This window comes from Sciurus carolinensis, chromosome 1 (assembly GCF_902686445.1).
Source record: "Sciurus carolinensis chromosome 1, mSciCar1.2, whole genome shotgun sequence".
Classification (NCBI taxonomy): domain Eukaryota; kingdom Metazoa; phylum Chordata; class Mammalia; order Rodentia; family Sciuridae; genus Sciurus; species Sciurus carolinensis.
In genome coordinates, this window is record NC_062213.1 from 76859002 (window position 1) to 76931090 (window position 72089).

At 37.1% G+C, this 72089-nt stretch overlaps 1 long non-coding RNA gene across 3 annotated transcripts; it reads right to left on the minus strand.

The window, feature by feature from the left end:
• Window positions 1-11699: 11699 nt before the first annotated feature.
• On the minus strand, window positions 11700-44528 carry LOC124960456 (uncharacterized). 3 transcript variants are annotated; one of them, XR_007105128.1, is made up of 9 exons: window positions 44309-44528; window positions 41831-41924; window positions 41109-41213; window positions 39969-40118; window positions 24977-25139; window positions 23277-23376; window positions 22541-22648; window positions 17725-17777; window positions 11700-13169 (listed from the first exon to the last, which is right to left on the minus strand). It is a non-coding gene; the product is annotated as an uncharacterized LOC124960456 (long non-coding RNA). The 3 variants fall into 3 exon arrangements; XR_007104628.1 differs by lacking the exons at window positions 22541-22648; window positions 23277-23376; window positions 24977-25139; XR_007105525.1 differs by lacking the exons at window positions 22541-22648; window positions 23277-23376; window positions 24977-25139; window positions 41109-41213.
• Window positions 44529-72089: the final 27561 nt, after the last annotated feature.

A 72089-nucleotide genomic window follows, 5' to 3' on the forward strand; every position in this document is an offset into this window, starting at 1 on the left:
GAGAGGAAAAGGAGAAAATGAGAACAAGGAAGACTTTTGATCCTAGGTGGAATGCCATCTGAACGCTTTGGTTTTCTCAGTGAAGTAAAGGACACTGTTGTCCTGGGAGAGTAGTGGGGAGAAGTATTGTAGGTTTAGAGAAAGTTAAGGAGCTGCATATATAAAAACCTAGACTTACAGGAATGGTATCTCAACCAATGCTAGCAAATACTAATTTATGTTACTAACAGCATGATTGGAGGATTTCCTCCAGCAACCAGCTGCTGCTTCTATACAGATGGATGGGTGTGGCCAGGTTCATTCAACGTTAGAGTTTTACAGGTGGATAAGGGAGGGAAAGTGAAGCAACCAAGGTGGAAATATTTACAAGAAGGAGTTCATAAGAGTAGATTGCACAATGTAAGCTAGACAAAGAAGAATGCTTAGAAGAGGAGGGCTAATGGATAGAAAGTTGTGAAATTAAGGGATAGAATTAGTAATGAAGTTGAAAGGTTGTTGTTATATCAGTATTTAATATGTGACTGGAAATGATAAGAAGCTATGACCAGGATGATTTAATTCATGATTTCAGAGAGGGATTCTTTATAGTGATGACACAGCCTAAGACATGACTCCAGGAGGCTGGTAGACATAGTATAGGTCATTCAAAATGAGAAAGTCTAGAAAATGAGAATCTAGAGTGTTAAGGTGCCTTCATGAATTTTGAAATCCTCTGAGACAATAGCAAGCATTTGAGTGGAAAAGAAGGGACAAGACAGTTGAATTAATGAAGAAATGTGAACAGGATTTTGATTGTTACAAGGGAAAGGAAGCTTATGAAAATGAATGTGTAAACCTCAAAGAGACAGAATTCTCATAACTTAAATTATTTTCCAAGAGAAAAGGAATGTTTAATATCTGGAAATGACTCGGGGGTGGGACCGGAGCTGAGAGACAGTGTAAGGGAGGTAGGGGGACATCCAAGCACCCAGGATATAAGAAAAGAACAAAACAGCTCATCTTGAAAAGGTTTTAGGAGAAATGTTAGCAGAAAAGAGCTGATTTGCATGGGAAGGTACAGAGAGGACTAAGACAATGCTGGAACTCTTAAAGATGTAGAGACATTTGATGATGAAGGAGTGAAAGTTATTTATCCAAGACTATACAGCTAGTGAGTGTCTCTACCAAAATTCAAATCCAAGTGTGTCTGCCCCCAGAGCTGAGTCATACTGCTTATGAGAGAGAAAATTCATCCAAATCAGAGAATTGAAAGTTGGATGAGAGGAAACAAATTTCCAAAATTCTTTCATTTATCTCCTTTATTCTTGACAATTTCAAGGGCATTAGGATTGTTATGGTGGCATTATATCCGAAAATGTAACAGAAAAGAAAATAGCTATGCACTCCAAGAAAATGCAGTCTTTAGAAGCTCCACTTAACTTCAGAAACTCAGTGTGAACGTAACAACTCAGGTGAATCTTTTGGAACTGGCAGAGATGTTATATCAATTGAGGATGCAATGTTATTTTACAGCTTATGAGGCACTTTTTATAAACTGTTGTTGCACTAAAATGCCTCCCACAAGAAGCTATTTAGAATGAAAATGACAATGGGGAAGATCAAATTCTCATCAAAGTTGATTATTCTGGCTGAAAGAGTATGCAAAATATCTTGAAGGCATGTGCACTATGCTTAATGCATATCATTCAGTATTCATTATCTTAAATATTGCATATAATTGATGAAACACTTCCTGCATTAAAACAATCTATCCCTAAACTCCTCTGAACAAAATATCATTTCAGATCTAAAATTCCACCCAAATTTATACCTTTTCACTATGCAAAATGATACAGCACAAGGTCTAGGGATCTAAGAACTGGATACTGACTATAACTCTCTAAATCTTGGACCATAAAAATAACCTAAAAGTATTGAGGAATGAATCTTACATCCAGTGTAACCTGGTCAATTACAGAATGAAAAATTCTTATAGCATGGAAAGATTGGGCAGTTCTTAGAGCAATGGGCCACTGCAGCTCTTCTTTTCCCCAATCTATTTTAGAAAAAAAAAAGTGTAGTGATTATTCTCTCTGCCAGCATATATATATAAATATATATATATATATATATATATATATATTTCTGATCCATAATCTACTTTTCCCAGTGATTCACATTATCTTTATTCCTCAAAAATTACATTCAAGAAAAATTATTTTCCCTGACCTTCTGTTTTATCTGCCCACCACTTTCATGACTTTTTTAAAGCTCCACTTCTCCCTTGCACTTAATGGAACAGTGCAAAGAAGAAAAAATCACATGTCCATGTAATTATGGTCACTCTTGATTGGTCAAGGGCTTGACACCTGACCTAAATCAGACCAATCAGTGCTCTAGGAATTTCTAGATCTGCTTGGGTGCTGGAACTAATATATAAAACTTAAATCCTTTCATTATCGTATTTCCTGCTGGGGGAACTGAAGAAATGATGGAAGTTGATCTTTAAGGCAGGAATGTAGAATAAAACCTTCATAAATGTGTTTTCAATTATGCTGTTGCTTAGGAAGCAGAGAGGAAGATGTCTTCGTGCGCCAATTATTCTTAAAATCCATCTCTATTCCTGTCCAAGATATTTGTGAGACACCCCAGTATGTTTGCATATGCCTTTCCTATTTTTCCAAAGCTCAGAGAAGTCACATGGGATGGATGGAGAACTACTACTCAGGTCCACCTTCAAGGAAAGACTCACCTTAGTTTTGGAGAGTGCTTTTCAACAGACAGTCTTCATCTGTTAGGCACATTAGGGACAGCCTTAGGTGTGCAGAGGATATTTTCCCTGAAGTTACACACCTCCAATTTTATAGCCTGTATCCAATGACTGAGTGACAGATATAAAGGTTCAACATGGGAAATCTGCAGAAACATTCCAGTTCCATAACCTCTAATATGGTCTGTTGAAGTTAGAAGGAATACCTTTCTGCTCAGTTTCTCTGCTGTCCAACCCTTCTTCCTTTGTTTCCCTTCCACAGCTGTTTATCCCAGTGGTTCTCCCTAGTAAAGACCTAAACCCTAACATCTGTCTCAGAGTCTGCATCCTAGGAAACTAAGCTGCAGCTTCAGTTGACTATTTTAAGTTCATCTAATCGTCAAGGACAGTACTATAGCATATAAAGTCTCCCTGATCTCACCAAGTAAATGTACTTTTACTGTGTGCTTGCCACGGTATATATAATGCATTCCTACAAAATATTATTGTGGTACCACAGTCATAACTATTTAGTTCAATAGTTACATTGGCAGGGGATACAAAATCTTTTTAAAAATTATTCCATAAGGTAGGGGTCCTTGTTAAAAAAAAAAAGAAGAAGAAGAAGAAGAAAAAAAAGAAAGAAAAGAAAAACCAAAATTGTTATTTCCTTACTGTGAATACCTCTATAAATATATATAATTCAAAATTAAAAAGTGAAAGATTTGTTCAGTAATAATTCCAATGGACTGCAAAGACAGAGTTATTCAATTTTGAAAATAAATGTTCTACATTTCCATTATTGCTGCAAAATACACTAATGGATGATATAACACAGTTTAATCTCAATTCCAAATAAAAAATTATATAGTTTGTGATAATTGCTTTATTAATGCAAAAAAATTCAGATGCTAAATTTGATTGGAAAAATAAAGCAGCAAAGCAGGTAAAAATTTCAAAATTTCCCATTTATAATCTTATTTTCCTCTTCATAGGAAATTATTGTTCAGCTTTATAGAGCAAATAAATTCACAAACCACTCACTCAACCCATCTTCAATCTTTAGGGGTTACTCAGGAAAGTTCTTTCTCTGTGTACAAAGATTATAGAAAGTCCTTCCTAATAATTTAACCCAGCTGGAAAACAAAATAAAATTGTTCAAAGACTCATTTGAGATTTTTACCACAAAGTGATGAACATTAAAGAGTTAATGGGTAGGCAGCTATTAATGAATCCCATTTCTTATTCCCTGAAGGACCTGGAGGGAACTAAGAGCTGGCACAAGAACAAAGGTGAATAAACACTGCTCTGAGTAATGGAGCCCCCCGCCTCCACTCTGGGGGCGGCCAGCTGGGAAGATTTTATCCCAATTAGGAAAATGTTTTTCTTCCTTAGTATGGATTAGACCATATCGCCCCTGAGAAGTACTGCTTGTTCTTAGATGCATGTGAGTTGTTTAATATGATACTTTCTTACATCCTGGGTGACCCTGAAGGATGAGGCGACAAGCCTCCTTCAAAGGAGCCTGAACTGGATTGCAAAGGTCTAACCTGGAGTTATGTGCTAACTTGACCCTATGTTGCTTCAGTCCCTCAGAAACTCCCTGCTGAATGAACCCACTGACCTGCCCACCACCCAGCACCCACTGTGTTCTCTCATTCCTTTTTCTCCCCACACTGACTCCCAAGTGTCATCACGTCAGAATGGTTCAGACCTCAGGAAATCCAAGGTTGAGTGACAACCTACCTTTGTTGCTGAGGGATAGGGAGATGCAAAGGAAATGGAACTTAGGGAAGAAAGCACGGGACTTCCTGGAATAGGAGCCATGCTGGAGAAGGGGGATGGCTGAGATGGGAACAGATGGGACAGCAATGCCACCCCCTGGAGTAAAGCCAACTTTCTTATTGTGTTTTCTCTTTGAACTGTGAAAGTATTTACATGACTATGTAGTTTTTAAAAAGAAGAAACTTTTCTAAATTCTAAATCCCTTTAGTTAACTTCTTGTTTCCTGTGCAACTGGACATCATGGGGCCTTTGGTAGTGACAACGTGGAGGGCCTAGGCAGAGAGGACTGAAGTGTGGGAGGTCGGCCTCCCACTGTCCCAGACCACTGTCTCTGAAAATTAGCAGCATGCTCTTCAGGTTGCTCATCTCCAGGAGTTCTGGGTCATGGTTTCTGGGGAAAAAAAATGAGGACAGGATGAGAAGAAAAGTATCCAGGCAACATCTTAAAAACATTTCTGAGATAATCTTTCTTTTGCAAACAGATAACAAGAGATGATCCTTCAAGGTTTGGGCAGTGAGCTGCTTCTCAGGGCTTCTTGTTGTGGGAACAGTTCAGCATCTCAGCAAACATAACAAATGTTAAGCTGTAGTATTTGATTTAGTGACTGTATCACTGTGCTTTGTGGCCTGTTTTTATATTTAAAGTTTTTAATTTGTTGCTGACATTGAAAAATCAGATTTCAATAAAAATGCAATTTTCTAGCTTCTCTAAATCTAGCAACACCAAGTCCAAATTTTAAAATACCATCACCCAGTCAGACATGAATAGCTGCTCTGTCTGTAGAGGGAAAATCACTACAGTCCTACATGGTTTCTCTTTCATTGTGTGTGCCTTCCTAAACCAGGTGAAGTGCACGAGGGTGACATAAGGGAGAAGTTGAGTAATCTGTGCAATCTCTTTTATTTTTGCATTTTGCTTATTCATTTCTGTGATTTAAAGAAATGGACATTTGATTTGCCGCTTAGACCATAGATTTAAAAAATTTGCTGAAAGAAAGAAAGAAAGAAAGAAAGAAAGAAAGAAAGAAAGAAAGAAGAAAAGAGGGGAAAATAAGCAAGCAAGGAGACACATTTTTTTACAATGTAAACTAATGCAACTTTGAGTTGCAAAATTGGCAAAATCAGTAAGAACTTCCATGGGAAAGCAATTTCTAACACATTGACCCAGCATCAGAATCCAAAGACTTTGAGGTAAATATCTTAAAGTCTTACCACTCAAGCCACAAATGTTCTTATTTATAAATATGGAAAGAGAAAAAAACTATTCCCCGAAATTTTTCTCCTATATATTGCTTTTCTGGTTGAGGCAAGATATCAGTAAGTTAAGTTATACAATCCAGAGCAGACCCATTTCATTCTACTAAACTTATCTCTCCCAGAACATTTAGATTGTACACAGTAACAAATTGAAATAAAATAATATTGCACATGTCCCTACTAACTGCAATTTAAAATACCGAAACCTACAGTTAATATGCATAGATTTTGATGATAAATCTATAAACATATTTTAGAAAAGTGTCTTCATAGAGTATATTTTCTGCATAATTTCTTTAAATGCCTACAAAAGGGAATTTATTCTGATTTTGGTTTACTTGGCAAATACATGAAATACATTGCATTTTAATTATGTTAGTCTTTCCAATGAAATTATAAAACTATTTCCCAGACATCTTCCCAAGTTTGGTCTCCCCAGCAGTTCATAATAGAAAAAGTAGTTATTAACAGAGTAGCCAACCATAAATAAATCATTCTTATTTGAGGAAATCTGCATAACAAAAATGATCACATACATGCTATCTTAGTATCTGAGTATAATTATATCATAGTATAAGGACTTCTTAAGAAATTTCTTTACCTAGTTCAATTCTCAGATTCTAGAAGCTTAACAAACAAATTCAGAAAGGATGGATGACTCAAGCGGTGGTGCATGACTGTAATCCCAGTTGCTCCGGACGCTAAGGTAGGATCTAGAGTTCAAAGTCATTGCAAGATCAAAGCCAGCCTCAGCAATGGCCAGACGCTAAGCAACTCAGTGAGACCCTGTCTCTAAATAAAATACAAAATAGGGCTCGGGATGTGGTTTAGTGGTAAAATGCACCTGAGTTCAATCCCCAGTATGAAAACAAAACAAAACAAACATAACAAACAAAAAAAGAAAACTAATGGATTAACCTAGCTTCATATTCCAGTTCAGTCATCATGAGGATGCTGCTAGCATTACACATAATTAAAAACAAAAAGTCTAACTTCAACAAGAACTGAGATGCATGCTAAAGAGACACTTGACAAACCTGCCCACCACATGCTACCCTTCACCCACTGCACACTCCCAGCTGGAGCATTCTTCTCATTACTTCACATTCTACTCTTTGGAGAATGCAATGGGCACATCTGCCACTGGTCTATGTGTTTTATACACCTGCCACTTGTTTTATGACTTTGACTCCTTTATTTTCCTAGTCTTCCATTTATCTGTCTTCAGTGAAAACTATTAATCCTGCAATTTTTCTGAGAATTTTTCTGAGAATTCATTTATTCATCCAACACATATTATTGAGTCCATACTGAGTGCCAGAAATATGGCAGAGGAAAAAACAGTACACGTTCCTATGTTTATGTTGCTTATTTTCCAGGAAGAAAAGATAAGTAACATAATATGACATAATGCAATATAATATTGTCATTTACTAAATATTATATAAGGCAGAAATAACTAACATTAAAAACATAAAGCAAAGTAAAAGGATAAAGAATAACAAACCAGTAGTCTATTTGCCATATTTTTATTAGTGCATATAGCTATACATAATAGTGGCCAGGACCTTAAATCTAAGGGCAAAATTAGGATAGACCCTTACTAGTAAAACTTAAAAAATGTCTACACATAAACAAAGTTGTATGCTAGTATTTTTTAAAACTTTTATTCAGAAATAATTATGGACTTAAAGAAAAGTGGCAAACATGGCATAAGAGTTTCCACACACACTTCATCCACCTTCCTCTAATGCTATTGATCTTACATGATCACAGTGCAATTACCAAATCCACAAAATCAACATCAGACAATACGAATAACTAAACTTAAAACCAGACCTTGTTAAGACTTCACTATTTTCCCACAAATGTACGTTTCTATTCCAGAATTCAATCCACGAACACGGAATGTAATAAATGATATAGTTTTTAGCCTCCTTCAGTAGGAAAACAACTTTCTCCAATGCTCATTCTTTCTTTGAGTTTTATGACAACACTTCTTTTGGTAAGTACTGGTCAGTTACTTTGTAGAATGTTCTTCAGTTTAAGTTCACCTGATGCTTCCTTAAGATTAGATTGAGGACATGCATTTTATGTGAAGATGATACAGAAGCAATATTAGGCCATACTAATTGTATCATATCAATAATATATGACCTTGGTATGTCTTATTACTTGTCCTCATAAGCTTGATCAGTTGGTTAGTAGTGTGCACACAGTTCCTTTATTGTTGAGTTACTATTTTCATTTATGATTAATTTCTATGAGAAATATTTTGGGGTTACATATGCTTTTTCTCCTAAAACACTAATTTTAGTATTCATTGATCAATCTTTCCTATAGCAATTACCAATATGGTATTTGCCTAGTAATAGTTTATTTCATTCATATTTTCTACACTTATTAATTAGAATTTTCTGTGAAGAAGAGCTTGTATTTTCACCCATGTATTTATTTATTCAATTATTTATTTATATCAACAGAGATTCATGGACACCTGTCATATTCTATGAGTTATAATTCACACTATATATTTTGTTGCTCAAACTTACACTTTGGTTTAGGTCCTGCATGGATCCTTCCAACAAACTCTCCTGCCCCTTTTTATTTTAGAGCAAATTCTTAATTTCACTACACCAAGGAACTATGATTCCTTTTAATGAATAATATGTACAGTGATTTAACACTCTTTGGAGGAATTAACAAAATACAGAGTTTCTACAATGTACTGTCCATAATGTGTATAATAGATTAAAAAATTTTTATACTTGTATGCAAGAACTGTATATGATCCACAATCAAGAGAGAAAGAGAAAAAGAAGTTACTAGAAATAGTCTCATAAACAACCAGATATTTAAATTACTTAACAAAGATTTCATTTTAAAAACTTAAAAACATATGTTAAAAAATCTAGGAAAAGAATGTTATAAGGTTAAAGAGATGGAAATTTCTAAGAGACATGAAAACTGAACTGAAAAATATAATATCTAAAAATATAAATGAGTTGTGAACCAGCATCTAGAAAATTTAATATATTTTGACATTTTTGCCACATTAGCTTTAAGTTTATATTAGAAAGATGTAAAAGTTAATGATGCATTTTATTATGATTTAGATATGAGGTGTCCCCCAAAGCTCATGTGTGAGAAATGCAAGAATGTACAGAGGTGAAATTATTGGGTTATGAGAGGTCTAACCTATCAATGACTTGATTCACTGATTGGCTTAACTGGGCAGTAACTGTAGGTAGGTAGAATATAACTGGAGGAGGGGGTCACTAGAGGTATGCCTTTGGGGATTTGGGGCCCTGGTGAATGGAACTCTCTCTCTCTGCTTCCTGTTTGCCATATCCTGAGCTACTATCCTCAACCATGCCCTTCCACTATGATGTTTTGCCTAACCTTCAACACAGAGCAATGTAGTTAGCTGATTATGGACTGAACCTCTGAAACTGTCAGCACCAAATAAACTTCCTCCTCTAAAATTTTTCTTTTTGGGTTTCTTTGGTCACAGTGGTGAAAAGGTTGACTAAAACACATTTCAGTGCTTCTCTACATTTTTCTCTGATTTGATTCCCATTCTTCCCCTCTGGAACTTATCATCATCATTATGAGTTTGGAATGTATCCTTAACATAGTGATTTTACATTATTCTACAAATGTATGTATCTATAGACAGTATATAATAGCATATATTTTTAAGAAATGTGTTCTTCTAAAATTTGAATGTTTAAACTTAATGTCTTTTTTTTTTAATTTACCCATGTTGGTATTTATATTCCATGAATGTTTGTATAGTATTTCATTTCTGAATGAACCACAGTTCAGTTATGTATTATTCTTTTGGTGTACATATTGTTTCCAGCTGTTAATATTAATAAATAATGCTGCCACAAACATTCCTGGGTATTTCTATGTGAGCACATATGAGAGACTTTCCCTGTAATATATTCCTACAATTGAATTTCTGTATTTATGGTTTGGGTATTTTAAACCTAACATTATGTAGTTAAATTTTGCTCCAATGTGGTTGCCTGTATTTATGTGATCAAAATATTGTACGAGTGCTCATTTGTCTACATACTTACCAAAACTTGGCATTATTTACCTTTTGAAGTGTTGAGATGATGAGTGTCTGATTGTTCATGTTTTGATTTGCATTCACTTAGTAAGTGGTGAGATTGTTACAAAGTATTGCTGATTTAAAACAGGTTTCCCTCTGTTAGTTACCTATTTACCACCTCTGTCCATTTTCTACTGGGTAATTTTTCTGTGTATAATTTCCATGTAAAATTCTTTATAAATTGTAAATTATAGTATCTTAGCCAGTTATGAACTTTCCATCTATATTAAATTTTATCAAATATTTTCTTCTAGAATATTTGAGTCTTTAATACATCTTCAACTTACTTTTGTACCTAGAGCTCTGATTTCCTATATAGATGTTTAGCTCACTTTTTATCATTGTGACAAAATATCCAGTATAAACTACTTAAAGAAGGAAAGATTTATTTCTGCTCCCAGTTTTAGAGGTTTCAGTCCATGATTGGCTTCATTGTAGGAATATCATGGTGGAAGGGTGTGGTAGAACAAAACTGCTCATCTCCTGGTGACCAGAAAACAGAGAGAGAGGAAGAGGCCAGAGATAAGGTAAAGACCCCAAGGGCACATACCAAGGAACTACTCCCTCCAGTAGGTTCTACCTCCTACAATTTTCATGACCCCTCCAAAAGCCCAGATTGTAACTTAATTAATGGATTAATCCACTGATGAGGTTAGCAACCTCATGATCCAATCACTTTCCAAAACCCCAACTTTAAGCAATGTTGGACTGAAAACCAAGCCTTCAACATACTTTTAGGGACATTCCAGATACAAACCATAAGAATTGGTAAACAATTGTTACACAACCATTGATCAACTATTTCTTCCTTTCCCCACCAATTCTTTTTTTTAATTGGCAAATTGTAATTTTACATAATGGTCAGATTCATTGTTGCATATTTGTACCTACACAAAATATAACAATATAATTTGGTCAGTTTCATTTCCAGTACCTCCCATTTGCCTCCCCTACCCTCTCCTCCTGGTCTCCTGCCTTTACTCTTCTGGTCTCCTTTCTATTTTAGTAACACATTATTTTTTCTGCCCACATTATTTTTTCCTTTTATCTCTCTAGTTTCCACATATGAGTGAAAACATACAAACACAGAAAAACACAATAAGTTTGGTTTATTTTGCTTAATGCAATGCTCTCAAGTTCCATCCATTTTTCTGCAAATTACGTAAGTTTTTTCTTCTTTATGGCTCGATAATACTCCATTGTGTATATATACTACATTTTTTATCCATTGAACTGTTGATGGACACCTAGGATGATTCCATAATTTAGCTATTGTGAATTATGCTTCTATAAACATGAGTATGCACATATCACTATTGTATACTGACATTAATTCTTTAAGATAAATACCAAGGAGTGGTATAACTCCCACACTGATTCTTTTATGTGTGTGTGTGTGTGTGTGTGTGTGTGTGTGTATATATATATATATTTAGTTGTAGAAGGACACAATTTATTTTTTTATGTGGTGCTTAGGATTGGATTCAGTGCCTCACATGTGTGAGGCAAGCACCCTACCACTGAGCTACAGTCCCAGCACCCTACATTGATTCTTAATGACACTGTGTTTTCACATAGCATGACTCTGTTTCTGAACTCTTTCTGTTGTTTACCTATCTCCCTATTTGTCCCTATAGCTAATTGCTATAACTTTACAAATTTGTCTTATCTAAAATCTCTCTTAATTTGTTCTCCCATCTTAAAAGTACTTTATTGATGTAAAATTGACATAAAAATATTTAAAAAAAAAAAGAAAAAAAAAACCTGGGCTAGAATTGTAGCTCAGTGGTAGAGCGCTTGCCTAGCATGTGTGAAGCTCTGGGTTTTATCCTCAGCACCACATAACAATAAAATAAATAAATAAAATAAAGGTCCACTGACAACTAAAAAATGTTTAAAAAATATGTACAAACTTAATGTATAAATCTCCGTAAATTTAGGGTTAAGTATGCATTATACCCACTTTAGCTATTGACTATATTCTTCTATGTGACTTTTAGTATCAACTTTTCAATTTTCACAAAAGAAATTTTATAAGACTTTTTAAAATAAATTTGCCTTGAGTTTATAAATTAATTTGGGGAAATCATTATTTTTGTTAGAGTCTTCTTAGACATGAACATGTTATATTTCATCATTTATTCAAATTTCCTTTTATTTCCTTCTGTAATACTTTAATTTTTGATAGAGTTCTTATAAACCTTTTTTTTAGACTGATTTCTAGAAACCATATGGCTTCTGCTGCTATTGAGGATATAATAATTTTTATTATATTTTTTAATTTGTTGTTACTTGTGTTATGCTATTGCTTTTTATGTGTTGTTGTAGAAATCTCTTAGCTCTCAGGGTTTGTTCTGACAGTGATTTGGAATATAATAAGTACATGGATGGGTAAGCATATTCAATCAGACTCACATTCAGTGGGTGCATGAAATAGCACTTTCTTTCCAGCCATGCTTTTGCTGGGAAATTTGTCTGTACAGTTTAGAGATCTCTGGCCTACCTGCTGCCATTTTGGAAAGATTTAAATGGAAATAGTTTATGAATCATAAACAAGCTAGATCTGAGTGACTAGTTTGATTGGCAAGCCCTTTCTCTGACTTTGCATATAATTCAGGTTGTATTTGTCACCTGACCTTTTCATTAATAGATAACTTACTGACCTTGAAATACAGTGAATGCAAATTCAGGCATGGTATAATTGTGGTTGGAACCCAAATTCAACCCAGGACGAACTGCCGCTCATGCTTTTCATGGAGGGACCTCATGAGGATAAATAAGCTAATCAGAAAGGAAATCAGGTCGCTGTTTAGTTTTAGTTGTTGTTTTAATATGAAAGGAACTAGTAGTTAATTGGCACACAAGGTCACTTAATTTTTGCACTTACGTGATTTATAATTGCTACATTTTATAGATAAGAAAAATTTAGGATTTAAACAACCTTCAATGGAGGGCATGATATAAATTTTTTCTACTTAATTTCAATAACTCTGCTTCTCCCACTACCCCCAGTTAAGTATCATCATTGATGTTTATTTATATCAGTATTATATTTGCATTGCATTGCATTTTTATACCTAAAGATGAATTTTGTTATGAAAAAAAACATTTGAGTGGCTCTGTTAATCAGTGATTTAATTGCTCCTTGTCTGAGACCAGTCCTCAGGGAGATGAATGGGTGGCAAGTCTAGGAGTTCCATTGAATGACAGTGACAGATCTCAACGCTGAGAAACCTTCACTGCACAGCTTCTCACTATGGCAATCAGCATTAATGCCTAAAGAAATGGAGTGAGAAGACTATTAGTAAGGATGAGGAAGGAAAACCATCACATCTAACCAATAGCAACAAGAACCATCTAAGTTGTTATGCTAAAAACATCAACAAGTTCCCAGGAATCTTTTCTGTGAACACAACAAAAGTAAATGCAAAAAATGTTTCTGAAAAGATATTGTGAGGAAAACATGTGAACTTATATTTGAAACTGTCAGTATTTGAAATTATACGCAGCAAAACTAACAATGTTAGCAATGAAGAATATAGCATTTTTGCACTTATATGAGTTGACTAGATCATTTTTACTCTTCATTTACTCCTTCTTCCCCTACAAAATCCGTTTTTGCATCTATTATCTGTAAAATGTAGAAGAAAAGAAGAATATATTGCCCAAATAATTTGGGGAAATATTTCTTTGCTAAAATATAACTTGTTAAAGGAATCATTAGATGATAACATCATCAAACTTAATTTTTGGTAATTTAAAAATTAAATACAGATTGGGGTTGTGGCTCAGTGGTAGAGCACTCACCTAGTATGTGTGAGGCACTGGGTTCAATCCTCAGCACCATATAAAAATAAATAAAATAAAGCTATTTTAAAGTCACTTAATTTAAAAAAAATTAAAAGTATCCATTGCAAATCTTCTATAGTGACAAAGAGGATAAACTTAAAACTTGCTCCTGGAACTCCCATTACAATTGTGATTTGGGTTATCTTTCTTTAAAAAGGACAATCGTGTAAGAGAATCACAAATGTTTTCTTTCCCTCCAAATCCTCTTCAGTTTATAGAAAAAGAGATATGCTGCTTTCCTTGGCCCTTTGCATGAAATCTTCAGGGAACTGCAAATGTAATGGAAGTCTGATTGGAGATCATTTATGCTTTGTGTTCAATCTCAACACAGGACTCGAGAGACAAAAATTTCCATAGCAATTTCTCTCTCCCTCCCCACCTCTCTCCCTCTTCCCCCCTCCCCCCTCCCCCTCTGTCTCTCTTTCACACACACACACACACACACACACACACACACACACACAAACCCAGCACCTAAACCAAAAGATCTCAGTCACGTGCAGTAATCACAGAAATACTTAGGAATGTCACTGTCTGCTGTGTTAATATGTGAGCTAAGGGAAGGGAGGAAAAAAGCCCAACCATGAATACTGTTGTAGTACTCGGTTCAAATAGTTGTTCATACTCTGCATCCAGAGTAGCAACAGTTATGCTCCTGTAATTCTACCCAGTTGTCCAGGGACAAATAAACCACTGGTAGGTCAGGATGAAAGTATTATATAAAATACTATTTAAAATCCTAACAATAAAATAATAAGTGCTACCATCTTTAAGGGTTCTCTTTGTACTGGGCATTGTTCTAATTTTTTAAAATTAATTCATCTCTTTTAATTATCACCAAATAAAGTGCAATAATGAATGCTAACATATCACATAGTCTCTAGTGTGTGCCAACTGCAATCCTTTGTTATCATATTTTCATTGTCACAAGCATGTTCTATGAAGGCACTATCAATATTTCTGTCTTTAAAATTAGGAAAGTGAAGCAAATAGAGAGGAAGTGAAGGAGCAGTCTTTGACCTCAAACTTGAACTAGAGCTCATATCCTCAAGCATGATGTCACCTGCCTCTATATCCAGTTCCATAAGGTAGATTCATAAACCTGCAGCTTACAGAAGCCCAGAGAGAGTGACTTACACAAGACCCCACAGTGGAGGGGCAGCACTCTGAGCCCAGTGTTGACAGAGCCAGGTTGCTGTTGGGAAAACACCCGTCAGAGCCTCAGTGCTCTATCTGGAGGTGTCCCTGTAGGGCTATCCAGAGTCCACAGCTTGTCGTGCAAACAGAAAGATCTGTTCTCTAATATTGTGCAGCATATGGTTAAAGACCACTGTGATCTGGCAGAAGGAGAAGGCTGGTGTGGAATACATGATGCTGCTCTCTTCCTTCTGTTCAGAGCAGATGGATTGGTGAAGGTGACGGTCGTTCACATGAAGGGTGAATGGACACTGAGGGGAAGCAGGGCATGTTTAGGGTCTGGGCTCATGCTGATGGGGGGTGGTTGGTTGATGGTTTTTTTTTTTTTTTTTTTTCTGTTTCCTCTAATTTAGCTCAACATGTGCAAATGTGAGAGGCGAATTGATCTGTTGAAGGATAATTCAGTTGCCATAGCAAAAGGGAAGAGAATGTCATTGTGGGCATTTATGAATTGTATGCATTATGCCAAGTTTTTGAATCCAAATCCAAGCTTCCCTGAATTTATTGCCCTATTATAGTCCAAGTGATATAATTAAAAGCTATGGTTGGCACATAATTACTAATTACATGGTAACTACTGTTCTTCTTCTGGGTTTAATATTTAGTCATAATTTCCTCCACTAAATCAAATTAACCAACTTACATGGCTTTAGGCTAATTTTGTTGTTATTTTTGTTCTATAAGTAGACTTATTACATTCCACCTGCCAAAAGATGTTTGAAGAAAGAACTGACTCAGTTATGCTCATTTTGTACTTAATTAAATATGAGACACGCAACTCTGGGGTAAATATTAAGTACCTAGATATAACAAGATTTTTAAAACTAGCACAGCATTTTAAGTTCAATAAATCATAGATTGATGAAGATTTATATATTCTTCATATTGTCTAAACTAGTGAGTGAGTTTGGTGAAATTTTTCTAGAATCAGTTGGAAAAAAGAGCAATAGAGACAGAGATGGCAGTTACTTAGAGATCTATGTTGATGGCCTTCTTCTACAATATACTGAATTTCTCAAAGGTAAGGTTCTGCCTCATTTATTAATCTTCATGGACCAAACACAGTACCTCAGATGTAGGGTATGCTTAATAAGTGTTTATTGGATACATGAATGAATGAATGAATAAGGTGATCATGGAGCAGAAGTGTCAAATTGGGTTATTAATTAGCTAAATGTGTTATCTGTTAGGAGAGGCACACTTAGACAACCAAATGTCTTTTAAGGGATATTCTGAAAAAAACTTTATGGAACGTATGCAATTTTCACTAAACATTGACTTCCACATCTGTATCTATAGCTATCCATATTTGATATATTTTCACACATACGTTTACATGTAACAACCTACAAGTAGCATTCAGTGAGGTTTCAGTGTTGACTTGCAATATTTCCTCATAAAAGAGGTGGGGTTCTTTTGCCAATTGTGACCCTTCTTTGTGTTCTACCTGGACCTGCATCATTCTGTGTATTTACTGGTTTTCTACTATCCCCTCTGCTACTCCAAGCTATGCCATTATTATTTGAAAGAATGTTCACATTTTGCAATTAGTTATACTAATTGAAAGACATCTCAAAAGTTATGTTGCAAATTGAACCAGGCTCAATCTTACCTTCCTGGCTGTATTTTCTAGCTCTAGTTAATTTGCTACTTCACAGAGATGCCTTTACTTTTTCAGACTATGCTTTGCAAAATATTTTCCTTCCTTCCTTCCTTCCTTCCTTCCTTCCTTCCTTCCTTCCTTCCTTCCTTCCTTCCTTCCTTCCCTTTCTCCTTAATGAAAACATTCTTTTGCTTGGATGGTGAGAAGGGATTATATAGGCTTTATTAGATTTTTAGCAAGTACAAAGTAATTCTCCAGAACAAGTCTGTTCCACTGCATAGAAGCATTGAGTTTATGAAACTTATTTTGTTTTTATTTAAACTTGCTATCCAGTGTAATAATCTGTGCTTTTACTGCTCTTTAACACTTTCCCATTCACAAAGGAAAGGCTAAATACACACAAAACCAAAAACATTAGAACAAAAACTATCACTCATTCATGTAGCTCTTCAAAATAAAAATTATTTCTGATTAGTTGCCTTATTTGCTTCCCTATAATATCTAGTTTAAAAACTAAGGCCAGGATTTTTTCTGTAACCTACCTTGGATTACTTTATGAGTAAGTGGCAGGGCTTACTGACTCCTGAGTTGGGACTCTGTTTTATTATTCTATAGTCTTTGTGAAATATTTGAAAAGACTTCACCCAGTTTACCACCAGCACCTGCCGAATTGAGGTGATTTTATCAAATAACTGCTCTTCAGGGCTTGAATTTCATACTCTTAAGCCTGTGTCTCTCGCAAACACGGTGACCTTCAGCAGTCATTTGGGACCTTTCTCTCCCTTTGCAGAAGAGTGCAGAGGAGGTATAAAGCATCATTGTTCCAGAAGCCCATGCCTGGAGTCATTTCTGTTGCTCTCCACTGCACCCTTTCAATCTTTGAAATGTCTTTCTACAAAGAAGTGATCAGCATATCATCACACAAGTTTCAAAATGGTTCTGAAGATTGATTGCTTATTTGCTATATAGAGTCATTATTTGCTCTTTTCTATTTCATTCCAGTCAACTTTGAATGATCCCTGGGCTGCTCACAGAGTTAGTACATTATCCAGCCCATTTGCTTTGCCCCTTTTCCATGGGAAATACCTTGCCATTTCAGTGTGGGTGACTTTGTTTGCCAGTGTTCCAGAGCAGAAAGCAAACAAGAAAATAAAATGAGCCGTTTGCTACTTGTGCACATACCTGTGTATAATTTATTTAATTTCTTGTTTTCTTGGTTTTGTGTTGTTGGAGTTCTGTAGGGTGAAGAAGGCAGGGGAGAGAATTTTAAAATATTGATTAAAATAGTTTCGCTACTTTGTGATATTTTAAATTATTTATGTTCATTGTAATTCCGTACAAGGAAAGTCTAATCTCCCTTAGGATAATTGTTTCAGTTCTTTTCAGTTCTCTGCTAAGAATTATGGGTTCTTTTAAGATCCCATAATTAGAATATTGACATTATTAGCCATATGATAATGTTACAATTTTCTATGCTAAATTCCATTAGTTACTACTTACCAAGAATATCCAATGAATTGAACTGACTGCCCCTAGCAATTTTGCATTTTATTAATAAGCTGAGAATTAAAGCACAGTTCAAGGACTTTCCTAGACATGTACATGGCTCCATCATAAATCTGGGCATATGTGCCAGTTTGGACTCTTTATTTCTAGACTAGAATGGAGGGTTAATGGGGAGAAGCCTCTTATCTGTAAAGGCCAAAGCAGATGAAGAACAAAATGTATGTGACAACTTTTGTGTCCTGGAAAACCAGTATTTACCCCTATAGCTTTCTTTGAACGACAGATTTATTTTAAACTAACAAACTACAAAATAATGTTTTTAAAACAATAGTGTCAGAAATGTTATAAGCAAAATAATGTAAGCAGAAATATAAATTGGAACACCTTCTGGTTTACCAAGTCCTTGAAGAAATTTCAGAATGCTACCACATTTTGATCCATGACCCCACTTTTAAAACTATACTGGAAAAAAAAATCCGAGATGATACAAAATCTAAGATGACATGGAGAGTATTCTTTACAATAGCCAAAAGGTTAAAAACCTATTTAATAAATGAGAAAAAAATCTGTTGTGATTAAAGGAATTTACACAGTGGACTATTAGACACTAATTTAACAATGTTTTTGAAGAACTATTAGTATTGTGGGAACTTAAAAGCAGAACTGAATAAGGAGGAAAATAAAACTGTGTGAAAAGTATAATAACAATCATATCTACTGCATATTAAATATACGCATACAGAGAATAGTTAGAAAAGTTATTGAGAGTATGACAACATATTGAACAGTGCTATGGTTTATTTTCACTTTCCTCTGTGTACTTTTCTACAATTTAAAATACGTTCAAACATAAGTGTACCAATTTCAGTATGAGAAAATATCATATGTAATTTCAAATATGCATTTTAGTCAATAATGGCTTAAAACAAAGGCTACTGTCAGTATTTGAGTTTGTACTCAGTACTTGAGTATTGTAAGTACTTGAGTTTGTGTCCTAGCACTACCACTCTAAAATAGGATCATTACTAAATCTCTTTAAAACTCAGAAAACAGATTGAGTTAATAATTTTATCACCTCCCACAAAGAAAAGCCAAGAACCAGGTAGCTTTTCTGGAAAACTACGCAACTATTTAAAGGAGAGTTAATGTCAGTTTTTCACAAATTATTCCAAAATGCAGACCTGAAGGAAACACTCTCTAACTCATTCTACAAGACCAGCATTATCTTGATACCAAAACCTAAAGCATCACAAGAAAGCTAAAGACCAATATCCCTTATTATAAAGGCATTAAAAACCTCCAAAAATACTAACAAAGTCCATAGCTTATAAAAAAGATTTTAGTTTGCAACCAAGTAGGATTTATCCCAGGAATACAACATTGTTTCAGCCTACAAAAATCAATCAATGTGACATATATCACATTAATAAAATAAAGGGAAAACCTACATGGTCATTTTAATAAAGAAAATTGTGAAAATCCAATGTCTTTTCATAGCAAAGAAAGAAGGAAAGAAAGAAACAAAAGAAAGAGGAAAGAAGACTATACAGGAACTTCCCCCAACATGATAAATAGTATTTTTGACAAATTAATAACTAAAATTATATTTAACAGTGAAAAGAAAGTTTCTTTCCTCCTAGAAACAGGAGTAAGAATGCCCAATTTTGCTGGTTCTTTTCAACATTGTAGTGAAGAGTCTATTCAGGCAACTCAGCAAGAAAAGCAAATAAAAGACAAGAAGATTGGAGAATAAGGAGTAAAACCATCTTCATATGCCAATGACATGACCTTCTATGTGAAATATGCTAAAGAATTGCACACACACACACACACACACACACACACACACACACGCTGGAGATAATAAGCAAATTCACTAAGTTTGTGAAATACGAGTTAATATACAAAAGTCCATTATATTTCTCCACACCAGAAACAACAATCTGAAAAATAAATTTCTTTAAGGAAACAACTCTGCTTATAATAGAATAACAAGCAATAAAATACTTAGGAATAAATGCAGCCAAAATGGTGCAAGAGTTGTATATTGCAAACGAAAAAACTCTGGTGAAAGAAATGAAAGAAAATCTAAATAAATGGAAAGTCACACTGCTCATGGATTGTTGTTAGGGTGGCAATGTTCACAAAAGTGAGGTGCAGGTTCAATACAAACCCTAAAACAATTTCAACTGCCTTATTTACAAAAATAATTAAACAGATTATATAGTTCACATGAATTGCAAGTAACTCAGAATAGTAAAAATAATCTTGAGAAAAAATGAAGTTGGAAGATATACTTTCTAATTTCAAAACTACATTAGAAAATAAAATGTGGTGAGGGCATGAGGATAGACATGTAGGTCAATGACCCATACATCTGTAGTAAGTTAATCTTCATCAAGGATGTCAAGACCATTTGAGGGAAAAATAATGGTCCTTTCAACAGGGTGCTGGGAGAACGGGATGTCCAGATGCAAAGGGATGAATTTTGGATCTCATTTCCACTCCATATAATGAAATTGCCTCTATGTTTGGAAGAAAAATAGGAATAAGTCTTTATAATCTTGCATTAAGAAGTAATTTCTTAGACATGACATCAAAAACACAAAGAAAATAGATTGATCATTCTTCATTAGAAGTAAAATTTGTATGTGTCAAAGGACATTGTCAAGAAGATGAAGGCATAGTTCATATATATGAAGAATATATTAGATACTAAGACTCTTATCAGATGTTTGATATATATGAAGAAAACTTAGGACAAATAACCAAAAATTTTAAGAGCATATACAACTAAGAAGATACACAAAAGGTCACTATGCACATGAAAAATGTTCAGAACCATTATTCATTAGGAAAATGCACATCAAAATCATAATGAGATTGTGGAACCAACCTAGATGTCCTTCAATTGATGACTGGATAAAGAAACTGTGGTATATATATACAATGGAATATTACTCAGCTATAAATAATAACAAAATTATGGCATTTGCAGGCAAATGGATGAAATTGGAGAATATCATGCTAAGTGAGATAAGCCAATCTCAAAAAACCAAAGGACAAATAATCTTGCTGATAAGCGGATGATGACACATAAAGGGGAAGAGGAAGGAGGGACTGTATAGAGGGAAAAGAGGGGTGGGAGGGGTGGGGGGGAAGGAAAAAATAACAGAATGAATCAAACACCATTACCCTATGTAAATGTATGATTACGCAAATAGTATGCTGTTACTCCATGTACAAACAGAAACAACATGTATCCCATTTGTTTACAATAAAAATAAATTTTAAAAAAAGATTAAAAAAAAAAGAATTATTATAATGATTTTTACTAAGTTGCCTGGAATTGGGATAGGAATTAATGTCACAGTTAAACTACATTCAGAGTCATTGAATTGTAAGGTTTTCACTAAATAAAAATCATTAACCCCCCCCAAAAAAAACACAATGAGATACCACTGTATACCCTCAAGAAGGTCTATAATCAAAAACACAAAAAATAACCAATGTTGGTGAAGATGCAGAGCTAATGGAACCCTCCTACACTGCTGGTGGAACTCTAAAATGTTATAGACTCTGTGGAAAATAGCTTGGCAGTTCATCAAAAATGTTACCTATAGATCCTCAAAAATGTTACGTATAGAGCTACCATATGGTCCAGCAACATACTCTTAGTATGTATCCACAAGAATTGAAAACATGTACTTTGAAAAAACTCATACATCATTTTAATAATTTACTCATAATATCCAAAATTAGAAGTAATTCGACTCTCAATTCAACAGTTAAAAGTCTAAATGAAAATGTGGTACACTCCATCCATGACCCATCTATGACCATTTTGTATCATTATAACAGAATATCACTGACCAGGTAATTTATAAAGAGGGGAAAAGTTCTAGGAGTTGGGAATTCCAGAATCCAGAGATCACATCTGTTGAAGGCCTTCTCAGTCATCATTCTACAGAAAAAGGCAAGTAGCAAATGGGTGTGTGGTAATGGTATTCACCCCTCATGAGAACCCTTATGACCTAATCACCTCTCATAGGCTCCACCTCTCAACATTACTGCATCGGAGATTAAGTTTCCAACACGTGAGGTTTGGGGGACATGTCCACAGCATCAATACAATGAAATATTATTCAGTCTTTAAAAAAATGAAGCATTCATACACACAACATGAAAGAATCCTGAAAATATTATGCTAAGTGAAAGAAGCACATCATAGAATGTTTGATATGCATGAATGTTCATAACAACATTACTTTAAAAATTTACTTAGACTAACCAAAAACTGGAAGCAAGTCGACAGTCCCATAATTAATGAATGTCTAAACAAAACATGGTATACTCTGTCTTCATCAATTTTGTGTCGCTACAACCGAATATCACTGACAGGGCAATTTATAAAGAGAAAAATTTCTCACAGTTCACATTCCTATTGATTTTGTATGATTCCATTTATATGAAATATTAAAAACAGGCAAACCTGTAGAGGAAGAAAGTAGATTCTCGGTTGCCACCAAATGGGGTGAGGAGGTAATGAAGAAGGGTTGCTCATGGGCATAGGGTTTCTTTACCAGGTGATTAAAATGCTCTGGAATTAGACAGTGGAGATGGTTTCACAATCTTGTAAATATACTAAGAAGCACTAAACTTTGCACATTAAAAAAGATTTATTTTATGGTATGTGAATGACATCTCAATTTTTAGCAAGTATTTTTTAAAGCATTTCTCAAGTCCACAGAGTTTAACTGCTCCATGGCCAGAGCAGAATCCATCTAAGCCAAACTCTCTTTTTTCCCTTGCCACTTTCTACCCCTGAAGGGGCCAGCAGTTGCTTTGGCTTGATGGGGGAGGGAGTACGGAAGCACGAAGTGGGAAATGAAAAAGGACTCTGACCACACGGTGTTCAAATTGCAACAGGATCCAGCAGTGGGAGGGAGAAGACTCAATTTTAAATCAAGATTAAAATTTGACTCTTACTTGGGCTGGGCATTTAATTACCTAATTAAAACTGTGTTTATGACTTGAGATTTTTGTTATTTAGTATAGAAAATACTCTTTCTCTGCGGGACTTCCCACATAAGGACAAGGAAAGAGCCACGGAGTATTTTAGGTGCAAGTTACAACTGGATAACAGTAGGTGTGAGGGGTGGTGGCAACATAAAGAACCACTGAGGTAAGGCTAGACAGCAGGGACAACAATTACTGAAACAACCTACCCAAGGATCCAGGGCTTCACCTTTGAGAATATATCCTTCTCCATGAGGAGCTTGCATTCCACAACTGGAGATTTACTGTTTCAGGGGGAACCAGGCCCTCCTGAAAATACCAAGAGCTGAGAAATGGTGTGGTATTTACATATAACATACACACAGTCACCTGGAAACTTTAAATCCTCTTTGGATAATTTACAATGCCTAAAAACAATGCCAGTACTATGTAAACAGCTGTTATACTATATTGTTTAGGAAATAATAACTAGGAAAAATCTGTACGTGATTATTATACATGCAATTTTTTTCTGAATGTTTTTGGTCCATGGTTAGTCAAATTCATGGATGGAGAACCCTCACATATGGAGGGCTGGTGTATGTGTGTGTGTGTGTGTTTATATTCAGCATGTAAAGTGTTGAGAACAGGGTTGAAAGGGAAAAATTGAAATGTATGTCACCTCTCTCCTGGGTGGGACCCCAAAGGTCATTAAAGGTATTTGTACTTCTCCCTGAGCTTGGATTCAAACTCAGAATCCTTCTCAACACAACTCTCCTCCAGGCAGTTATTAACAAATGAACAAAATTGCAGTTGTGAGATGAAAACAATTTTTCCATTCCTTGGCTTATATTAGTTAAGATAACATGAATATCTGAAAAAAAATGCAAAATGGAAGAATTACATGTCCATTTGGGTAATACACACTAGCTTTTGCTTCTTGGGGAAGGTCAAATTAACCCAGCCAGAGCAGGAGAGTAGCTGTGTTGGAAAGGATGCCACAGGTCTCCGTGGATTTTGAGGAGACCAAGATGGCAGGGAGAAGAAACAGCCTTTAGCACGAATGACTGGAACTGAGATGGAACTGAACTTGGGGATTCATTAAAAAACTGTCTCTAAAAGGAAGGAATGCATTGAGGATCTTTGTCCCCTTGCTGTAGTCAGTGACTCCATGGTAGATGCGGAGACCAGCCCTAGGTTTCTATTCAAAGGATTTGCTGTAGCAACTTTATAGCTCAGCAGCAGAGAGCACCCTTAGCCCAGGTAAGACTAAGGTCAAACAAAGGTCCAACTGCTTCAATCCAACAAGGGACACTGGACAGATCATGGTCTTTCCAGAGTTCCCCTCTGGGCTAGCATCTGCTCTTGATCTATTCCCTCTGTCCAATTCTGCTTGCTCTTCTTCCACTCACAGTCATTCTTGCTAACAAACATTTTGCTCCCTAAACTGTCTCAGCACCTGTGTCTGAAGAATCAGCCTACAATCCCCACATCCCATTCATACCAAATGTGAAATGCACCAAGACAGTGACAAGGAGATCCCTGTTGCACCATCTAAACCAGGAACTGAATAACCAAGTCCCTTCATTTTGACATTTGCTATAAGTTTTTGCAAAGTGAGGGAATATTTGCAGCATTATTGTTATGAGATAATTTTATATTTTATTCTGGGCCAAATTTCTTTTTAACTAAAAAAAAAAATTTGTTCTTGGGCATACATATTGCATTTTCATTGAGCTATTGAAACTAGACTAGCAGGGTATTAAAACTTAAAGAAAAGGTAGGGGAGCCATTGAGCGCCGTCCAGAGGACAGCAGTATCCCTACATTATTCATGTACTACTTTTAAAAATACAATTCAACTGCAGCTGCCACTTCTGAGAAGCAGCAGCAGATCTTTGAAATTAGATTTTCTGATGCAGTCAACATACAGAAGAATTCTGTGCACAGCTTCCGTGAAGACCCCCGTCTGTGTGTAATGCCTCAGCTCAGAAGACTGCCAGATCTGCAGCAAATACTTCAAGCAGTAGTACGTGAAAGGGTTTCAGCCTACAGTTACCACTCTCGGTCACGAGGGGTCAGCCTTTGCACCTACTGAAATCAAATAAAAACCCAAGGAGAAAAAAAAAAAAAAAAAAAAAAAAATGAGCCGTCCAGTACGTGTTTAAGAAAATAATTTTACTACAGTATTATTTGTCAAATAAAGATTAATCATGCTTTAATATAAAACAATTAATTCCCACATTCTCCAAAAACTAGTTTACTCTTCTTCAAATCAAATCATGGGTTCTGGTTAGAACTACAAGAGATTTTAGAGATTTGAAAAGTACATGCTGTCTTTGATGGACTATCTCCATCTTTTTCTTTTTCATATTTTGTACTGAATACAAAAGGAACCAATCAATGGAGCACCTCAGTAATCCTCCCCACCACTATCTGAGTCAGGTGGTATCACCCTGTATCCCAGGGCAGGCAACTGAAACTCAGGGAAACATTAATTCCCTTCAGTATGTATTAATTGAGCACAACAGACCTGGTAGTGTCAGTGGGTAGGACAGCTTTATACTTAAGACTTCTGTCTGACATCAAAGTTTGTATTTTGTCTTTACAGGATTCTCTAATTCCTTTTCTATTCATGAGGAAATAGCATCAGAGAGGCTGTTATTATCCAAAGGAAGAGAGCTCCTTGGAGACTGGAAGTTAGATACCCTGGCCTTGGATTAGGACTTTGTTCTTCGGCCAGATTGCTACCTCCCCAAATTGTCACGTAGGTAGAGGTGACAACCCTCCCTCAGGATGGAAGGTAAGCTAGGTAGAGTTAATTTCAAAGCTAATATTTTTTCACTGACACATATCAAAAGAGGTACTGTTTTCATGGATTATCTAATTTTCATTAAGTCAATAAGAAAACCAAATATTTTGAATAAATTATTTTATTTTAACTTTAGTATAATTTTTGCTTAACCACAATTTCTCCCTCAGAAATGTCACAGTGTTATTTCACTGTCTTCTGATTGCAGTTGTTGCTATTGGGAAAATCAGCGACAATCTAGCAGTTATTTATCTTTGGTCTGTTATTTATCTTTGGTCTGTTATTTATCTTTGGTTTCCTTCAAGACACACTTCTTTTTTCATTGACGTTCTGCAGTGATACTGTAGTGTACCAGGTGTCACTGTATTTTTATATGTTGTGTCAAGGGGGTGATTTGTATTTTACTCCATTAATCTGAGTCAAATAGAACATCGCAGTCATTACTTTCTGAACATTACCTCTTCTTCATTCTGCTTTCCTCTCCCAGTATTTTTCATGTGTATTTATTCTTCTCCTTCTATATCCTTCTCCTTCATGTCTCCTAATGTTTCCTTTATAGTTTTTACTTATTACCCATTGGAACAGGATACTGTATCATTTCTGTTTATCTTTAAGCTCATTGATTCTTTAAAGCTATATTTAATTTGCTATTTAATCAACCCAAATTTTCAATTTTTAAGACTGTATTTTTCATTTCTGTAAATTCTTTTATTTCAAAATTTCTGCTTATTTGTTTTTCATAGAATGTCAATCTTCTCAAAAGGTGCCAATTCATTTACCTCCTTAATCATATTCAATATGCTATGTTGTGCTTTACTTTGGATTACTATTCTACTCTTCCATGCTTTTTGCAGTTTTGACATTCATGGTAGATAACTGCCTCATTTGCCATATGTTTTATAAATAGAGGTGAAAATTAGAGTATGTTTCAAATTGCAAGACAACGATTTCAAATTCTATAGGGAGGGCCCTCCATCCCACCCACTCCCAGCACACATCTAAAACTTTAGAAAAACACTGATGCCTTCTTTCCACCTCCCTGTGTCACTGGGTAGAGTTTTTATCCCTACTTCATTTGAAAATTATATATTAAGGGTCTTTTGCTTTTTGTGAGTAATTTTCCCCAAAATTACCAAAAAACAAAAAACAACCAAACAAAAATGTCAAGAAACACTTTAGTCTTAATTTGATCACCTCTCTCCCCACTGTTATTGATGATGTCTTCCTAAAGCATCATATGGTAAGATTTTCTTAAAACTTAGAGAGACAATGGGTAGAAATCATGCCCGTGTCCTTTTAAGACAATGAAATTCAATCCCCCTCCTCCTCTTTTCCTTCTCCTTCTCCTCCTTCTTCCTTCCTTCTTCTTCCTTTTTAGAGGTGCTGGTGATCAGATTAAGGCCTAGACTGTTATTCTACCACTGAGCTGCACCCCAGCCCTCTGTTCTTATTCTATAATGTACCTAACATGCATGAACATTTGAAGAGGAGCTCAAAGAATAACCAGTCAACATCAGCACAAAGTATGCATAAAAAATTCTTTGTGTAACTGACTCCACTTTTAACAGGAAAACTAGACTGGTGCTATAATGGGAAAACCTGGGCTGAAGAAGACAAACATGTGCCAGCTCTAACACAGATTAATCAGCTCCATGATGTTGGTAGAGGAACATATTACCTCTGAGATTCATTATTTTATTTTTTATCAAAGCCTCCCAACTATCAGGAATCTTAAAATGAAACAATTTATAGTAAGTGTCTAAGAGCAAGCCTGGCATACAGATTTTTATCTTCCAGCTCAGCTCCTAAAACTTTGCCCCAAATTAATATTTTGCCTTTGATGGCTGCATATCAAGTTGGCCAACATCTCTTTTTGGGGGGAGGGGTACCACTGATTGAACTTTGGAGAGCTCGACCACTGAGCCACATCCCCAGCCCTATTTTGTATTCTATTTAGAGACAGAGTTTCACTGAGTTGCTTAGCATCTCACTTTTGCTGAGGCTGGCTTTGCACTTGCAATCCTCCTGCCTTAGCCTCCCAGGCTGCTAGGATTACAGGTGTCCATCACTGTGCCCAAGCCAACCAATATCTTGACCAACATCTACAGTCACTAGTGGACTCATGGCTGAGAATATCATTACCATTTCACATTAATGTGGTTTATTAACAGTAAGTGTGGGTAGGGTTTGGAAGTCAGAGTCAGAGATCAGTTTGAAGATGGCCTCCTTCTGAAGATGTTCACCTGGGCCTGGCCCAGGTGTCCGGTATGCAGAATTTCAAGATGTGTGTCCCTGCTGTACACTCTCTGTAGAATCCCTCCTCTTGAGTGTGGGCAGAACCAGTAACCATGATGGGATATTAGTGACATGATTGAGTAACTAACCACTTGGATTTGAGTTCATCCAAAGAATTATGATTCTCATGGAAGGGACATAATGGAATAAGTTTCTAAAAGAAGGGAAAATATCAAAGACATGTTCTTCCACTTGCCTCAGGGAAGAAAGTGAACAGCTACGGTGTGACACATCTATGGAGGGTTGTCTATGCTGAAACACTAACTTGTACATCTGCAAGAAACTGAACTTGGGAGAAGACCCTGAGCTCCAGAAAATAGCTATGGTATGACTGACAGCTTGACACAGCACTGGGGAGATCCTAAGCAGAGCACACAGTTAAAGCTGAACCAAAACTTCAACCCACAGAAACAGGGACAAAATATATGTTCATTTAAGCCACTCCTTTTATGAATACTTGTTATTCACCGTAGAAACTATTACAGTGCCCAACCTGTGGGATCCACCTTCTGCCTCAGTGGTAACAAAGACTCATGACTTCTCTCTATGTTGATTTCTTATGCCTTTTATATCAAAGTGCCGTAGACACACTGAGCAGCACAAGGAGAGTGCTTAGCCTCTCTTAACTCTCTATTGCCCCCAAATTAATATTTGGTTGCAGCAAGTGTTGATTTGGTACTGTAGTTAAGTACACATAAGTAAATTTATATAGGAAAAATAAACCAGTATTTTCAGAACTTAACTAATAAGTTCTTTATCTCACTTATGCTAAGTCCTTAATCCCCACAAAACCCTCTAAGAAAACTTTAACTGTTCCTGCAGCCCAGGTGAAGTCATTCAACCTTAGAAAGTTTAAACAAGTTATCCCATCATAAACCAGTAGGTACTAGAACTAGTTTTTGAATACTGAGATGCCCTAGATAGAATATATTGTATTATTTGGCTTATTTTATTAACAGTGTGCTATGACAAATAGCTGCCAAACAGCATCTTCTGAAGGCATTAGCTCTGAATTGAAGAAGTTATCAGTTAGAGAAGTATGTTGTGTAACCTCCTCGAGAACCAATGAAGCTCACCTGGTTTCCCTTGGACATTTCCTGGTTGATGTCAAGGGGATGTTAGGATATGGCACAATGATATGTCAGCTTAGTGCTATTTCCTATTGAAATGCTAATTACAAACATCTTTCTTTCTTGACAAATTTTCCAAAAGCCAAAAGAGGTTGTTTTTATTTTTTTAAGAGCCTATTCAAATTTTATCATGACATGTTGATTCTTGTGGTATATGTTACTCATCATTTTATTCCCCCAACGTATCATAAAAATATTGATTCCACACGGGAACACTTTTCAAGCAATATAATAGACACATCCAATCTTAAAACTCCCTTCAAACTTCATACTATAGTATTATGCTTGATATCCCCTAAATGGCAGTCTGTGGCATTATGAAATTGGCACTATGTGTGGGAACTTATTAAAGTCATCAATCAAGGGACAAGAAGGAAAAATGTGCTTTGAGGAATGACACTGACACTCTTGCTACTTTCCTGCCATATACAGTTGACCCTGAATATTGGTAGGGAGCATGGGGCATGTCCCATTTTACCTTTAGGATTTCAAGTACTCTATCATTAAAATTATTTAAGTGATGAACCAGTAAATTATAGAAAGAATTGTATGTTTGAAAACAGTACTATTTTATTGTACTTGTGAAATTTGTTCATAATTATTTTCAAGTCTGCAAACTTTGTTCATCCTGTCAACTCCGCCTACTCATCCTTTAGAGCCTCAGGGGGTATCCATTTACCTCAATCATAAAAGAAGTCCCAAGAAGTTTTGGTTAAAAGAAATTAAAATGTCAGGATGATTTTAAATTTTATTTAATTGTCTTATGTTTTTATCTATTTTTCCCTGAAGCAAAATTTAATTGAAAGATTTGATGACTTTAGTCATGTTCTTTTCTTCTTGAGTTTTGGAAATAATGTTGACTGGTGGTGTCCTGGAGTCTTGCTCCTCCCCGACACCTACAACCACAATGCCAAGACAGGACTTGGTCTCCAGCAGAGCAGAACTTGAGTGTCTGGTTTTAGGAATGTGGAAAATGTTAATTTGTTCTCAATGAGAAGGGAAGGAAGGAAAGGAGGGAGGGAAGAAAGGAGAGAGGGAGAAAAACAAATCAGTCTCAGGAGAAATAACACCTTCTGCTATGATCTGGAGAAACTTTAAATGTGAGTGAGTTTCCCAGTGATTAAAACTCTGAAAACCTAAAGAGGGTGGACAGGGAAGTAAGCGGGGAAGTATAACACAAAGGTCTGGATCTGGGAACTTTGTAGTTAGGACTAGAAGGAAAAGTGCCTTTGAAGAAGAGTACTTTGAAGAAGATCAAAGTATTGTGATGGAGATTGGAAGAAAATAATGTATGACAAAAAAGAAGGAAAGGGCTTCCTCTTTAAGCCAGAGAATTGCATCTTATCTGATGAGGAATAGGACCGTGAAAAATGAAGTAGCTGAGGAAGAATCATTTGGAAACGAAAGCATAGTTAGGGCACTGTTTTGCGCTCAGCAGCCTCTAGGTTGAGACCATGTCTCTCTCAATGCTCCTTCTAATCTCACCACAGGACCTGGACCAACATGGAAATGAAGTAAGTATTGAGTGAGAAAGTGGAGGAGAGAAAGAGAGAGAGTGTGTAGAAAGATGCCTGGTGGAAATGAATAACCCCATGCTGGAAAATCCACTGAACTCGGTGAGAGATCAGGGTTACAAGTTTTAGAGAAGGCACAAAGGAATGCTCATTCTGAGCTTTGGAACTGCAAATAAGGAAAACCATGAACCGTTGAATTAGTGAGTGATATGACCGTAGGAATGGATGAAGGTGGTGCTAACAACTGTGACTGAAGAACTTCTAAATCTCAAAAGCGTAACGAAAGTATAATTCTCAATAAATGTTAACAAAATAACAATCAATAAGGGTTGTGTGGAGAGGGTGCTCAAGGGATTCCCCGTTGCATGCAGCTATGTAGAAACCCAGACTGACAGTGTATCTGCTGTCTCCAACATGTGGATACCAGGAGCTCCCTCAGCCTCCACTTGGCAAAGGAAGAAAGATCAAGAGGGGCAGATCCTAGGTGGTCTCAGGAGCCAGGCATATTGTTCTACATCCCATCATCTCATCTATAACTTGGTCATTTCACATCTACCACCTGTAAAGAAGGTTGGTAACCATGGTTTAGCTGAATGGTTAACTGGATAGAAAATGGTTTGGTGAACAGCTCTCCCCTCTCTCACACAGCAGCTGAGGAGACCAGTAGGTTTTCCCTATATGAAATACATGGGAGTTTTATAGTTTATAAAATAAAAGAACACTAGAAGGATCTCAATGCTATAAGAAAAAAGAACAGAGGTAAAAGTAACTACCTAGGTAAATATAAGAGCAACTATCATATTTTTGATTTAGAACTGCCCTTTTATTCCTAAATGATTTAAAGGGAAAACATATAAAACAATAATTATAAATTCACAGAATAGTTGCACAATATATAGGATATTTTCTATGATGGTAACATAAAGGGAGAAGGGATGGTCAGGAGCATAGTTCTCATACACAGTTGAAAGTTACCTGGTCATACATGGTTTGCACACTGTTAATACCAGAATGTTGTTAGTTTAAGATATTAATTGCTGTCCCCAAGGTACCATTAAGAAAATATATAGGCCAGGTGTGCTGGCGCACACCTGTAATCCCAAAAACTCTGGAGGCTGAGACAGGAAGATGGAGAATTCAAAGTCAGCCTCAGCAAAAAGTGAGGCCCTAAGCAACTTAGTGAGACATTGTCTCTAATAACAAACGAAATAGGGCTGGGGATGTGGCTCAGTGGTTGAATGCCCCTGAGTGCAATTCCGAGTACTCCACTCCCACCCCTCCAAAAAAAAAAACATATATTATACACAGAAAAGAAGAAGAGATTGAATTGATGCTCTTTAAAAAAATCAATTAAATACAATGAAAGGAAAAGTAATGAAGGAATTAAGGAACAGTAAAAAAATTAAGACAGCAGACTAGAGGGTGGCTGCATTTCATGTTGCTCCAGGACACAGGATTCAAAAGAGGAGATAGTGAGAGATTTGGGACCAACTCAATGCCGCCGGGTGAGTCTCTCCCATTGGGGAGGCGTCCCGGATGGGGCGGTAGCCCCGGAACGCAGGGAACTTTGTGAAGTAGAGTTGCTCGGCGAGATGCTCCTCCCCCCACTGGAGCAGTAAACACGGACAACTGAGATCATCGTAGAGGAGGCGGCTCAGCACAGCACTTGGACTCGGAGCAACCACTGGGGCTCCGGGTGGCTGCCTGAGGAGAAGCAGTGTGGCGAGCTGTTTAGACTCAGAGCGATCACTTCTGAACGCCGGGGGGGTTGCCAGGAGGAAGAGGAGAAGCGCAGCGGGTCGCTTGGTCTAGGAGTGACTGCATCAGAGCTACAGGCGGTTGCCAGAGGAGGAGCTGTGTGGCGAGTTGTTTGGACTCAGAATGACCGCTTCTGAACACTGGGGGGTTGCCCGGAGGAAGAGGAGAAGCGTGGCGGGTCGCTTGGTCTAGGAGTGACTGCATCAGAGCCACAGGCAGTTGCCAGAGGAGGAGGTGAGTGGTGAGTTGTTTGGACTCAAAGTGACCACTCCTGAACACCCGGGGGGCTACCCCGAGGAGGAGGAGGAACAGGGTTGGTCACTTGGACTCGGAGTGACTGCCTAGGGCTACGGGCGGTTGGTGGGAGGAGGAGACACGAAGTGAGTTGCTTGAACTCCTAGTGACTGCGTTGGAAACCGGGCTGCTATCCGGAGGAGGAGGTGTGTGGTGGGTCTCTGGGTCTCGGAGCTATTGTACGGGGCTCCAGGTGGCAGCTCAGAGGAGGGGCCGCATAGCCAGGCAATTAGGTGCAGAGCAGGGTCCCAGGACCGGCTTCTTGCTAGAAGAGCCGCACCGAGACACGCCTAGGGGCGGAGCGAAGTTTCCAGGACTGCGGGCAGATTCTCTGAGGAGGGGCAGCCTAAGCAGACTCGTCTGTGAAGGGTGAGGCTCCCAGGCCCAGCAGGTAGTTCCGGGCCCCTGGGAACGTTGCAGAGGAAGACAGCCCAGCCCAGGTGGTAGTTGTAGATTGAGGGGAACCTCTAGGAGGGGAACTGACCAGCGAGACCTCCTCACCGGGTGAGTCTTCCCCGCCGGGTGAGGTTTTCCCACAAGGTCGGTAAAACCAGAGACATAGGAAAAAACAGGCCATGCCTCAGTCCGCAGCCTAGTTCCCCTTTGGATGACCATTGGTCAACAAGTGGAGGCACCTCTGCCCACTAGCAGGGAATATACCCCACCTGAGGGTCACCATCCCTAGAGAGGCAGCTTCCTTGTGGAGCATCGCATTATCAACTTCCTCCAAGACTGCAGGCTACTGAAGGATAAGAGGGGATATACTAGCAATCTTCAGGGACATTATAAGTCAATAGAGGAAATCTGCAATATCTTAATGACCCACTGATTCCTGAACATTATGAGGAAACAAGGGAAGAAAATGCCCCAAACAAATCTAGATGTTACATCAATAAAATCCAATGACAGCATGGCAGAAGAAAGGACAGAAAGGGAGTTCAGAATGTATATAATTAAAATGATCAGGGAAGCAAACGATGAGATGAAAGAGCAAATGCAGGCATTGAATGATGAGATGAAAGAGCAAATGCAGGCATTGAATGATGAGATGAAAGAGCAAATGCAGGCATTGAATGATCGCACCAATCGACAGTTAAAAGAGCAAATACAGGAAGCAAAAGATCATTTCAATAAAGAGTTAGAGATATTGAAAAAAAAAACAAACAGAAATCCTTGAAATGAAGGAAACAATAAACCAAATTAAGAACTCCATAGAAAGCACAACCAATAGGATAGAACACCTGGAAGACAGAACCTCAGATATTGAAGACAAAATATTTAACCTTGAAAACCAAAGTTGAATAAACAGAGAAGATGGTAAGAAAACATGAACAGAATCTCCAAGAACTATGGGATATCATGAAAAGGCCAAATTTGAGAATTATTGGGATTGAGGAAGGCTTAGAGAAATAAACCAAAGGAATGAACAATCTATTCAATGAAATAATATCAGAAAATTTCCCAAATCTGAAGAATGAAATGGAAAATCAAGTTCAAGAGGCTTATAGGACTCCAAATACCCAAAATTACAACAGACCCACACCAAGGCACATTATAATGAAAATACCTAACATACAAAATAAAGACAGAATTTTAAAGGCTGTGAGAGAAAAGAACCAAATTACATTCAGGGGGAAGCCAATACGGATATCAGCAGATTTTTCAATCCAGACCCTAAAAGCTAGAAGGGCCTGGAACAACATTTTTCAAGCTCTGAAAGAAAATGGATGCCAACCAAGAATCTTATATCCAGCAAAACTTACCTTCAAATTTGATGATGAAATAAAATCATTCCATGATAAACAAAAGCTAAAAGAATTTACAAAAAGAAAGTCAGCATTACAGAACATTCTCAGCAAAATATTCCATGAGGAAGAGATAAAACACAAAGAAGCAAATCAGCAAAGGGAGGAATTATCCTAAAGGAACTGTCAAATAAAGGAGGAACCAAGTTGTGTCAAAAAAATAAATAAATAAATAAAATTTAAAAAATGAACCAAATGACCGGGAATACAAATCATGTCTCAATAATAACCCTGAATGTTAATGGCCTGAATTCATCAATCAAAAGACATAGACTGGCAGATTGGATTAAAAAGAAAGATCCAACAATATGTTGCCTGCAAGAGACTCACCTCATAGAAAGAGATACCCATAGACTAAAGGTGAAAGGATGGGGAAAAACATACCATGCACATGGACTCAGCAAAAAAGCTGGAGTATCCATCCTCATTTCAGATAATGTGGACTCCAAGCTAAAGTTAGTCAGAAGGGATAAAGAAGGACATTTCATACTGCTTAAGGGAAGCATAAATCAGCAAGATATAACAATCATAAACATCTATGCCCCAAACAGTGGCTCATCCATGTATGTTAAACAAATCCTTCTCAATTTTAGAAACCAAATAGACCATAACACAATAATACTAGGTGATTTTAACACACCTCTCTCACCACTGGACAGATCTTCCAAACAAAAATTGAACAAAGAAACCATCGATCTCAATAACACAATCAATAATTTAGATTTAACAGACATTTATAGAATATACCATCCAACCAAGAGCGAATACACTTTCTTCTCAGCAGCACATGGATCCTTCTCTAAAATAGACCATATATTATGCCACAAAGCTAATGTCAGCAAATACAAGAAGATAGAGACACTACCTTGTATTCTATCAGATCATAATGGATTGAAGTTAGAAATAAATGAAAGAGTAAAAAACAGAAACTACTCCAACACCTGGAGATTAAACAATATGCTATTATATGATGAATGGATAACAGAAGATATTAGGAAGGAAATTAAAAAAATTCTTAGAGGTAAATGAGAACAAAGAAACATCATATCAAAATCTCTGGGACAGGGGCTGGGGAGATAGCTCAGATGGTAGAGGGCTTGCCTTGTAAGAACAAGGGCCTGGGTTCGATCCCCAGCACCCCAAAAAAAAAAAAAAATCTCTGGGACACTATGAAAGCAGTACTTAGAGGAAAATTTATTTCATGGAGCGCATTCAATAAAAGAAGTAAAACTCAACAAATAAACAACCTAACACTACAGCTCAAAGCCCTAGAAAAAGAAGAACAGACCAACACCAAAAGTAGTAGAAGACAGGAAATAGTTAAACTCATAGCTGAAATCAATGAAATTGAAACAAAAGAAACAATACAAAAAATTGACAAAATAAATAGTTGGTTCTTCGAAAAAATAAACAAAATTGATAAACCTTTAGCCACACTAACAAAGAGAAGATGAGAGAAAACCCAAATTACTAAAATTTGGAATGAACAAGGAAATATCACAACAGACACGAATGAAATACAAAACATAATTAGAAGCTATTTTGAAAATCTACACTCCAACAAAATAGAAAATTTTGAAGACACCAACAGGTTTCTAGAGACATATGAATTGCCTAAACTGAACGAGGAGGACATACACAATTTAAATAGACCAATTTCAAGTAATGAAATAGATGAAGTCATCAAAAGCCTACCAACAAAGAAAAGTCCGGCACCAGATGGGTTTTCATCCGAGTTCTACAAAACCTTTAAAGAAGAGCTCATTCCAATACTTCCCAAAGTATTCCATAAAATAGAAGAGGAGGGAACCCTCCCAAACTTGTTCTATGAAGCCAATATCACCCTGATACCTAAACCAGACAGAGACACATCGAGGAAAGAAAATTGCAGACCAATATCCTTAATGAACATCGACGCAAAAATTCTAAACAAAATTTTAGCAAATCGCATACAAAAACATATTAAAAAGATAGTGCACCATGATCAAGTGGGTTTCATCCCAGGGATGCAAGGTTGGTTCAACATCAGGAAATCAATAAATGTAATTCACCATATCAATAGACTTAAAGTCAAGAATCACATGATTTTTTCGATAGATGCAGAAAAAGCATTTGATAAAATACAGCACCCCTTCATGCTCAAAACACTAGAAAAAATAGGGATAGTGGGAACATTCCTTAACATTGTAAAGGCCATCTATGCTAAGTCCATGGCTAATATCATTCTAAACGGTGAAAAACTGAAAGCATTCCCCCTTAAAACTGGAACAAGGCAGGGATGCCCTCTTTCACCACTTCTTTTCAATATCGTCCTTGAAACTCTAGCCAGAGCAATTAGACAGACCAAAGAAATTAAAGGGATATGAATAGGAAAAGAAGAACTCAAACTATCCCTGTTTGCTGATGATATGATTATATACTTAGAGGAACCAGGAAATTCCACCAGAAAACTTTTAGATCTCATAAGTGAATTCAGTAAAGTAGCGAGATATAAGATCAATGCACATAAATCTAACGCATTTTTATACATAAGTGATGAATCTTCAGAAAGAGAAATTAGGAAAACTACCCCTTTCACAATAGCATCGAAAAAAATAAAATACTTGGGAATCAATCTCACAAAAGAGGTGAAAGACCTCTACAGTGAGAACTACAGAACACTAAAGAAAGAAATTAAAGAAAACCTCAGAAGATGGAAAGATCTCCCATGTTCTTGGATAGGAAGAATTAATATTGTCAAAATGGCCATATTACCTAAAGTGCTATACAGATTCAATGCAATTCCAATTAAAATTCCAATGATGTACCTTACAGAAATAGAGCAAGAAATTATGAAATTCATCTGGAAGAATAAAAAATCCAGAATATCTAAAGCAATCCTCAGTAGAGAGAGTGAAGCAGGGGGTATCGCAATACCAGATCTTCAACTCTACTACAAAGCAATAGTAACAAAAACGGCATGGTATTGGTACCAAAATAGAAAGGTGGATCAATGGTACAGAATAGAGGACATGGACACAAACCCAAAAAATACAATTTTCTCATACTAGACAAAGGGGCCAAAAATATGCAATGGAGAAAAGATATCCTCTTCAACAAATGGTGCTGGGAAAATTGGAAATCCATATGCAGCAGAATGAAACTAAACCCATATCTCTCACTGTGCACAAAACTAAATCAAAATGGATTAAGGACCTCGGAATCAGACCAGAGAGCCTGCATCTTATAGAAGAACAAGTAGGTCCAGATCTTCAACATGTTGGCTTAGGACCAGACTTCCTCAACAGGACTCCCATAGCACAAGAAATAAAAGCAAGAATCAATAACTGGGATAGATTCAAACTAAAAATCTTTCTCTCAGCAAGGAAACTATCAGCAATGCAAATAAAGAGCCTACAGAGTGGGAGAAAATCTTTGCCAATCATACTTCAGATAGAGCACTAATCTGCAGAATCTATAAAGAACTCAAAAAACTCTACACCAAGAATGCAAATAATCCAATCGACAAATGGGCTAAGGAAATGAATAGACACTTCACAGAAGAAGATCTACAAGCAATCAACAAACATATGGAAATATGTTCAACATCCCTAGTAATAAGAGAAATGCAAATCAAAACCACCCTAAGATTCCATCTCACCCCAATTAGAATGGCAATTATCAAGAATACAACCAACAACAGGTGTTGGCGAGGATGTGGGGAGAAAGGTACACTCATACATTGCTGATGGAGATGCAAATTAGTGCAGCCACTCTGGAAAGCAGTGTGGAGACTCCTTAGAAAACTTGGAATGGAACCACCATTTGACCCAGCTATCCCACTCCTTGGCCTATACCCAAAGGACTTAAAATCAGCATATTACAGAGATACAGCCACATCAATGTTCATAGCTGCTCAGTTCACAATAGCCAGATTGTGGAACCAACCTAGATATCCTTCAATTGATGAATGGATAAAGAAAATGTGGTATATATATACAATGGAATATTACTCAGCCACAAAGAATGATAAAATTATGGCATTTGCAGGCAAATGGATGAAATTGGAGAATATCATGCTAAGTGAGATAAGTCAATCTCAAAAAACCAATGGACGAATGATATCGCTAATAAGTGGATGATGACACATAATGGGGGGTGGGGGGGTAGTGTTAGGGTTAGAATTAGGGTTAGGGAGTGGGGCAAGAATGGAGGAAGGAAGGACTGTATAGAGGGAAAAGAGGGGTGGGAGGGGTGGCAGGGAAGGGAAAAAATAACAAAATGAATCAAACAGCATTACCCTATGTAAGTTTATGATTACACAAATGGTATGCCTTTACGCCATGTACAGACAGAGAAAAAACATGTATCCCATTTGTTTACAATAAAATAATAAAAAAAAAATTAAGACATACAGAAGCAAATAACCAAATGAAAAACTTAAGACTTTCTTTTTCAGTAATTTCTTGCAATATAGCTAGATTAAATTTTCTTGTTTAAAAGGCAGAATGGACCACAAAGTGGAAGTGGAAACCAGACACAGAAGATACCACTTCACACCTACTGGTATGACTATAATAAAAAATGGAAAATAAGTAATGTTGGCAAAGATATGAAGAAATTAGAATGCTTGTACATGCTGGTAGGATTATAAAGTGGTACAGTCACTATGGAAAACCATTCAGTGACTCCTGTAACAGTTTAACATAGAATTGTTATGTATTCAATTACCCACTCCCAGATATACCCAACAGAATTATAAACAGGGACCAATCAAATACTTACATGCCAATCATAGCAGCATTATTCACAATAGCCACAAAGGTGAAAATAGCATGCATTCATCAACAGATCTTTAGACAAAATGTGGTGTGTACATACAATAGAATATTATTTACTCATAAAAAGAATGAAGTTTTAATGCATGCAGCAGCACAGATGAATCTTGGAAACAATATTCTATATTAAATAAGTAAAGCAGAAGGACAAATATTTAATAATTCCATTTCTACTGAATACCTAAAACAGGCAAAATCAAGAGACAGAAAGCAGATCACAAGTTACCAGGGGTTGAGGAAAGGAAAAAAGGGGAAGTTTGGGCTTTCTGTTCAGGGTAATGAGAATGTTCCATAGATAAACAGTGGTGAAAGTCGCATAACATTGTAACTATACTTAATGTCCCTGAATTGTACATTGAAAAATGGCTAAAATGATAAATTCTGTGTATATTTTGCCAAAATTTTAAAAAGACATACAAATGCAAACTTTTTTTTAGTATTCAATTCTACAGTCATAAATATACTGTGTAAAATTGATGTAAAGTTTCCAATACTTACTTATGAAGCAGTGATAATTCATGAACCAGTATCATTTTGTACATCACTTTGGGTGCACTAATCTGGAGCAATATATTTCACCTCAGTAGACCTCAGTTTCCTCATAGATGAACATGGAGAGTAATCATACTGCCCACTTCCTCTGATTTTCTTGGAATTAGATAATGCAACAGAAGTTACTCAACATCATGCCTGCCACAATGATTCTTAGCTCTTATTTAATGATATTTTTCCTTACTTCCACATTGCATTTGAAGTTTTCAGTTTTTGATTATATTTTCACTTAGTTCTTTATAACATTTTTAAGCTCAAAACCTACTTCAGCCATTCTTTTTGCTGTTTGCACTGTATCCTACATTTTATTTCTGGTTAGTACATAGTATACTACATGCATTTATTTACATATACTGCTATCTGTTGGTATCTATGGATTTTCTTCCCAGAAGGCACCAAAATCTGCAAACTATCAAGTTCCTCATATAAAATGTCTTAGTATTTTGCACATAATCTACTCCTATCCTCCAGTATCCTTTAAATCATCTCTAGATTACTTATAATACCCAATGCAATGCAAATGTTGTGTAAATAGTTATCAGACTGCATTGTCTGGGGAAAAAATGACAAGATAAGAAAGTCTATACATGTTCAGCACAGACACTATTTTTTAAAAATAGTTCTGATCCTTAGCTGGTGGAATCTGTGGATGCAGAACCGATGGATATGGAGGGTTATGAGGACATTATATCTGCACATAGCACATATTTATTGAAAGCAAGGACCATGCTCTTTTGGCTAAATCAGCAGAGATCAGCAAAGTTTCTGCCCTTGATCAGTTTAGGGGACCCACCCCTTCATCAGCACTCAACAGCGCTGAATACAATCATTTACTCTGAAGAAGCCCCAAGCAAGCGTGGATGAGCTAACCAAAATCTCAGTCTGGGATGGTTATGTTTCTACAACATTTTGTTATTATGTAAACTGTGGCATTAAAAAGCAGTCATTTAGAATGTGAGTCATCCATGAAAAAAATGCCTGGTAGCATATTATATTCAAGTTCCCTTTGTTCCCATTACTAAATAACAGAGAACATTAACCACCTACGCTCAACTTCCCACCACAGTAACGAAGCTTGTCACAGACCTCCATGTGACTCCTGAAGAATCCTGCAGACCACCACAAAATCAGACCAAGCTGTGCCACTGTGTGGTTTCAAAGTTTCCCTTTAATAGAGACTGGAGCATAAGACTGAAAAAATACATTTTTTTATTTTATTTTATCTGTCTCTATTTATAGTCCAACCTTGTCCCCCGCCACACACGTGTACATAAAACACAATAAATATAACAATAATAAAAAATCATTCATAGACCCTTTGCCCTGGAAAGTTCTGTTTCAGGGAATATAAGTGGTACAGATGGGATTAAACTCAACAAAATTAATTTGCACATATGGAATGTAGACAAAACTGAGTGATTCACAAAATTGAATATGGCAAATTAAAGTTAACAAAAACCTAAATTAACTGTCCCTAAGACAAATTAATAAAGTGCTCCCTTTATTATTTGGGTGGGAGAGTGATGACATCGAGCACCACCTTTTAAAATTGTAAACATTTAGAAATCATAGAAAGAGAGAACTAATGTCGTCTTTGACACTTGTCCCCTTTGACATTTACACAGATACATTCTATTTAAATATAAATGAAAAAATCATGCCAGAGATTTCTAATAGCATTTTCATTGAAGTGAGGTATAGAGAGTTTCAGCCCAAAGTAATAAATTCCCAAAATTATACTCATGGTGCAGACACAGATCTAGGGGCTTAGATCTGTGAGGTAATGGCCTTACTTGGTACTGTCTTACCTGTTAATGGATGTTACACAACCTCCTCCAATCAGTGAATTTCTCAGTCTTTCACAGTAAACTCATTCAGGTGTTTATCAGTGGCTAAAGAGGTCTGTGAATAATATAAATAAAATAAAACGAGAGAGCTGTATTATTCCACAATTTCCTTTAACTTATGTTAAAGTTTGGATTTATATGGTATGCAGGTATATTTTAACTCAAGGTATTATTATAGACAATTTGTACTTTTAATTCTATTTTTTGGTCTTTTTTATTTTTCCATATTTTTATTGGTACCTTATAGTTGTACATAATAGTGGCATTTGTTGTTATATATACACACATGCACACGATATAACAAAATAATTTGGCCACTATCATTCCCAGTCCCTTTCCCTCCCCCCCTCCCACACCTTAGTCCCTTTCCTCTGTTTTACTGATCTCCCTTTGATTTCATGAGACCCACCCTCACTTTTCCTTTTTCCTCTCTAGCTTCCAGATATGTGAGAAAACATAAGACCCTGGACTTTCTGAGTTTGGCTTATTTCATTTAACATAATGTTCTCAAGTTCAATTTGTTTTTCCACAAATGACATAATTTTATTTTCTTTATAGCTGAATAAAACTACATTGTGTATATTTGGCACATTTTCTTTATCCATTCATCTGTTGATGTATACCTCACTAGTTCCATGGCTGTTGTGAATCACACTGCTATAAACATAGATGTGCATGCATCACTATAGTATGACGACTTTAATGGAAAAAAACCTGACACTATTTTCTTTTCCCCTAATTCTTAGCTTTTATTCATAATTGAATTTACTATTGATACTTCCTTTTCCTAGATACCAAGTCCAGAAGCAATTAAATTAAAAACGAAAATGTACTATAAATTATCCAATGAAAATATTGTCCCAAAGTTCTAAGTCTACAAATATTCTGGCTATTGCTGGATGTAGAATGTGAAGAAGAACATGTTTTTAATTTCAAAGATCAAATAGGTCAGCCACATACACTAAAGCTACATGCAGTGTATAAAACATTTAATTTCAGTTGTTTTAAGCATTCGGTTTCTGTTTTAGAGAGAAGGCAAGGGCCTTCATATTTTTTGCTAGATTTCTTAATTTCATGACAATATATCAATAAAGTTTTTTTTTTATTGCAAACAAAAGGGATACATGTTGTTTCTCCATTTGTACATGGAGTCAAGGCATACCATTTGTGTAATCATAAATTTACATAGGGTAATGTTGTTTGATTCATTCTATTATTTTTTTCCTTCCCTCCCCACCCCTCCCAGCCCTCTTTTCCCTCTATACAGTCCTTCCTTCCTCCATTCTTACCACCCTCCTTAACCCTAACCCTAAACCTAACCCTAACCCTAACTCTAACCCCTCCCACCCCCCATTATATGTCCTCATCCGCTTATCAGCGAGATAATTTGTCCTTTAGTTTTTTGAGATTGGCTTATCTCACTTAGCATGATATTCTCCAATTTCATCCATTTGCCTGCAAATGCCATAATTTTATCATTCTTTATGGCAAAGTAATATTCCATTGTATATATATGCCACAGTTTCTTTATCCATTCATCAATTGAAGGACATCTAGGTTGGTTCCACAATCTGGCTTTGGTGAATTGAGCAGCAATGAACATTGATGTGGCTGTATCTCTGTAGTATGCTGATTTTAAGTCCTTTGGGTATAGGCCAAGGAGTGGTATAGCTGGGTCAAATGGTGGTTTCATTCCAAGCTTTCTGAGGAATCTCCACACTGCTTTCCAGAGTGGCTGCACTAATTTGCATCTCCACCAGCAATGTATGAGTGTACATTTTTCCCCACATCCTCGCCAACACCTATTGTTGCTTGTGTTCTTGATAATCAAAACTCAACTCAAAATGGATCAAGGACCTCGAAATCAGACCAGATTATATTTCTTATAGAATAGAAGAAAAAGTAGGTCCAAATCTTCAACTTGTTGGCTTAGGATCAGACTTCCTTAACAGGACTCCCATAGCACAAGAAATAAAAGCAAGAATCAACAACTGGGATAGATTCAAACTAAAAAGCTTTCTCTCAGCAAAGGAAACTATCAGCAATGTGAAGAGAGAGCCTACAGAGTGGGAGAAAATCTTTGCCACTCATACTTCAGATAGAGCGCTAATCTCCAGAATATATAAAGAACTCAAAAAACTCTACACCAAGAGTACAAATAATCCAATCAACAAATGGGCTAAGGAAATGAACAGACACTTCACAGAAGAAGATGTGCAAGCAATCAACAGATACATGAAAAAATGTTCAACATCTCTAGTAATAAGAGAAATGCAAATCAAAACTACCCTAAGATTCCATCTCACCCCAATAAAGTTTTAGAAATATATAAGTGAAGCCACATTAACAGGACTAGTGAATAAAAAACACTTTTCTGTTTTTCAGGAAACAAAACAGTCAAACTTCCAGGCTTTATCAACACTTCATCTGTTAACTTACTTGAAGTTTGAAATAGAATTGTCCCTGCTGTGTTCTTGCTCACCAGTGGTCCCTGGAGACCGGGTCATGGTGAGCAGCACTGGGAAGCCATAGAAGACACCACCCCAATTCAGCCATCTGATGCCCAGGATCTTCCAGCCCACATGACTTCCTAGTCAGGAGAAAGTTTTGGGTTAATTCTTTTTCTTTTCTGTATTTTGCAACGTTTTAACATCTTAAAACCTTGCTAGCTGGGAGGAGACTGTTTCTGGGCTGGTTAATCCCTAGAGACAGTAAAGGACCTGACCTTGAACATATACCTTTCATGTGCAAACCACCCAATCCCAGGTCCACACACTCAGCCACCACTTACTCGGCTCTCCCAGCATATCAATATTCTCCCTGCCCTAAGTCATCCAGGACTAGGTACCCAGCAAGCAGAGACTGCCAATGACCACCTGGATGGCACAGAGCTAACCAAAATTTCTTAGACTCACCAATCTTGAACTGCTTACTCCGTCCTGCCTTGCCTTTCTTGTTGAAATGCCAATGAATGTGCTGGTCTAGATCTATCTCTTGCTCCTGCTTCTCTGTCTGGACCAAGCCTGGTGAACCTCCTGTGGCCCTGCATGGTGTGGTGTGTGTCCCCTTCTCTTGGGAAAAGTAAATAATTCTTCCTTAAGTGACCTTGACCTCCTCAAGTCATCACCTGTCACTTTCACAATTTTTTTTAATTCGAGACATGTATCAGAAGGGATGCATATGCAAACATATTCTTCTGGGCTCTTTCTTCAACATTTTGTCAGAAGACGAGCCACACATTGAGATTAATTAGAAAAGGACAAACACATACACAAACGTTTTTTATTTTTCCAGGGGTGAGGGGTTTACCATCGTACACACAAACTGACAATCTTCTTCAGGGGAAATAAATGGAAGCCTAATAGTTTTGCTTTTCTTTGATCTTCCGAAAACATTTATCCAACAATTTTATTTCAAGGGCCTTTCCCTAAAACTTGTCTGAATTGCCAGATAAAATGGTTTTCAAAACGAAAATGTACAGTTCCTCAGTGAAATGATCATACTAGCCAGCTCTTGAGGGTGATGCTCTGATAAGTGGCTTATGAGAGCTTCCTGATTAGAATGCAGCAGGGGCCTGGCTGCCCTCCTCTAACTAAGGACGTAGGGTTTAAAAGAGGCTGGGCTTTTAAATCACTCACACATTCTTTAAGCTCTTGTGTAAGACATAGCAGGCCCTCTGCTGGTGGCAACAATCTTTGTATTGTAGTACGGAATATATCCTTTACTAAGCATAGATGCTGCCTATGGCAATGGTTCTTAACCTTCAGTGAGCAACAAAATCTTCCAGGGAGGTTTGGAGAAACACAGATATTCAGTCCATGTTCTGCAAGATGTTTGGTTTCAATCGGTTGGAAGTTCAAACACGGATTTTTTTTTTTCATAAATGGATGATTCTAATGTTTAACCAGAGCTAAGTAGAGTCATGGGTATGCTGTGGACCTCTAGTCCTGACACCCTGAGTCAGGCAATGAGTACCACAAGATTTGGAACTCTCCCCTATTTAGCTAGTGAATTTCACAAAAGGCTATATGTCTATTAGTAAAATTTAAAAAATAAAAGAAAGAAAGGAAAGGAAAGAAAATTTGATTTGATTTAGAGAACAGGGTATAGGTATCGTTCACCTGTTATGAGACCCTGAGTTAGTCACTGCAATCATCCATCTGCATGAGACTCCCTCATTAGGATCTAGTGTGTGAGGCCTCCAAATGATCAGGTTTCGAACGAAATAAAATTGGAAATAAAAAGAAAAATATTGGTGGGATTTTGTTAATTAAGGTACAGTCAAGCATTGCTATTGTTGAGGTAAGGTTTAGAATTTTGTAAAAATTGTCTCAAGTTAGAGAAAACAGCATGAAAAAAATATCAATGTTTATGGACAAAAGAAACAGGTATGTGACTGTACCTTCATTTAATCATAATTCTTTAAATCATTGTACTTGTTCTTTAACACCATATATTGCAACCGAAGAAGCTGTTTTAAGAAAACTGTGGCCTAATAATCACATAGAAAAATATCCTTCTCATTCTACTTATTGTTTTGAATTAAAAACATATGAAGAGCTTTGGAATTTTTCTTAAAATTTTTCTTGATAGGGAAGAGAATGACTCTTCGAATGGTTAATGTGTTTTTTCTCTACCTTTTTAAACAGATTATTTGAATTCTCTAACTCACTATCACTTCATTGTCTTCCATAAATTTAGAATATCTTCTCCTTGAATAGCATCTGCAAATTTGATTACTTTCTATTTGTTTTTTTTTTAAATAAAGTACTGGGGATTGAACAGAGGGGTGCTTTACCCGTGAGCTACATCTCTAGTCCTTTGTACTTGTTTTTATTATTATTTTGAGACAGGGTCTTGCGAAATTGACAAGGCTGACCTTGAACTTGCAATCCTCCTTCCTCAGTCTCCTGAGTCATTGGGATTACAGGAATGTGCCACTGCTCCCAGCTTAGCTACTTTCTCTTTAGATCATTAATAAGGATGTAATCTAAAATTTAAAAAATGAGACGGTGGGGTCCAGTTGTTCACCATTATGTTTGGTTATGTCTGTAAGGTTAGTTTTTTTTTTTTCTTTTTTTTTTGGTCAAGGGGCACTTGACCACTGAGTCACATCCCCAGCCCTATTTTCTATTTTATTTAGAGACAGGGTCTCACTGAGTTGTTTAATGCCTCACTATTGCTGAGGCTGGCTTTGAACTCTCCATCCTCCTGCCTCAGTCTCCCAAGCCACTGGGATGATGGGTGTGCGCCACCACACCTGGCGAGAGGTTAGTTCTTATAGACCACATCTTTGCCAGGAACTCTTGTTACCAGGCTCTCAGATTTTTAATGGAATCTGTTTTTTAAAAAAGAGCTAGGTAAGAGGTATATGTATAGAAATCTAAGAAGCATGAGAATTTTATAGTCTGATTTCATTGACGGCTGTAACTATCTACAATTTAAAGATTAATTTCTAAATAAAACATCATTCATAAAACAGCAAACAATAAATAGGGAAGAACAAAGAAAACTACTTAGACAGTTCAAAGCAATAGTAAATGTTTATGGAGCATTTACCTCATACTGAGAAGTGGGTTAAAAATGAGAAAATTTATCTCATTTAATAAAAGTTACAACAGGCAATTGTTAACATATCTATTGAAGTATTTAATTTTGGTTCTTTCTGCTTTGACCTGATATATACAACTTTATTGAGTGGAGGTCAAAGTTTTCTTTTTAAATTCTTAATTATCCATGAGTTGTTACAATTTAGGGTCACTGTTCTTCACTCAAGTGTCTTGAATTAATCTGCATATTTTTTTAAACTAAAAGTTATTGTGCACCCTTAAAGTACACAGTATGATGTTATGGATGCATGTAGACAGTAAAAGAGATTACTATAGTGAAGCAAATTAACACATTCATCATCCACAGTTACTCTTTTGGTTTATTTGTTTTTAAGACAAAAGCTAAAATCTACTCATTTAGCATGAATCCCAAATAAAATATAATTTTATTTCTTATAACTCTCAACGTGATATATTAGTTCTCCAGACCTTGATAAAGAAGAGATCTGTCTGCTACTTTGTGTCCTCTGATCTACCTCTTTGTTCTGTAATAATCTGATGTGGCCAACACCTGGCAGAGCAGGTTCCTGTTAGGAGGAGTGAGCCGCCTGGGAAGATAAAAAATCTAAAATAATCACTAAGAAATAAAGACAAACGCAGAGGTTAGATTTGGAAACAGGGGGGTCTGATGGGTCTTCCAGCCCTGATAGGAACTACAAAACTGAAAAGGGCCCTAATTCTTTATTTAAGGGGAAGTATATGGAAGGCAGAGATAAGGTTTCAGAGTAGGAGGGGTCTTGTGTGGCAGGATCTTGCAGTAAACAGGTTGCTTTGTGCTTGACAGGTTCTACCCATCTCCAGGTGTAGGCAGTATTTGATCTAAGGCAAGGCTGTGAGCTAAGGCAAGGCGCCAGCATGATGTGGGCTTTCTCAAACGGGGGAATTTCATCCAGAGTTCCCGAAAAGCAACTTCCCTGCCTTATTTTGGCTCAAACAAACCCATAATCCATATATGGCTTCTAACAATAATCTTACATCAATTTAAGCTCTCCCCTGGGTAAACCGTAATATGCTCAGTTCCATCTTTTTTTTGTTGTGACAGCTTTGTCTTTTACCCAGTGTGTGCCTTATCACTGCCTCAAATATATGCTGTAATAACATAGGATAGATTGAACTAGAAATGTATACATAAGTCAATTTAGGACTCTTATTGAAGACTTACTCATTCCTTTGGAAATTTACTATTATTACTACTATTTACATTGATAGATGTTGCTAAGCTTATATTTGAAAGTATATTAATCTATAACTTTAATCTTCCATACAGTGGACTACACCTAATATTAACTAAAAAAAATGAGTCATTAGCAAAATCTGTTAGTAAATATTACTTCTAAATAGCTGGTTTAGCTTACAAGAAAATAATAGGAAATGTGAAGGGAAAAGATTATTCTAGTGTATGCTGAACATAGAGGTGAGAAAAACTTGAACATTCATGTTTAGAACAGTAATATATTTATAAGTGAATAACGAATCAAACAAAAATTGAACAGACTGCATTTTTTAAGTCTTGGTGGCACACACCTGGAACCTTAGCTATTTGGGGCTCCTTGGGAGGCTGGCTGAGCAAGAGGATTATAAGTCTGAGGCCAGTCTGAGCAACTTAGCAAGATCCTGTCTCAAAACAAAATATAAAGGACTGAGGATGTAGTGGAAGAACCTGTAGCATGTACAAGGACCTGGTAATGAGAGTTCGTGGGGTTAGGGGGACTGACTCTTCATTGTCTGACCAGTCGATTCCACAGAAAGGAGGATGAACAAGTCTAGAATAGAGGTTATTGAAGAAAGAAAATAGTTGAGAGAAACATGGATTTTTGTGAACAGTTTTTTTCTTTGCAATCTTTTGATGTATGCCTGGCATTTTTCTGGTTTAACCTTACTATCAAGATGACATTTGTAGCCCACACTGTATTATAATTAGGAAAACAATGTTGTCTGAAGCAAAAATGATCACTTGCTCTTTGTTAGTTAACTCTATAGTTTTCCTAAATGTTTGAAGCCACCTGATTGTATTGAGTGGAGAGAGTAAGATTAACAGATACAAGTTTATCAAACAAACGCAACTGCTAACGAGGTAAATACAGCATTTATAACTAGGTTTGCATAAGATATATCCCATGCTTGTATAATTTTATCAAAATGGATTCTACTGTCATGTATAATTTAAAAGAACCAATAAATTTTTTTTAAAAAACGTGAAACATTTTAAAATGCTATAATCAGAATACACAATAGCAAAGAAATAACACCATGGCTTAAAAGAAGGCAAGTACCTTCTTTACTTTGTCATTACCTGGGAGTTTGTCAGATATTCAGATGTGCTGAATTCAAATATGCATCTTAACAGGATTCCCAGGTGATTGTTATCCATGCTAAAGTTCAAGAATGAATGAATGAAAGTGTCAACAATCCTCTTTTAAGTTCTCTGTGGCACAGGCAACTAGAGAAACTAACAGATTATCTGCGCCACCCAGTTTTGTAGTATTTTATTGCAACCCTAGCAGACTAATACAGACAGAATTCTACAGTCAAGATACTTCCTTTGTGTAGCGTGTAGTATGAAGACTTCTCCCAGAGTTGTGAAGAACTTGGTTGTAAGTAAAGTAGTTGCTCCTTTGTAAGTCAGTCATCTTTTCTTTCTGATTGCTTTGACTTATTTTTCTTGTTGTACAATAATTTCACCATATTCCAAGAGTGAATATTTTAAAATCTTATATAGGATTTCTGTATGGATTATCTTTCAATATTTTTTTTTGCAAAATTACTTGTTTGGCATTCTATCTTCAAAGAAATCTTTTCCTCAATATGTCTAGTCCCGTCTGGGACTCTACTTACACATATATTAAATTGACTTTCTTATTCTCTCTGCATTGCCTCCACCTTTTAGTCATATTTTGATTTGAATAAATGTTGAGCTATATTTTGGATAATTACACAAATTTGATGACCTATTTCACTAATGATAAATTCATATAATTTCTATTTTACCAGCTATATGTTTACTCCTAGCATTCCTTTTCTCTTGCTTTTACATTTATTCTTTTTCTTATGTCTCAAATCCTTCTATTACTTTCAATTATTTTCAACATTGTTTTTGAAGTCTTCTTTTCAATTTCTTTGTGTAATAAGTTCTTGAGATGTTAAACCTGCTGAACATTGTGGTGACTATTTACTCAAGCATTTTGTAGTTTTTAAATCACAGTTATCTGCTGGACTCTCATGCGGTCTAGACTGAAAGCACACAGAAACCACTTCAGACATGGGACCTCACACAAGAGATTTTGTTAGCAGATGAACAAAGTGTCTTCCCTTAAGGGTGAAAGAAAAAGGAAGAGCAAGAGAGTGAGAGAGAGTGGGAGTGAGAGTGAGAGAAAAGAGAGCAAATATCAGGGAAATTACCCTTACATAGTCAAAGTCCATGGGCTAATGGGACCAATGATGACAAGAAAATTAACAATCTGGATTAAAAAAATGGTGTGTGGGGAGGGGACAGTATCAGGGGAGAAATAGCTGCAGCCCTTTTCCTTATATTTCCCCATTTTTGTTTATATAAGAAGATCCCTTTTGGGCATCTGGGCAAAGATCCATCTTCAATGACTGCTTCCTGCTGGACATGGGCATAGAACTGATTTGGGGAAGGAGATGTCATTGCAGTAGGCAGGGGCTGAGGACTGGATAGTTCCCCTAGGGAGTGCACTTGTAGCCAGGCTTCAATTTATCCTTTATAAGGTCCTGATAGTCCTGTAATACAAACTGGACAGATCTACTAGGAAAAAAATCTAATAGTTAGAAAAATAGGGTGAATGGCAAGAAAGGCAAGAATGTAGCTGCAGTCCAGCCCTCACGGCTGGGTGTAGTTGGTCCCTCCGTGTTCTTGTCCTTGGCCTCTGGAATGGGAAGAAGGGTAGAGGGCTTGAGGGCCTTCAACCTGAGGTGAAGCAGTCCCGCTAGAGTGGCCAAGTATTGGTTGGAAGAAACCTGAGGGCTAAAAACTGGAAAGGAGTTTGTGGATTGAGAGTAGAGTTTAACCATGTTGCCGCCCGCGGCAATAGTCGCGCGGATATTGTTACCGCCTGCAGCAACAATTGTGCGGGTATTTATTGGAGGTGGACTGGAAACTGAGCTATTTTTACTATCTTTCTCTTTAGTGCGCTGCTTTCTTGCTTGTTTGCTTATTCCCTACTTTATAGAGGATAGAAGAAATGAGGCTTACTTGCTTTGAGAGGAAGTAGAGGAAGATAGGCTTTGCTTAGAGCTTAGAGGAAGAAAGACTTTGCTTATCAGAGAGAAAGACTTGCTACACTTTCAGAGAGGCTACTATTATCAGAGGAGCTATTTCTTAAATGTCTAGCTGCTTCTTTTTAAAGGTGCATCCTACATCCTGTGTCCTAAAGGTGCGTGCTAGAAGTGCGTGCTAAAGGCGTGTCTATGGTGCATCCAGCGTTCTGTGATCTGTGATCTGCCATCTGCCTTCTGCAATCTATCAGAGGTGCTGCTTCTCCCTGCTTATCTGTGCTTATCCGGTTATTCCTGGTGCTTCCTATAGGTGTGTCTTATATACCTAAGGCAGCCAATCAGCTTGGGATCAGCACAATTGAGGCACACCCCTCGGTACCAATCAAGAAAGAATGAGGAATATCTGTTGAACACTAGCGCAAAGGAGACATTAACTAATCAGGCAAAAGTAGATCACACCATGTTAACACTATGCACCACCTCCTGGCTCAACGCCAGCCGCCATCTTAGGGTTACCCAAACATGTCTTCTGCATAACCGGAGAAATGCGTAGCCATCCTGGTAATCCTCGCCCTTTGACAGCCATTGGCATAGTCGGAATCAGTGTATGGGATCCCTGCCATTTGAGAGAGAAAGGGGCTGTAGCCTCCTGAGGAGGAGACATAAAAACTTTGTCTCCTATTTGAAGAGGTTGAGTCAGGAGACCAAACAAGGGTCTAGGAAGGGAGAAATTGGAATGCCCAAATGTGGTTTAGGAGAGAAATAAGCATATGAGAAGGAAGAAGGGAAGGAAGGGGCGTTATCCCAGGGGGAACAATAGGACCACTGTACATCAGCTCAAAAGGGGAAATATTAGTAGGATTCTTTGGGAGCAAGCAAAGATGCAGAAAAGCAAGAGGCAGGAGTTTAACCCCATTAGGTGAAGTTCTAAAGAAATTTTGGTTAAAACATTTTAAAGAATTCAGTTTATTCATTCTATTTTACCCAATGACATTGGGTGAAAGGGAATATGGAAATGCCAAGGGACTCCAAGAGCCTTGACAAGTTATTGGGAAACTTGGGAATGAATTCAGGCCCATTATGTGACTGAAAGGAGGTAGGCACTCCAAAGCAAGGAATGATTTCATGAAGGATGAAGGTAGAGACAGTTAGTGCCCTTTTGTTGGAGGTGAGGATGGCTTCAACCCATCCCAAGAAGGTGTCTACCATGACCAAAAGTTATTTAAATTTTCTTACTGTGGGCATATGTGTGAAATCAAGTTGCCAGTCTACCCTGGCATGGTGCCAAGGGCCTGGGGAGTTGGAAAAATGGGGGGTCTGATGGCTGTAGAATTGGTTCATAGACAAACTTCACATGTGGAGGAGAGTTCTTTCAGAAATGAAATGTAAGAGGAGGATATTTGCAAATGAGTTTTGGCAAATTGTGAGTGTGAAGAAAGGTTGGGGTGAAATAGACAATGCAGGAAGGAAAGTATCTCCCTGTTGGGGTGCAGTGGAGGTAACAGATCATGGAGCGTCATGATGGGGGCTGGTGTGGGTGAAAGGGTGGCTCTTCTAGCCTCCTTCTCTGCCTTGTTGTTGCCTGAAGAAATGAATGATTGGTCTGTCTGATGAGATTGGCAATGTACAAGGCCTATGGTTACTGAGAGGTGAAGAGCCTCAAGGAGGTTTAGGATATAGCTAGAGTTGGTGATGGAGTTCCCTTTTGTGGTAAGAAGACCCCTCTCTTTCCAAATAGCAGCATGGGAAAGGATAATGTAAAAAAATATTTAAAGTCAGTATAGATTGTGAAGGATTCTCCCTTTGCGAGGTTGAATGCACAAGTGAAGGCAAATAATTATGCTTGCAGGTTGGTGGTGTTGTTAGGTAGTGATCCTGACTCTACAACCTTTTCCAGGGATACAATGGCATATCCAGCCCATCAGACCCCCTCATGGAGAAAAGTGAACCATATAAAAGTAGGGTTGGTGTAAGGCCTCCTGAACATTGGAGGGTCAGGGAAGTAAACCTTCCAGAATCTCAAGACAGCTATGTGTTGCTGAAGTATGTATATTGGAAGGCAGAGGTAAGAGGGTGTCTGGACTTAAAAGAGGGCATGTCTTAAAGGAAATGAAAGAATCCTCAATAAGAGCAGTTTACATAGCTAACACCTGATAGGGTGGTAGAGTTTGCAGACTCATATAAGTAAGAAGCTCAGACAGATGATGAGGTGAGAGCACTTCAGTGGGAGCCCCACTGAGCCCCAAAGGAAACTTTTTTTGATTCTGGGTTAAGATAAAGGCTGTAGTCAATACCCTAAGACATGGTGCCCAGCCTCTTACAGTGGGATCTGGACTTTTTGATAGGTATGTCACTGGGGCAAAGGTAGGACTGAACATGTGTCCTAAGACCCCCAAAATGAACCCACTTTTCTCAGAGACAAACAGGTAGAATAATCTGGTGATGTCAGGAAGGTATAGGGCTGGGGCTTGAAGAAGGACTTTCCTTAGAATCTGGAAAGGGGCTTCCACTGGATTGAGAAGAGGTTTAGTGGGAATGCCCTTTGAAGGCTCATACAAGGGGGTTGCCAGGATGGAAAAATTTGAGATCCAGGATTGTAAATATCCTGCTATCCCTGAAAACGAAAGGATTTCTTCCTAGGTAGATGGAGTGGGCATGTTCTGCAATAAAGCTTTTCTCTCTACAGTATGGCCTTAAATCCAGGTGAGAGGCTGACTCCTAAGTAACTGGAGACTGGGAAAGCTGTACCTTTGCTGAAGAGGCCCTATACCTTCTGTCCGCCAGAAAATTTAGAAGTTTAGCAGTGTCTCCTTGAGAGTCTTGTCCTGTATTACTTCCTGAAGTTTATCATAGTTATTAGGTTTAATGGCAACCTTATGGAGACCTGCAAGGACACAAGTTTGGAACTTGTCTTGCTGCAGACATCCGATTCCCATGTTATAATCCCATTGGTGCTCCCTATCTGGTACTGCTTCAGTCTCAAATGGATGGGCCGGGTTGATTGGTGAACCTCATCTGCATAATTGTGCACCTGTTCCCAGACTCTCCTGAGCTCCCAGGGGTAAAGGTGTTGGACATGATCATGTAAATATCAAACCAAGTAAGATTGTAAGACTGAGTAAGATACTGAAATTCCTTGATAAAGTTTGCAGAGCTGGAAGCGAAGGAGCCTAACCACTTCTCTATCTGCAAAAGATCAGAATGCACAAAAGGAACATGGACTCTGATCACTCCTTCCACACCAGCCACTTATGTAGAGGGGCTAGAGCATGTGTGCAAGGGCTGTGCAGGCTGGGGTTGGGGGGCAGAAGCAGAAACAGAGCAGGGCAAAAAAGATGGAGGAGCAGGGGCAGAAAACTCTCTGCAGCAGGAGACAGGTATGGGGATGTTTGGTTAGCAGGGTGGAAGTCGGAGAAGGAGGAGAGATTAGGAGGGGAAAAGAAGCCAAAAGGAAGTGTTTTGGCTTGCAAGAAGAGCAAAAATCAAGTTTAGTGACCAAGAAAGTGAAAGCTTGAAGATAAAGAATTTCTTTCCACTTGCCAGTTCATTCACAGAAATTGTATAAGTCCCTCAAAATGTTAGTATCCAAAGTGATATTAACTGGTCACCTAGATTGATTATCCAAAGGATACTGTGGCCAAATATCATTACACAAGCAAATAAGTTTTGATGGCTCTAGGTCAGGGATCAGGTGAAAGGATTTAAGATTTTCTAGTAAATGTCCCAAGGGTGAATCTGCCAGAATGGATGACCTAGATCCCATGGTGGAGACTGAGAAACAGCCAAGTCACTGTCCAAGGCGTCCTGAGGTTCACAGACTAATTGGCTGGAGACAAGAAGGCAGCACAATAATGGGAGTCATCACCCCCATCAGCGTGTGCTGGGCAAAAGCTAAGAGAGTTGAGGACCTGACATCAGGATTTTTGAAAGGAAAAGTGAAGAGGAGCCTCAACCCTGAGAGAGAATCTTCACCATAAAGATCAGGGACTCACCTGTAAGATAAGGTCAACTAAGTGGGCCAACCATAACTGTAAAAGTCGTGACTGGGGGAACCCCCACTCCTCAACTGCCTCGAGGGCACCCAACAATCAAAGGTCATGTCTCAGGTCAGCAGAGGAGTGTTTAAGTTGACCCAGGGGAAAACTCACCAATCTGAAGACTGGTGGTGGATGTTGGAACTAAGCGTCTGGGCAAGTGGAATGTGAGACCAGCGTCTGGGGGTCTGGGGAATCAGATGGGATTCCACTCCCCTAAGTGGTGGTAGAAGAGCCCATCCAAGTCACAGCACCAATGAAATCACCCAGAAACCACCCGACTTGAGAACTCACACAAGAGATTTTATTAGCAAATGAACAAAGTGTCTGCCCTTAAAGGTGAAAGAAAAGAGAGTGAGAGAGTGAGAAAGAGAAAAGAGAGCAAATAGCAGAGGAATTACCCTTAAATAGTCAAAGCCCATGGGCTAATTGGACCAACAACTGACAAGAAAGTTAACAATCTGGATTACAAAATGGTGTGTGGGGAGGGGCAAAATCAGGGGAGAAATAGCTGTAGCCTTATGCCTTACATAGTCTGTAGGAGTGGTTTTCCATTTTCTTCTGCCAGGTTCTACAAGGGTGTCACCAATAAAAGAATATTTTAAGGTTGATTTCTCAGCTTGGAGTTTCTTACTCTTATGCAGAGGGCACAAGTACATGTTTCTGGAATTTGCAGAGATAAAATCTTTTTTATTCTATCTTGGAGAGAAAATACTTTTCTTGGGTCTTGTTATGGTTTGGATCTGGAATGTTCCCTCAAAAGTTCACGTTAAGTAATGCATCAATATTCAGAGGTGAAAAATTTAATTATGGAAATTGTAACCTCATCAGTGGATTAATCCACTTGATGGATTAATCATTTGAATGGACTTCTTGGGGGTAACTGTAGGCAAGTTGAGCATAACTAGAGGAAGTAGGTCACTAGGGGCATGGCTTTGAGGAATGAATCTGTCCCTGGTCCCTGCATGCATGCTCTCTCTTTCTTTCTATCTCTCTACCTCTCTCTCTCTCCTCCCTACCTCCCACCTGGCTGTTATGAGCAATTTTCCTCCACCATGCCCTTCCACCATGATGTTCTGCCTCACCTCAGGTCCAGAGCAATAGAGTCAACAAAACATGGACTGAACTTCTGAAACAGCCCCAAATAAATTTACTCCTCTAGGTTGTTTAGTCAAGGTATTTGGTCACAGCAACAGAAAGCTGAGTAACATATTTAGTTATCAAATTTTTTTGAACCATTGAAATGCAACCCTCAGCAAGAGTACAAAAGGCCACATGTAGCATGTATGCATGTGAAGATTGATGCCCGTGCATTTTTTAATAAACTGATCTTCAAAGGGTCTCTGAAGCATTAGCTTTAATGCTAACTATTCATGATCCTGCTTCATATTGTGAATGTTTTGCTTTATTTCTTTAGGTATCACTCCCAGAGAGTTTATGGGGAAAGGAGGCAAGGAGTTCCATGAATCAAGAGTCAAGTTTGTGCACTCCCATTTGTGGACACTCTACTGATAATATTAAAAGAAGAAAGATTGAAGTTTTGATTCACTCTCCCTGGGGATTTGAAGAGAGATCGGATAAGTAAAAACCTGAGGTAACTGGCCTTTGATTCTGGGGCTTTGACTGCCCTGGTATTACTCTCTGAACATCAATAGACTGAACTATAATTTATTCCTAGAAAGGGGGACACAGTTATTGCCCAACTGAACTAAAGATTACCTGAAACTCTCCTCGGAACTTTTCTCTTACTGTAGCCTCTAGCAGTCCTTACCCTAGGATGAGCCACCCAATCTCCATCCCCAAACAAGTTCAGACCCACCTCAGTTTTCCTAATTTTTTTTTTACAATTCCTCAAGTCCTCCTCTTCTTCCTTTTCCCCTCTATTGTATTTATAAGTTTGATTTTGGAAGAAAAAGCCAAAAGTCCTTATTTCTTCAAAATCTTGATAGAAATCAGTAACCACTTTATTAGTCTTCATTTCTTGAATCTCAATATTTCCCTTGACTTTTACTATCTCAGGTGTACATTTAAGTCCAATTATATTTTATGGAACATTTTAAGTGTTTAAAGATATAAGGGTTTGGGGATTGGCATACTATTGGAAATTATGGGAATCAAAAATCACTTCGACATTTTCAAATCTATCACACACATCCGTATGTATTTAACTGGCTGCTCCTCTTTTATTTATTGTCAATTTTTGTTACCTGGGACCATGGCCAGAGGTTTAACTATGGGAGTCCCATCTGGAGTAGGAGAACAAACAATGTAAAGGAAAAATAAATTTATTCATGACTTGACCAGACTGGGAAGACAGTTAATCTACCTTCCCCAAACTCACAGAAGTTTAAGGATTAAATAGGGAAGAACAAAAGCAGGGTAGTCATAGGTGTGTGTGTGTGTGTGTGTGTGTGTGTGTGTGTGTCTGTGTCTGTGTGTGGTGTGATATATGTGTGTACACCAGGCTGCATGGGGCTGCAAATCTAGCTTTTATGAATCCTGTTGGCATCTTCCTGGTTTCCAGGCCAGTATTTTGGGTGCAGTTTCTGTTCAGCTTCCATTCCCAGGTTTTCAACATGACATGATTACCAATTGGAAGTCAAGATGGAGCAATACCTTAAAGAACAGATCAGCAGGACAATAGCTGGGTCTTCCTCACATATTTCAATTTTATAAGAATAGATGTTACCATTTTCAATGAGATAGTATTTAAAGTCAATTTTCTTTGGGTAATATCATAAGTTTTACAATAAGTTTAGTGATAACTGAAATAAAGAGGAATATGGTAAAGAAAAAGAACCTTTGTCTTAACATGATGAGGATATAAACAGGCTTTTCTTTTTCTTCCTTTTTTTTTTAATTTGGTGAGGCAGTAGTATAATTATGGTTAAGAATGTAAATTGGAAATACAAGTTGGGTCATGTGCAGGCTCAGTCAGTTATTAAATACATAAACTTGAGGTTGGGCTCTTAATCTCTCTAAGCTTCAATTTTGAACATCTTTTAAAAGTGGCTAATATAGTACCTACATACATCAATGTGAGAATTAAATTTTATAATAGGTACTTGGCAAAAAGCTAATCATAAATAAGTACCTAATGAAAATATATCATTATACTTATTGTATTTATTATATCTTCTGACTTAGAAATATTGAAAAAAGATGAATCAAGGAGGTAAGCAACTCCTCTTTTGGTTCTCCTTATAAAGTTAATCTACTTCCATGCTCTGAATTTATATTTATATTTGAAAAATGACAAACATGGTAGACTAGCAGATGCTCAAATATTGTTTGAATGTAAACTCTCTGTTTACTCCTTTAATCTAACTGGTCTTTCCTACTATTTGCAGTTTCTCCAATATGTAGTAATTTGCATGAACCAAAAAGACTACAGACCCATTTAAATACATTGCATTTGTGTAGTCTGATAATGTTTGAAATTAAGACATTTATCTTTTAGGTCTAATTGATAGCCTGTCTAATTTCACAGGTTTAATGTTATGATACAAGAAATTACATGAAAATGTATTGAAACTATAAAAGAATGTATAATATTAGCTATTATCTTCATGATATCTATATTGTCATAAAATTGCTAAAATTATGTCTGCTTAATTTTGTTACATGAAAGATTTAAGATATAAGTTCATACATTACAGAATGGGGACAAGTTTGAAGAACTTCTTTAATGATTGAATTTTCATTGAGTTTTAAATTTCTTTTTGCAGGTTTTATTTTTTAATGTTATTTGACAAATCTTTGAGTCATTCACATAGATTTTTTATGATAGAGTTTAGAGGACTTTCACTCTGTCCAAGATGAAATAGCAGGGACTGATTCACACTCCTGCCTTAAACAACAAAAAACAAAACAAATGAAAACAATACATTTCAGACATTACACAACAGGGGGCTTAATTCACTGACCTTCACAAGAAGGGAAGTGAGGGGAAGGCTGATAACTGTTCAGGCTTTCTACTGGAGGCAGTGTATCTTGGAGTATGGAGGGATAAAGAAGGAAGAGCCCCATGAGAGAAGCAGAAGGTAAAAAGCTCAGGGAAGTGCTCACTTTCAGGACCATGCAGGTGGAAAGTTGGCCCAGAGCAATAAGAATGTGGAGGTCTTAGGGGTGGTTTGAGATGGCAGAACAGAGTAGGTCTCTCTCCTGGCTGCTCCGTGGTATGAAACCAAGAAAGCATAGAGGCAGCTTCTCAGCAAAGTGGGTGAACAAAAAAAGGAGGAGACTTTAATGAAATTTAATACTGGACACCCAAAGTAGATCAGGGACTCAGGAGGTTAGATATAATAAAATAAGGACGATATCTCCAGGGCTACAGCCAATACTGCCACCAGAAGCACAAGCCAGAGCCATCCCTCCTGGAGCACAGTGGAGAGATATGGAATTAAAGGAACCTACATTTTTAGGACTGAGGAGTGTCTGCGTACAGAGGGTTTAGAGATCAAAGACACTGCCTGACTGAACTGAAAGGCATAATGCACAATAGCCTTGTATGGGAAAGAAATCACAACTCTCCCGGAGGCATGCAGAGGACAGAAGAAGAAATCATTTTTCTGCTATGACAGGGGACCAACAGCTGAGGGAGGCAAGTCTTGGCAAACCCAAGTCTGGCCCAAAATACAGGCCTGGCAAACCCACACTGCATGACAGAGAGTGCCTAAGTGACCAGGAGAAAATTAAACACAGAGACAACGGGGACAACCGGTCAAGGAAACACACCCAACTCTTCCCCTCAGCCTTGCAAGGTAAGTTGGTGAGAGATGCACCTGACTGGGAATTTGAAAGGGGCAGGTGAGGGACTGAGTTCTGAGACTGTAACCTAGATGAGAAAACTTGGGGTCTGCAGGTGAACTAGTGAACTAAGAATTGGCTTACCCACCACGTGAGGGAGATCCTGGGTGCAGTCCTCTAGCATGGACCAGCAATTGCTGGGTCCTGGAGGTGGCTGATTTAGAACCTCCAGAACGACTGACATCAAGCAAAGAGCCTGGGTCTGCCTGGGCCTACCTAAGCCTAAATCTTCCTTCAGGAGTTCCACCGGTGGGTTTACCTCTTTCACCCTAGCAACCCCACCCTGAGGGTAGAGCAAGCATCATATGCAGACAATCCCACCTAATTGCTGAGAAGGGAAACTGAAAATCTTTCAAACTCCAGCAGAGACAATTCTTTAATTTTTCATTGAGATTTTTCTTCTCCTTCTTCTTCTTCTCCTCCTCCTCCTCCTCCTCCTCTTCCTCCTCCTCCTCCTCCCCCCCTCCTCCTCCTCCTCCTCCTCCTCCTCCTCCTCCTTTTCTTCTTCTTCTCTTTCTTTTCTCTGCTTCATTGTTACCTTTACAGTTCATGGACATATTCATATTCAGTTTTTTTCTCTTTTTTCATTTCTAGCATTTTTGAAAGTAGTTATTTTTATGGATCAGTTTTTTTGTTTTAATTTATTTTTATTGTAAACAAATGGGATACATGTTGTTTCTATCTGTACATGGAGTAACAGCATACCATTTGCATAATCATACATTTATTTCAGGTAATGATGTTTGATTCATTCTGTTATTTTTTCCTTCCCCCCCACCCCTTCCACCCCTCTTTTCCCTCTATACAGTCCCTCCTTCCTCCATTCTTGCCCCCCTCCCACCCCCCATTATGTGTCATCATCTGCTTATCGGTGAGATCATTCATCCTTTGGATTTTTGAGATTGGCTTATCTCACTTAGCATGATAGTCTCCAATTTCATCCATCTGCCTGCAAATGTCATAATTTTGTTATTCTTTATAGCTGAGTAATATTCCATTGTGTGTGTGTATATATATATATATATATATATATATATATATATATATATCACAGTTTCTTTATCCATTCATCAATTGAAGGACATCTAGGTTGGTTCCACAATCTGGCTATGGTGAATTGAGCAGCAATGAACATTGATGTGGCTGTGTCACTGTAGTATGCTGATTTTAAGTCCTTTGGGTATAGGGTCAGGAGTGGGACAGCTGGGTCAAATGGTGGATTCATTCCAAGTTTTCTAAGGAATCTCCACACTGCTTTCCAGAGTGGCTGCACTAATTTGCAGCCCCACTAGCAATGTATGAGTGTACCTTTTTCCCCACATCCTCGCCAACACCTATTGTTGTTTGTATTCTTGATAATCGCCATTCTAATTGGGGTGAGATGGAATCTTAGTGCAGTTTTGATTTGCATTTCTCTTATTACTAAAGATGGTGAACATTTTTTCATATGTTTGTTGATTGTTTGTAGATCTTCTCCTGTGAAGCCTCTGTTCATATCCTTAGCCCATTTGTTGATTGGGTTATTTGTATTCTTCCTGTAGAGTTTTTGAATTCTTTATATATTCTGGAAATTAGTGCTCTATCTGAAGTATGAGTGGCAAAGATATTCTCCCACTCTGTAGGCTCTCTCTTCACATTGCTGATAGTTTCCTTTGCTGAGAGAAAGCTATTTAGTTGGAATCTATCCCAGTTATTGATTCTTGCTTTTATTTCTTGTGCTATGGGAGTCCTGTTGAGGAAGTCTGATCCTAAGCCAACAAGTTGAAGATTTGGACCTACATTTCCTTCTATAAGATGCTGGGTCTCTGGTCTGATTTCAAGGTCCTTGATCCATCGTGAGTTGATTTTTGTGCAGGGTGAGAGATAGGGGTTTAGTTTCATTCTGTTGCATATGGATTTCCAATTTTCCCAGCACAATTTGTTGAAGAGGCTATCTTTTCTCCATTGCATATTTTTGGCACCTTTGTCTAGTATTAGAAAATTTTATTTATTTGGGTTTGTGTCCGTGTCCTCTATTCTGTACCATTATCTACCTGTCTATTTTGGTGCCAATACCATGCCGTTTTTGTTACTATTGCTTCATAGTATAGTTGAAGTTCTGGTATTGTGATACCCCCTGTTTCATTCTTCCTGCTAAGGATTGCTTTAGTTATTCTGGGTTTCTCATTCTTCCAGATGAATTTCATGATTGCTTGCTCTATTTCTGTAAGGTATATCATTGGGATTTTAATTGGGATTGCATTGAATCTGTATAGTACTTTTGGTAGTATGGCCATTTTGACAATATTAATTCTTCCTATCCAAGAACATGGGAGATCTTTCCATCTTCTAAGGTCTTCCTCAATTTCTTTCTTCAATGTTTTGTAGTTTTCATTGTAGAGATCTTTTACCTCTTTGGTTAGATTGATTCCCAAGTATTTTATATATTTTTTTGAGGCTATTGCAAATGGAGTTGTTTTCCTCATTTCCTTTTCAGGTGTTTCGTCACTTGCGTATAAAAATACTTTAGATTTATGCATGTTGATTTATAGCCTGCTATTTTGCTGAATTCATTGATGAGGTCTAGAAGATTTCTGGAGGAGGTTTGGATGCTCTAAATATAGAATCATGTCATCAGCAAATAGTGACAGCTTAAGTTCCTCTTTTCCTAGTCATATCCCTTTAATTTCTTTGGTCCGCCTAATTGCTCTGGCTAGAGTTTTGAGGACAATGTTGAATAGAAGTGGTGAAAGAGGACATCCCTGTCTTGTTCCTGTTTTTAAAGGGAATGGATTCAGTTTTTCTCCATTAAGAATGATGTTGGCCATGGGCTTAGCATAAATAGCCTTTACAATGTTCAGGTATGTTCCTACTATCCCTGTTTTTTCTAGTGTTTTGAGCATGAAGGTGTGTTGTATTTTGTCGAACGCTTTTTCTGTGTCAATTGAAATAACCATATGATTCTATCCTTAAGTCTATTGAAATGATGAATTACATTTATTGATTTACGGATGTTGAACCATCCTTGCATTCCAGGGATGAACCCCACTTGATCGTGGTGCACAATTTTCTTCATATGTTTTTGGTTAGGGTTTGCCAATATTTTGTTAAGGATCTTTGCATCTATATTCATCAAGGATATTGGTCTAAAATTTTCTTTCCTTGATGTGTCTTTGCCTGGTTTGGGTATGAGGGTAATATTAGCTTCATAGAATGAGTTTGGTTGGATACCCTCCTTTTCTATTTCCTGAATACTTTGAGAAGTATTGGAATGAGTTCTACCTTGAAGGTCTTGTAGTACTCAGCTGAGAATCCATCTGGTCCTGGGCTTTTCTTGGATGGTAGATTTTTAATGGCTTCTTCTATTTCATTGCTTGATATTGATTGTTTAAATTGTGCATGTCCTCCTGGTTCAGTTTGGGAGGAGCTTATGTCTCTAGAAATTTGTCAGTGTCTTCGGTAGTTTCTATTTTGTTGGAATACAGATTTTCAAAGTAGCTTCTCATTATGTTCTGTATCTCAGTGGTGTCTGTTGTGATATTTCCTTTTTTATCACAAATTTTAGTAATTTGAGTTTTCTCTCTCCTTCTCTTTGTTAGTGTGGCTAAGGGTTTGTCTATTTTGTTTACTTTCTCAAAGAACCAACTTTTTGTTTTGTCAATTTTTTGAATTGTTTCTTTTATTTCGATTTCATTGATTTCAGCTCTGATTTTAATTATTTCCTGTCTTCTACTACTTTTGCTGTTATTCTGTTCTTCTTTTTCTAGGGCTTTGAGCTGTAATGTTAGGTCATTTAGTTGTTGACTTTTCATTCTTTTCTGGAATGCACTCCATGCAATGAATTTTCCTCTTAGTACCGCTTTCATAGATCTCCCAGAGATTTTGATACGTTGTATCGTCATTCTCATTGACTTCTAAGAATTTTTTTTTATCTCCTCCCTGATGTTTTTTGTTATCCATGTTTCATTCAATAGCATATTATTTACTCTCCAGGTGTTGAAGTAATTTTTTGTTTTTTATTTTGTCATTGATTTCTATTCTCAGTCCATTATGATCTGATAGAACACAAGGCAGTATCACTATTTTTTTGTATTTCCTAAAGGCTGCTTTGTGACATAACTTATGGTCTATTTTGGGGAAGTTTCCATGTGCTGCTGAGAAGGAAGTCAATCCACTCATTGATGGATGGAATATTCTATATATGTCTTTTAAGTCTAGGTTATTGATTGTGTTATTGAGTTCTATGGTTTCTTTGGTTGGTTTTTGTTTGGAAGATCTATCTAGTGGTGACAGCAGTGTGTTAAAGTCACCCAGAATTATTGAGTTGTGATCTATGTGATTCCTGAAATTGAGAAGGATTTGTTTGATGTACAGGGATGCACCATTGTTTGGGCATAAATATTTACTATTGTTATGGCTTCCTGATTTATGGTTCCCTTAAGCAGTATGAAATGTCCTTCTTTATCCCTTCTGACTAACTTTGGCTTGAAGTCCTCTTTATCTGATATAAGGATGGAAACCCCCGCTTTTTTACTGAGTCCATGTGCGTGGTAGTTTTTTTTCCCATCCTTTCACCTTTAGTCTGTGGATGTCTTTTTCTATGAGATCAGTCTCTTGCAGGCAGCATATTGTTGGGCCTTTCTTTGTAATCCATTCTGCCAGTCTATGTCTTTTGATTGATGAGCTTAGGCCATTAACGTTCAGGGTTATTATTGAGATATGATTTGTATTCCCAGTCATTTGGCTTAATTTTGGTTTTTAAGTTGGCTTGGTTTCTATTTTGAGTGGTTTTTCTCTAAGGTAGTTCCTCCCTTTGCTGACCTACATTATTTTTCATTTCCTCCTCATGGAATATTTTGTTGAGAACATTCTGTAGCGCAGGCTTTCTATTTGTAAATTCTTTTAACTTTTGTTTATCATGGAAGGATTTTATTTCTTCTTCAAATTTGAAGGTTAGTTTTGCTGGGTATAGGATTCTTGGTTGGCAACCATGTTCTTTCAGAGCTTGAAATATGTTGTTTCAGGCCCTTCTAGCTTTTAGAGTCTTGGTTGAGAAGTCGGCTGCTATCCGTATTGGTCTCCCCCATATGTAATCTGATGCTTTTCTCTCACGGTCTTCAAAATCCTATCTTTATTTTGAATGTTAGGCATTTTCATTATAATGTGCTTGGTGCAGATCTATTGTGATTTTGTGCATTTGGAGTTCTGTAAGCCTCTTCTATTTGATTTTCCATTTCATTCTTTGGGTTTGGGAAATTTTCTGATATTATTTCATTGAATAGTTTGTTCATTCTATTGGTTTGTATCTCTGTGCCTTCCTCAATCCCAATAATTCTTAAATTTGGTCTTTTCATGATGTCCCATAGTTCTTAGAGATTCTGTTCATGATTTCTTGCCATCTTCTCTGTTTGGGCAACTTTATTTTCAAGATTAAATATTTTGTCTTCATTGTCTGAGGTTCTGTCTTCCAAGTGGTCTAGTCTGTTGGTGATGCTTTCCATTGAGTTTTTTATTTGGTTTATTGTTTCCTTCATTTCAAGGATTTCTGTTTTTTTGTTTTTTTTTTTTTTTTTTTTTTTGAGAATCTCTATCTCTTTGTTGAAATGATCTTTTGCTTCCTACAGTTGCTCTTTCAGCTTATTGTTATTTTCATTCATTGCCTGCATTTGCTCTCTTATCTCATCCTTTGCTTCGCGAATCATCTTAATCATATATAATCTGAAGTCCTTTTCTGACATTTCTTCTAACATACTGTCATTGGATTCTATTAATATAGAATCTAGATTTGTTTGGATCATTTTCTTCCCTTGTTTTTTCATGTTGTTCATGTATCTTCCCCTCTAGCAGTACAGATCTGGGGTATTGCAGATTTCCCCCTATAGGCTTATAGTGGCCGTATAGGTTTTCAAAACCCTTTCTTTAAGGGGAGATCAATGTTAGCAGTGTCCAATTCAGACACTATGCAATCCTAGACCAAATAGCCCCTATGAGGACAATAACAAAATTGTCATAATAAACAGAATGAGTTTAAATATTATCTTCAGTAAAGCAAACAGATTTGCAAGAAGGTCTGCAGTTTCAAATGGAGGACAAAGAGGATGCAGAGGGATGTAGAATGTGGCTGTTAATGGGATAAGAAAAGAATATATAGAAGTTCTAGATAATAGAAAGGGTGAGAGTGTAATCAAAAGAAAGTGGATGTTAGCATGCAAAAAAGGGAGAAAGAGATCTGAGGGAACAGGTAAACAAAAGGAAAAGAGAGTAAGAAAAGTAAAGAAATAAAAACTTAAATTTTTTCAATAGGGAGAAAAAAGTAAATCTACAGTATAACAGTCATATAGTAATGAAACCTCCCAGAGTTCAGTAGCCTGATGCATGAGAAGTACCTAACAATGAGCTTCAAGCCTCCAGCAGGAGTCTCAGGATGGGTTTTGCCCCACCTAAAGATTGGAGCTATGGCTTCCAGGATTATCCAAGATGGCCGCTCTGGCTTTGAAATGTGTTGGCAAATGAGGAGCTGCAGCTCAGGGTGTGGCCGTGGTCAGCAGGAGGTTCTGGAGGTGGGATGCAGTTGGTCAGGCAGGGGTCCTGGAGGTCGGGTGTGTTTAGTGTGGTTGTGGGATCCTGGAGGCTGATTGCAATCAGTCGGTCTGGGGTCCCAGTGATAGGGTGCAGTCAGTTGGCCTGGGGGTCCTGGTGGCAGGGAGCAGTCAGTCGATGTGAGGGCCCCAGAGGCAGGAGTGATCAGTCGGGCTGAGGGATCCTGGAGATGGGGCTCAGTCAGTCCGGCCAGGGGTCCTCCAGGGCCTGGCTGTTTTCTCAAAATGGCAGCAGCCACATGTAATCAAACCTGCAGGTACTCTAACAGTGAACTTCCAGGCAACAGTAGGTAGCTGGTGCTCCACTGGCAGTCGACGATCAGTTTGCTGACTGTTGTTGGACAATCGGGAGGTGAACCTCGTGCGTTGGGTGATGGATAAGTGTAAGGCAGGCGATGGACAGGCAAGAGGCTGGCAAATGTTGGATGATAGGCACCTGACAGTGAGCAATCTGCACTCAAAAACCGCATCTATATTCTGGCAGACTGCAGGTAATCACAGCAGACAAATGGGGTAAATAGCAGGGGATCGATAAGCAGCAAAAACTGCCTTACCAAGAAACAGATATCCTCTGCTTGAAACCAGAGTTACGGAGCGACAAGGAATGCAGCCTCCCTCTAGTCCGCCATCTTGGATCTCTGGATCAGTTTTTTGAGGACTAGGAATTTTGGTATAATTCAGCTGTGTTTTATGTTATTTTTTTAGTTTTACTTTTTAAAAATTTCTACTTTATATTGTTTCCTCTCACTTATCTGTTTCCCTTGAATCACCTTTTCTCTTTTCTTCTGCTAACAGTAAGTCTCTATTGTTCTTTCATTCTTTATTTTTTTACTTCTATCCTCCCTCATAATCATCCCATCCTATGTCATGTCTGTAATCTCCATATTTGCCATTTGCAATTATAAACCATTTTACAAACATACTTATTTTATTGTTGGCAATAACTGATCATATCATTTCTGTTTATTGTGATATATTTGTAGATGTCTTAGTAGAAAATATTTGGTTTAATGCTGTATATTGTTTACATTGGTTGTTGTTATTATTTGTCTCCCCCTAAACAGTGAGGTGCTGGAAACATTCAGGGATACTGTATTCTATAGGGCAGAAACTCTGCTACATCACATTCATAGTGTTAGATGGGTAGACACACAAACAACATAAAAAAGCAAGGGAACAGATTGCTCCAAACAAACTAAGATACCTCAATAACAGAATTTATCACCACCACAGTATAAGAAATGTCAGAGAAGTTGTTCAGAATGTACATACTTAAACTAATCTGTGAAGCAAAGAATGATATAAGGAATGTAATCAGAGAGAAAATACAGGAATTAAGAGATTACCTCAATATGAGTTAGAGTTTTTTGAAAAAAATCAAGTAGAAATCCTTGAAATGAAGGACTCAATAAACCAAATTAAAAATTCAATGGAAATAATCACCAACAGACTAGACTACTAGGAAGACAGAGTTTCAGGCAAGGAAGTAAATATATGATCTTGAAAAGAAAGTTTACCATGCAGAGATGTTACTTCCAAGAAATATTGGATAACATGAAAAGACCAAGTAAGATTTATTGGGATAGATGAAGACTCAGAGAAACAAACAAAAGGAATGCATAATCTTTTCAATGAAATAATATCAGAAAATTTCCCAAACCTAGAGAATGAAATGGAAAATCAAACACAGGAAACTTACAGGATCCCAAATACACAAAGTTACAACAGACCCACATCAAGGCACATTTTTTTTTTTTTTTTTTTTTTTTCAGTGTGGGGATGGAACCCAGGGCCTTGTGCTTGCAAGGTAAGCACTCTACTGACTGAGCTATCTCCCCAGCCCAAGGCACATTATTATGAAACTGCCTGACATACAGAATAAGGATAGAATTTTAAAAGCTGACAGAGAAAAATGACAAGACAAGTTTAGAGGGAAACCAATCTGAATCTCAAATGATTTTTCACCTCAGACCCTCAAAGCTAGGAGGTCTGGAATAATATATATCTAGGTCTAAAAGAAAATGGATGCCAGACAAGAGTACTATACCAAGCAAAAGTAAGCTTCAGAATTGATGACAAATTAAAAACTTTACATGACAAACAAAAGTCAAAAAAATTACAACTAGAAAGCCTGCTCTACAAAACATACTGAATAAAATGTTTTATGAAGACAAAAGGAAAAACAAAAGTGAAAACCAGCAAAGGGAGGAACTACACTAGAAGAATAGTTAATCAAATGAAAAACAAATTGAGATTTAAAAAGAGAAATAAATCAAAATGACAGGGAATAAGAATCATATCCAATAATAACATTGAAACTAAATAACCTAAACTCACCAATCAAAAGACATAGACTGGCAGATTGGATTAAAAAACAAGACCCGAAAATATGCTGTCTCCGAGACTCACCTCATAGGCAAAGACATTCACAGACTGAATGTAAAAGGATGAGAAAAAACATGTCATTCACCTGGGTTTTGTAAAAAAGCATGGGTTTCTAGTCTCATAGCAGATAAAGTAGAATTCAAGCCAAAGTTAAACAGAAGGAACAGAAAAGGACATTTTATACTGCTTAAGGAAATTATACATCAACAAGACATAACAATCATAAAAATATATGCCCCAAACAATGAAACATCAATATACATCAAACAAATCCTCTCATTTTCAAAAATCAAATAGACCACAATGCAATAATACTGGGTGACTTGCACACATCTCGTTAACTGCAAAACAGATCCTCCAAATAAGAACTAAATAAAGAAGATATAGAACTAAAAAATACAATTAATAATTTAAACTTAACAGACATATATAGATTATTTTATCCAAGGACTGAATACACTTTCTTCTCAGCAGCACATGTGTCCTTCTCTAAAACAGACCACATCATAGGTCACATTTTAGCAAATGCAAAAAAATTGAGATAATAACTTGCACTCTATCAGATCATAATGGAATAAAATTAGAAATCAATGATAAAATTAAAAATAAAAGCTACTCTACTACCTGGAGACTAAGTAATATGCTACTTATTGAATGACAAATGAATAGCAGAAATAATCAATGATAAAAAAAATACAGGTAAATAAGAATAGCAATATAACATATCAAATTCTTTGGGACACTTTGAAAGCAATGCTAAGAGCAAGTTCATTGTATTGAGATCATTCAGTAAAAGAATAGAAAGTTAATGAATAAATGTCCTAATATTACATCTCAAAACCCAAGAGAAAGAAGAATGAACCAACACCAAAAACAGAAGAAGTCAGGAAATAATTAAAATAAGAGCTGAAAGCAATGAAATTGAAAGAAAAGAAGCAACTCAAAAAAAAATCAAAAAAGCAAAAACTCATTTCTTTGAAAAGAATCAACAAAATTGATGAATTCTTAGCCAAGATAACAAAGAGAAAGAAAGAGAAAACTCAAATTACTAAAATTTACAATTAAAAAGGAAATATCATAGTGGACAATACTGAAATGCAATGACTGGAAAGTACTTTGAAAATTTATACCCTAATAAAATAGAAAATCTTGAAGACATCAACAAATTTCTAGAGTCATATGACCTACACAAACTGAATCAGGTGGATATATAACATTTTAACAGATCAATTTCAAGCAATAAAATTGAAACTACCATAAAACAACTACCAAGAAAAATAAGCCAAGAACCAGATAGATTCTCAGCCAAGTTATACGAGACCATCAAAGAAAAACTAACAAAGATCCTTCTCAAAATATTCCATAAAATAGAAAAGAAGGGAACCTTTCCAATCTCATTCTATGTAGCTAGTATCACCCTACCTACAAAACCAGACAAAGACACATCAAGGAAAGAAAAGTTCAGACCAATATTTCTGATGAACATAAATGCAAAAATTATTTCAAAAGATACTAGCAAGTCACATACAAAAACATATCAATGGGGCTCATCCCAGGGATGTAAAGTTGGTTAAACATACAAAAAAATCAATAAATGTAATTTGTCATATCAATAGACTAAGAGACAAGAATCACATGATTACCTCGTTAGATGCTGAAAAAACATTTAACAAAATACATGTTCAAAGCACTAGAAAAAGAAGGGATAACAGGAACATACCTCAACATTGTAAAAACTATTTATGCTAAACCCAAGGCCATTATCATCCTGAATGGAGAAAAATTGAACGTATTTCCTTCTAAAATCTGTAAAAAGACAGGGATGTCCCCTTTTGCCACTTCTATTCAACGTAGTCATGGAAACTCTAGCCAGGGCAATTAGAAAGAAGAAAGAAATGAAAGGAATGTGAATGGGAAAATAACTCAATATATCCCTATTTTTTATATTTATAGGACCCATGAAACTCCACCAGAAAACTTCTAGAACTCATGAATGAATTCAGCAAAGTAGCAGGGTATAAAATTAACACACATAAATCAATTGCATTCCTATTCATCAGTGATGAATCAACTGAAAGAAAAATTAGGAAAACTACTCCATTCACAATAGACTAATATATATATATAATATATAATATATAACAGACATGAAGATATATATATATATTTGCTTATATATATATATATATATATATATGCTAATCAATCTGACAAAAGAGGTGAAAAATATCTACAATGGAAACTAAAGAACTCAAAAGAAAGAAACTGAAGAAGACCTTAGAAGATGGACAGCTTTTCCATGTTCTTGGATAGACAAATAATGTTGTCAAAATGGCCATAATACCAAAAGCGCTATATGGATTTAATGACATTATTATTAAAACCCCAATGGCATTCTTCAAAGAAATAGAAAAGCAGACATGAAATTCATTTGGAAAAATAAGAGACCCAGAATAACCAAAGCAATCCTCAGAGAGAAAAGTGAAGCAGGAGGCATCACAGTACCAGACTTTAAATTATACTACAGAGCTATAGTAACAAAAATGGCATGGCATTGGCACCAAAACAG